This window comes from Malania oleifera, chromosome 4 (assembly GCF_029873635.1).
Source record: "Malania oleifera isolate guangnan ecotype guangnan chromosome 4, ASM2987363v1, whole genome shotgun sequence".
NCBI lineage: Eukaryota > Viridiplantae > Streptophyta > Magnoliopsida > Santalales > Ximeniaceae > Malania > Malania oleifera.
This window is the reverse complement of record NC_080420.1, coordinates 46,277,974-46,350,062: the sequence shown is the minus strand read 5'-3', so window position 1 is coordinate 46,350,062 and position 72,089 is coordinate 46,277,974. Positions and strand designations below refer to the sequence as shown.

Below are 72,089 nucleotides of genomic sequence, written 5' to 3'. Positions count from 1 at the left end.
TGGGAAGTTAAAAATGCAATTTTAGCAGCTTAACTAATCTTTGCATCTTGAAAATATGATTGAACCTATTTTTGTACATAGTAGTTTTCAAATGCACCTAGAATTCTCAATATATTATTTGATTTATTTCATAACCTATTTTTGTAATAAAATAATGTTTTAAAAAAGTAGGGAATATATTGATTATTAGTAGGGGGGAAAAAAAACACAGGGCCCCAAAAATATTCTAAAAACAATGGCAATGATTACAATTGTGTATTGTAGTGTCTATAAAATTAAAGTGATGGCCCAAAATATGACACATTTCTTGATGATTGCAACTAGGATTGAAGAACTAAAAGTGGCTACAAAAATCCAACATCATGATTCCGTATTGGGAGGGGGAGAGAGAGAGATGGACCGAATGAATGAGCCTCTCATGCAAATGGAGCATGCCTCATTACCCCTAGACCCGCAGCATTCACACTGCCTTTGTTTATTCAAAAAGAGAAAATAGATTTCTTATTTTTAAAGGAGACACTCATTATTTGTTTGGGTTATCTCGGTTGTGTAATGGGCTGGTGGTCAATTATTAAGTATGAGAGAAAGTCTCACCCTATGAATTAGTTTTTGGGGTTGAGAAGACCCTACACCACCTAACACTGGTATTAGAGCCCGATTCACCAACATTCTTTCTAGTGTGCTGTGTCGGGGGAGACCCCAATAGTTGCCTTGTTGAGAGAGATCCCGATGCGTGAGGGGAAGATTATTGGGTTATCCCATATCGGTTGTGGAAGGTGCTGGTGATTAGTTATTAAGTGTGAGGAAAAGTCTCACCCCATGAGCTAGTTTTTGGGATTGAGAAGACCCTAAACCACCTAACATATTTTACCTATAATTTAATAATATAATAATTATTAGACATACTCTGCAATCAAGTGTTAATTATGTATTTTATTTGCCTTTTAATTGAATAATTTTGAAAAGGTCACACCCTAAATTAACCATAATATCAATAAAAATCTCATCATTTCATAAAATTTTGAAATGGATAGCTTGAATTCAAACAACATTAAAAATTGTTTCACTTTCTTAGATAGTTCAAATGTTCATCGCATGGCCCTCGCGAAATACTTTTTTTTTTTTCCCTTTTTGTATTGTTTGGGTTAAAATCAATTAACCCAATAAATATTTTATTACTTATACATTAATGTTGATTCAGTGTAAAAATAGTCAAAATAACTATTATAACTATTTGAGTTAATTTTTTTTTTTTCAAATTTTTGCTGAAAAACAATGAGTTAAAACCATAAAACTTACTTTCTCTTGTACAATTTAATCCACTTGTTGTAATTCGATTTAAAAAGTTATTTAGTATCCAAATTTATTAATTAACTTGTTATACTATTCGATCGATTTTATTATCTTGTTATTTCTCAATAGTTTGCATTTATAATTTTATCTTTTTTACGATGACAACTTTTTATAATCTTATTAATTTATATAAACTTATATTCGACTCATTTAATGTACAGATCAGCTATGAGTCAATTTAAGTATGTCAGATTTGATTCGGATTAACAGATTTTTATCCATTTTGCCAGGTTTACTCCATATACTATTTTTCTATTGTATTAAAAGTTTGTATTTAAAAATATGAGAAATATTTATTTATTTACATTTTTATGATTAATCAATTTGTTCGATAATTATCTAAACCAATATATGTATCAATTTATAATCTATATTATTTATATTACATAGTAATATGCATGTAATAATATATCTAATATACTTTAAAGTTACAAAATACTATGTACAAATAGTTTTAAATGATTGGTTTATATAAATAAATTGCAATTACACACTAAATATAATATTATTTTTAAAAATATAATATTACATGAATCTATTTCAATCGAGTAATTAAATCGAACTGTCAATCAATCAAAGTTAGTTGTTGAGTTGGGATTCATTTTAATTTATAAAAATATTAAATTAAATTTTTTTACCCAATTTGATTTTCAAAACTTCAATTGTGGTCATCCAATCATAAATATGAGAAATTATTAAAAAAAAAATTCTCTGCTCTAAGTTACAAGTCAATTTATTTTTTTTAAATACTAAATATATAATAAATAAATTTATTAATATTAATAAATGTAAGATCCATGTATTATATCTTTAATATTAAAACCATAAATATAATTTGTTCACAAACACAATAGAGCTACTAACATCGTTTTGAAAGTAGGAAGTAGAAAGAGATTGGTGTGTGTAAGGTACGCTACCTGCTCATGGGGAAGGTCATTTTGTTGGAGTTTTTTCTCGGTTTATTATTATTTTAAAATAATATATTAAATAATACCTTGTTCGGAAAAATATTTCCGAGAATGACGCTCATGTAGTCTCGCTACTTGATCCAGTGAGATTTAAACAAATCTCACTTGACCAAGCAATGAGATTTGCTACGGGTAGGGCTTCCGGTGGTGATGCGTGACATTGTCTTCCTGCAAATCTTACAAGACAAAACAACGAGTTTTGCTTCAAAAATAATCCTTGAGCTGACGCGTGGCAAATCTTGCTAGACCAAGCAGCGAGATTTGCTTCAGCCCTTCAACAACCCTTTCTCCTTCACTTTTGTACGCGAACAAAGAGCAGAGGGCTACACAAACGTAGAGAGACCAAAGAGGAGTGCAGGTGACCATTATTGAGGGAAGAGGTAGATTGCAGATGTCGGACGTGTGACAAGTGATTGTTGCTCGCCAAACGGTCCTCATGAACGTTGAGGAGTACCTATAACACCCCAAACCCGAAAATAGGGCCCGACGCGTTATTCTACTTAAATCATGTTCTGTGGCGCCCCGAACCCGCTTGGTGGGATCCGGGTGCCACGTAATCCATTTTCCCGTACCTATTATTCCATTAACAATCACACGACAGAAAAAACATAACTACAATCCTCAACCAATATAATACAAGAGTTTTCTACATCTATTTACATTCCAAAATTAACCATTCATCCACCTATATCCACATATATACATATCTCCAAAAACATAATCTACAACTTCCGGTATTTACAACTCAAAAGACTTAAAACATAAAATATAAAAATAAAACTTATACATCCCAAACGTATCATCAAAGTTTATACCCTTTTAAACCATAATCGATATGAAATGTACAATATATTGTCTTATCAGTTTCCACTATTTCAGTTACTTATCAGTATAGTATTTATATAACTCTGTTGTCATACACTAGTAATAGCATATTTCCTCTTACTAAGCATTGTCTCACCCTAGTGATTTAATATTTTTCAAGTGATCCAGTTAGGCGAGCGGATTAGGCTCGTAAATAGAGAGGGTGATTACACTACCCTATTTGTAGGGTAAGAGTATACAGGAGATTGTATTTTGAGTAGATAATACTGGAGTGATGTGTATGTATGTATGGTTTGGAAAGAATTACTGAGTTCTAGTATTGTAAATGTGGATGTAAAGTTTTTGTGTTCTGCTGCGTAGGTGTGTACATGATCAGGGATTCCTCAGTGCTCACTTGGGGTCTGAGATGCTATAATAGATAATACAAGGGTATCAGAGTAATTTTAATTTTTTAATTATTATAAAAAAATGGTATAGATTTTCGAGTCATTGTAGTTTGGTATCAAAGTCTAGGTTGTTAGGTTCTATAGACTCTAAAGTATAGTGGAAAACAATACCAGAATATAGGAATGGAATCTTTAGAAGAATAGAACAAACCAATGAGTTAATGTTGGGGAATTAGGATGAGAATTTAGGGTTCTGTTCTATAGTCTGGAAGTAGGAACTTCAAGATGGTTTCTGTGTTTTTCCTGAGGTGAGGATTCCAGGAAAGTCATAGTAAACTATCATCAGTTTCTATTTCTATATGGTAGAACTAGACCTTAAATTAGAAATAAGAGGTATAAGAATATTTTAGCTAGAATAGTATTATGAAGTTGGGATTTTCAAGATAATTTGGTGTTATTGTAGAATGGATCCAAGAGGTAGTAGCGCCTATGCTAGTGGCGACATTGGAACATAACCTTCTAGTAGAGGAGACGGGGACTCAGATGCTGTATTACGCAGCGTGGCTCAGCAAGTCATAGCTAAGATTGCATGGAGCTCTAGTGACCAGGGAGGTCCATCTACTATGCAGGGGTGCACAATAGAGAAGTTCACGAAGATGAACCCTCCAGCATTTTCAAAAGCAGCTGATCTTGTAGTTGCTGAGAACTGGATGTAGGAGATAAAGAAAATTCTGACAGTGCTCCACTGTACCGACGAGCAGAGGGTCCTCTATGCGACGTATAAGTTGGCAGGAGAGGCCGAGAGATAGTGGACGACCATGAAATTACTGGAGGAGTAGAGACCTATTTTAGTGCCGATGATCTGGGCCCGATTCAGAGACATATTCTTTAACAGGTATCCTACATGGTCAGAGAGGCTAAAGTACAGGAATTTCTGAGCTTGCCCCAAGGATCGATGAGAGTCCAGCAGTACGCAGCGAAATTTATTGAGTTGTCACGTTTCTGCCCTTATATTGTCCCAGATGAAGCTAATAAGGCTAGGATGTTCGAAAGAAATTTGAGACGAGATTTATATAGACAGGTGGCAGTATTAAAGATGTAGGATTTTTTTGAGCTGGTTGACAGAGCCACTGTAGCAGAGGAGAGTGCGCAGGCATATGTAGGAGGATTGAGCTAGAGGAAGAGGCCCACGCCCTCGAGTTTTCAGATGGGTTCTAGTCGGGGTCCATGGGGAGGAGGCAGATTTGGTGGGGGTCAGAGGCAGACTACAAGACATAGTGGATATCAGGGAGGGCAGACTTATCCCATATGCCCCAGGTGTGGTCGGAGACATTTGGGCGAGTTTCAGTTGGGTGAGAATGTCTGTTACCGATGTGGGAGACCAGGCCATATGGTTTGATCATGTCGAGGACCACCAATCTATGCACTAGCTCCCAGACCGTATTAGGGTGGACAACAGTAGGCACCCCGTGGAGGCCAGCAGAGGAACACTGCATCGGTGAGGATCTATGCATTAACGTTGGGTGATGCTGAGACTGCTGGAGACGTTGTTATAGGTACACTTACTGTTTTATCATATAAAGTTATTGTTTTATTTGACACAGGTGTCACCCATTCCTTTGTATCATTGTGGTATGTTAAAGTAGCTAGGGTAGGAGCATAGTTTTTAGACATTGAGTTGTTGGTATCCACGCCGACTAGATCTATTGTGAGATATAGGAAGGTACTTAGAAATTTTTCCAGTGATCATTCAGGGGAAAGTGCTACCAGGTAATCTTCTTATACTAGATATGCAGGGATTTGACGTAATATTAGGTATGGATTGGCTAGCAGCTAATCACGCCAGCATAGATTATCATCAGAAAGAAGTGATTTTCAGACCCCCAGGTGAGCAAGAATATAGATTTGTGGGTTCACGCGTGCGTTCCTCACCACAACTAGTGTCAGCTATTCAAGCAAGGAGACTGATTCAGGGTGGATGTCAGGGATATGTAGCTTACATAAACTAATTGCCAAAAGAAGAACTGAAACAGGCTGATATTCCCATAGTTAGAGAATTTCCAGATGTTTTTTCGAAAGAATTACCTGGCTTGCCACCAGACCAAGAGACAAAATTTACTGTGGATCTATTACCAAGGTCGGCACCAATATCTAAAGCACCATACAGAATGGCTCCAACCAAACTGAAAGAATTGAAAGATCAATTGCAAGAATTGTTGGATCAAGGGTTTATCAGACCCAGTATGTCACCTTGGGGAGCCCCAGTTCTGTTTGTGAAAAAGAAAGATGGGACCATGACGATGTGCATAGATTATAGGGAATAAATAAACTGACAATTAAGAATAAATATCTTCTTCCTAGAATTGATGATTTATTTGACCAACTCCAAGGGACCTAGTCTACTCCAAAATTGACCTTCGGTCAAGCTATCACCAGGTGAAAGTCAAGGCAAAGGACATATCAAAGACCGCATTTCGAACTAGGTACGAGCACTATGAGCTCCTGGTAATGTCGTTCGGATTGACAAATGCACTAGCGGTGTTTATGGATTTAATGAATCTGGTGTTTCATTAGTACTTGGATAAGTTTGTTGTAATTTTTATAGATGATATACTGGTCTACTCGAGGAGTTGTGAGGAGCACAAGCAACATTTGAGGCTGGTGTTACAGGTATTAAAGGAAAAGAAACTGCATTCTAAATTCAAGAAATGTGAATTTTGGTTGAGGCGGATTACTTTCCTCGAGCATGTAATCTTCAGGGACAGTATATCAGTTGATCCAAATAAAATAGAGGCAGTAGTGAGTTGGGTGAGACCAATGAATGTTCAAGAGGTCAAAAGCTTCCTAGGTCTGGCAGGGTACTACCGGCATTTTGTGCATGGCCTCTCCAAATCATCAGGTTCACTAACACGACTTACAAGAAAGAATATGAAATTTGATTGGACTGATGAGTGTAAGAAGAGCTTCCAGGAGTTGAAGCGGCGGCTGGCCACTGCACCTGTATTGTCTATCCCATCAAGGGAAAATGGTTGTGTGATATATAGTGATGCATCCCACAAGGGACTCGAGTGCATGTTAATGCAGCACTGGAGAGTCATCGCCTACGCATTTAGACAACTTAAAAAGTATAAAAAGAACTACCCTGTGCATAATCTAGAATTAGCAATAGCAGTGTATACTCTGAAGATCTAAAGGCACTACCTTTATGGTGGGAAATGTGATATCTTCACTGATCATAAAAGTTTAAAATATTTCTTCACCCAAAAAGATTTGAATATGCGGCATAGAAGATGGTTGGAGCTCATTAAGGATTATGATTGTACTATCACCTACCATCCAGGAAAAGCAAACGTGGTGGCTGATGCATTGAGCAGGAAAACAGCAGAAGATGTGGTGTCAGCACTAGAGATTTAACACCCTATTCAGATGGATTTAGAGAGGTTAGGTGTGGAACTAATAGAAGGTGATCACCAGGCATTCATTGCCAAACTAGTGATACAACCTACTTTGCAAGAAAAAATTAAAGCTTCCTAGAGGAATGATATCGATTTGGTAAAGTTGATAGAAAAAGTGTAAGATGGATAGGAGGAGGATTTCAACATATCAAATGACGGAACCCTTGCGGTTCTGTACCAGACTATGTGTTCCTACAGATGCTGAGATTAGGAGGACTATCTTAGAGGAGACACACAAATCCCTACACACCATGCATCCAAGTAGTGGATTTACAGGAATCCTTCTGGTGGAGTGGCATAAAGAAGGAGATTTCTGAATTCGTGAAACAGTGCTTGATGTGCCAACAGATAAAGACTGAGCACCAGAGACCCGCGAGGTAGTTGCAGCCACTCTACATCCCTAAGTGGAAATGGGATCATGTCTCCATGGATTTTGTAACAGGGCTACCACGAGCCTGACAAGGACAAAACACTATTTGGGTAGTCATAGATCAACTAACGAAGACCGCTCACTTCATCCTTATTAAAGTCAGCTATTCTATGGATAGGCTAGCAGAGTTGTACATTTAGGAGATAATGCGCTCCCATGGTGCGCCAATATCCATAGTCATAGACTGAGATCCTCGATTTACATCATGATCTTGGAAGAGCTTTCAGGAGGCAATGGGATCATAGTTAGCATTCAGCATCGCTTTTCGTCCTCAGATTGATGGGTAGACAGAGAGGACGATTCAGATACTTGAGAAAGTGGGGTTAGTTGCCTACAGGCTAGCTCTACCACCAGCTCTATCTAGAATTCACGGCATATCTCATTTTTCCATGTTGAGAAAATACATCTCAAACCCTTCCCACGTGATCAGTTAAGTAGAGATAGAGCTTAGAGATTCACAGACATATGAGAAAGCGTCAATACAGATCTTAGACGGGAAGGAACATGAATTGTGTACCAAGAAAATTCAGTTAGAAAAAGTCTTGTGGAGGAATCATGCTATAAAGAAAGCTTTGTGGGAGCTTAAGGAGGAAATCAGACAGAAATACCCACACCTATTTAGTGGGATACAGTAGTAGTCAGCTTTGTTTAGATAGCAACTGTTTTATATTATTTTAGTATAGAGTGATGAATATATAGTTGTATTAAGGATATAGGATAGGCAATGTTTTAATTTTAGGAGAAATTTTATTTTATGAGTATATTTGTAATCTCCCATAACTGCTTTTGTAACCACGGCATTCCTCCGCCATAAGTGAGGGTAATTAATAAAATAAGTAGCCAATTTTCCTCAATGGATGGTGTTCAATACTGATAACAAATTTCGAGGAAGAAATTTTATAAGGAGGGGAGAATGTAGTAACCCGGATAATTATAGAATTAAATAATTTAGAAAATAGGGAGAAAAGAAATTTTTCAAGGGGGTTCAGTAGGGCCTCGTCGACGAATGCAAAGAGTTCGTCGACAAGTGGTTTTTTGGTAACGTTGACGAGGACACGTGTCTCGTCGACGAAAAGATACCAAGAGAGGTGTTTCCAGAGCCTAAAATTCGTCAACGAACTCCCTCCTTGGACTCGTCGACGAGGTGACATGGCTCGTCGAGGACGTCACATGGACAGCACTCTATATATAGCCCCAAAACTGATTTTGAACGAGAAAATTCACTTTATCAGTCTTCTTTCTCTCTCTAACTCTATTTCTCTCACTTCTCTCTACAAATCCCGCTTCGTCTTTCCTCAGTTCGATGATCAGAAGCTACCACGATGATCTTGGGGAGATTCTCTACAACTTAGCCGGAGTAAAATGTTGATTTGAGAAATTCAGGAACCATCCCAAAATCAGGGTAAGTAGATTATTTTAGTATTTTTAGTATTAACAGGCTTATTTGAGTTTAAATTTTGTATTGTATAGGAATATACTGGTGTTTTGTGGAGCAAAACTAGGGTTTTATATTTTTAGGGTTAGGGTATTTTTGGGACCCTGCAGGCATGGGTTGAGGACCTTAGTGGATATCTTTCTAGGAGGCCAGGTAAATTATAATTAAGAAATTATGAATAGGCAGCTTAAGGAAATATGAGTGTGATGATTTTTTGGGAATTCAGTGTTTTACTGTGGAATTTCTTTACATGCATTATTTCAGGATTTTAGGGATAATATGTTGTGAGCATGAGATTAGAGTTGGAGGTGAGCCTCCCAACCAATTAGGTAAGGGAAATATGCTATGTTAGGAATTTCAAAACTTTCATCAGTAGTATATATGTGTTTCAGGGTGAATTTTACAGGGTATAAATTATTTTTATTATTAGAAAATACAAATTTTACTACAGGGTTTTTTTTTTTGTTTATTTAATTGTATGGCATGAGTTAATATCATATCAGTTCATGATTTATATAGTTTTTCAAAATATCATGATTTACAGTGTTTTGCTTAGAAAAATGTTTTAATAGATTTTACAGAATTATGAATGACAGTGTATATAGACAGATATATTTTACAGACAGATAATATTCAGATAGATATATTTTGTAGACAGATATTATATAGACAGATATTTATCAGACAAATATTTTACAGATATTATACAAACAGACATTTTACAGCAATTATAGAATTCCAAGTTTTTCAAAACCATAACACTCAGACATTACAGATTATTCAGTCAGATATTACAGATTATTCAGTCAGATATTATAGATTATTCAGTCAGATATTTTTGAGTATTTTAGATCAGATTTATAGTGTTATGCTTATTTTGGAATCATGATGAAACAGTAAGATAATTATATATATATATATATATATATATATTAGTATTATACAGTATCAAATCCCTGATGAATTATTTCAGACAAACTTAGTCAGCAGAGCACGGTACCGTTACTATTACAGATGAGAGTGTAACCACACATCTTAGATTGTGTGTCGAAGGTTTCTGTCAACCGTGCTTGGAGGGATTGCAGGCTCCCCAGAAGTCTAGGTTGAGATGGCCAGTTTAACGAGGTAGATACCAGTACTGTGTTTAGGAGAGGTTGTAGATTTGTCAAGTTGAGAATGGGTAGAGTTACAGTTGACTTACCTAATAGGCCAACCAGAGTTAAGTCCCACTTATGGGCCGCACAACCCTGTCATGAGGGGTTAAATCATGATGTATAGTTTTCCAGGGTATTTTCACATATATGTATATATGTATACAGATTTCCAAAACATCAGCAGATATATTACTATACTAGAAGTATGAATAAGTAGAAACTCAGATATTACAGATATATTTTAAACCATAATAGATATGAAATGTACAGTATATTATCTTATTAGTTTCCATTGTTTCAGTTACTTATCAGTATAGTATTTATGCAGCTCTGTTGCCACACACTAGTAAAAGCATATTTCCTTTTACTAAGCGTTGTCTCACCCCAGTGATTTAAAATTTTTCAAGTGATCTAGTTAGGTGAGCAGATCAGGCTCGTAAATAGAGAGGGTGATTACACTACCCTGTTTGTAGGGTAAAAGTATACATGAGATGGTATTTTGAGTAGGTAATACTGGGGTGATGTGTATATATGTATGTATGGTTTGGAAAGAATTACTGAGTTTTGGTATTGTAAATGTGGATGTATAGTTTTTATGTTCCGCTTCGTAGGTGTGTACATGATCAGGGATTCCTCATTGCTCACTTAGGGCCCAAGATGCTATAATAGATAATACAAGGGTATTAGAGTAATTTTAATTTTTAATTATTATAAAAGAATGGTATAGATTTTCGAGTCGTTATAGGAGAAATAACCCGGTGCCTCGCGGCGGCCTAGCGCATGTCTACACAATTACTCCAACTGAGGCGGACGCTGCTAAAGGCACAAGTAACGTGTTTATGTTGGGATAAGTGATAGTTTCATTTGATTCTGAGTGATGCAATTTTCATATGTTTGAATAGATTGAAATGTGTGAAATGTGCTTCTAAGTTTGTGAAAAATGATTGATTAACAAATTTTGAGGACAAAATTTTTATAAGGTGGGGAGAATGTAGAGACCCGAAAAAGTAATAACAATGAAAATAATAAAGGAAAATAAAAATAATAAAAGAAGAAGAAGGAAGAAAATTTGAAGAGGCAACATAGCAGGGACTCGTCGACGAGTGCCATGTGCTCGTCGACAAGGAGATCCCAAGAGGTAGGAAATCTTAGATTTAAGGATTCATCGACGAATCTCTTGTTCTCGTCAATGAGTACGGCAACTTATAAATAGACTTTGAATCATTTTCTTATTGAAAATGATTTCATCTCGCTTTCTCTCTCTGGGGGTACCACTCTCCTCCCTTCTCTCTGTTGACCTTATAGGTCACGCCCTAGTTTTGATAATGACAAATACGGTTGTATTTAATAAATATCTAGTTAATGTGCAGGTTCATACTAGCATATCATCAATGGCACGGGAAAGCTCAAAGCTTGAAGAAAAACTTATACTCTTAATTGCAATAATTTTAGTGAAATTTGTCTGTAATAGTAATTAGGGTATTCGGTTTGTAATAAGCACACACATCACATGCAAGATTTATTTTATAAGCTCAAACTAGATACAAACCAAAAATAACCATAAAAAGACCTTAGGGTGTACCCCTCGGTCGACCGATATTAGACCTTTTTGGTGTCTTTAAATTGGACCCTAAGTGCCTCTAGGACCCTCACACTTTCACATATATTTATTAGGCACTTAAATAGGGCTTTATTGTATTAAGACAGGACCGAAATGCACACTTGGTGCACTTTCAGTTGACCGGCCAAATCAGTTCATTTTTGGCCTGGTCGACCGAACCATCCCTGGGTCAACCGTTGACCAAGGTCCCGGTCGACCGAGACCCTGTAGTTCATTTGACCCTGATCGACCGAACCATCTGGGAATCAACATTTTGACCTCCCAGTCGACCGACCACTTTTGTACTCCAACTACCTGGTCGACCGGAGGGTCCTCGGAAGAATTCCCAGCGATCTGGTCAACCGAACTAGGTAGTTCAAAATGCCCTGGTCGACCGAAACTCAGAAAATTAGGAAATCGCCCTCTCCGGTCGACCGAGCCTTTTAGTTCAAAAGTCCCCTAGTCGACCGAGCCATTTGAGTCCTGGTCGAACGAACCATTTCTGGTCGACCGGACCCCTCGGGTTGCTCCTATTTTTTTACCGCGATTAATAATTTTAAATAGGGTTAAATTGATTTAAATGTCATTAATCTTTTCTAACAATTCCTAATAGGTCCCCAACGGTCAAAATTTTCAATATGTCTATATATACTCTTTCATTTGGTGGATTAAGTACAGATTAGCAAAAAGATTAAGAAAATCTCTCTCAAGCAAAAATACTTTATTTTTTGCTTCTCACTACTCATACTCTTGAAATCTACTCAAACTTACCTTCTTAATCTATCTATATCATTTTGTAAGCGTATGGAGTATCACTGCTTAGAGGTTTGCTCTCTTATTTGTTGCATATTTATCAAGTTTTTCTTCGAGAGCATAACCTAAGTTTTCTTAGGAGGCTTTACTAATAAGCCTACTCTAAGAAGACTTATGGAAAACTTCCGAGTGTTGCATTATTATTGCAATATCTTTGGAAGTTTGTATTTGTTTTTAATTTGCAAAAACATATTTCAAGCTTACTCAAATATCTCGTGGAATTTATTAAACTATTTGAAAAGATATTTGTGCTTGTTACACTAATCTTTGTGGTATTATTTATACAAGTATATATATCATTTTCCGAAAACAAAGATTATCTATTTTGCAATCCAAGCATATACACATTCGTATGATTGAGATATTCTCTGATTGATATTCTTGAAGCTTGCTTGGTGTTATGTGTAAATATGTTTGATTGAATATTTTTTAAGTATACAGATTATTATTGACACTCTCACATACTTACTACACTGATAGAAAACATAGTTGAGAGTTGAAATATTTAGACCACACAAAGCTTACATTACAAAATCAACTATGGTGTTTGTGTTTGTGCGCATTAGTGGTACAAATCTGCTTTACGTGAAAGCATCCATATATTGTACCGTCTGATTGTATATCTGAGAGATTCCAGGCGTGCCCTGAGGGGGCGGTAATCCAGCATTGTAAGGATTGGTGTAAAGGTTGAGGTCAGCCCTGTGGTAATTTGACCTGGTTTGTATAGGTGCCGCTCCACCCGTTTAAGTGAGCAAGTTATTGTGATAATTCTTGTGCTGGTTAGCCAAGGCGGGGACGTACGCAGTTGGCCGAATCTCGATAACATATTTTCGTGTCATCCTCTCTTTACTGCTTTCTGGTACTTGTATGATTGTTTAAACTACTTTATTTAATTTCTGGTATATTTACATTATTTGCACTAGATTGACCCTAGGCTTGTGAACATACTGCTATTAGGAAGAATACCTAGGAGATAAATTTTAAAAATACCAATTCACCCCCCCTATTGGGATTACGTTAAAGTTAACACTCTCCTTGATTTCTTGCTTGATCTCAGCCCGAATCAATCGATAAACGTGTTTTCGAGATCCCGACAACGATTCTCCACAGATTAACTGGAGTAATTTCAAGAATCGGGCATTTCAAGCACCACTCCAAAATTAGGGTAAGAAAGCTATTTTTGAGTTTTGTTAATTATTAAAGGAGTATGGGTTAAGGAATATTAAATAAAGAATGTTCTGGGGTTAAGTTGATTAGATTAGGGTTTATGAATAAAGGGGTTTGACGTGTATGTTGCAAGCGCGGATTAGGATCCCTACGAGCTTATCTTCATGAATCAATTAAGGGAAATAAGTTATACCAGCTTTTTATTAAGTTTGAAGCAGTTAAATTTGATTATATGAACTCATATATATGTAGGATTTTATGAACAGATTAGGCATTTGAAAATGATGGTTTTTTTATTATAATACATATTTAGGGAAAAATCAATGTGAGTAGGTAATACTATTGATTAACAATATAAAATGGTATGGTTAACATTTAAACCATGTGGCATGAGAACAACTTGTTGACCCTATGGGTCATACCCTATTTTGATTATGACAAATACTCAGGTATTTAATATTTTTCGAGTTGATGTACAGGTTTATCTTGGCAATATCATTGATAGCATGCAATAACTTAAAGAAAAGGAAGACCCTGACATATTTATTTGTTGTAATTTCTATTTAGGTCTGTAATTTTTAATTAAGAAAAGTTCTGTAATAATGCATATTATGCATGTAGGAACTACAAGCTCAAAGGCCTTAGAACGACTCTAGGTCCCTACACATCACTTGAAAATCAAATGACCTTAGACAAGACTTTGGTCAATCAAAGGTTGACCGACGCCGAATTTTTTCGGTATCCGACAAAGACCTAAACTGACCTTAGAACTCCCCATACTTCATAAAAATATTCCCCGTAGTCTTAAAATTAATCATAATACGAATATGAAAAATTTTATAAAAGGAAAAGGACCGAAATGCCCAAGGATGGCATGTTCAGTCAACCAAACTCAGTTACACTGAGATCTTCAGTCGACCGAACTTCACCGGGTCAACAGGTTGACTGCTCGATCGACCGACTAGATATATACATGCAAGCCCTGGTCGATCGAACCTCCCTGGGTCAATATATTAACCACTCGGTTGACCTACCAAGATTATATGGGCAACACCCTGGTCGACCGAACCCCCACGTGGGAATTGTCAACCGCTCGGTCGACCAAACCTTGTAGTTCAAATTGATCCGGTCGACCAAACCGCGCGAATTTGAAAAATTGCCCTTGAACCCTTCATGTCCGGTCGACCAACCTTCTAGTTCAAATTTCTCCCAGTCGACCAAACCCAACCACTTGGTCAACCGAACCTTAAGTTTGGTCGGCTGGTACTCTCTGGTTGGCGAGAATTACCAAGGTTAAAACACAGTTAAAATTTATTAACCTCACTTAAAATTTTTCCAAAATGACCAATATGTCCCTAACATTCATAATTCTTCCCATATCTATATATATGAGATCATTTGCTAAAATTAAGACAAGATTAGGGAGTTAGATTAAGAAAATTCTCTCTAAATTTTTAAAAGCCCTTTCTTCATACACAACTCATATACTCATCCATTTGATCATTCTATCGTCAAATCCTTTTTAAGTAAGAGTATCTTGAGAGATCCTACACTACCTTATACTCTCATACTTGTGATTGCTTTGTTGATTTTCTTGAGAGTTAAGCCCAATGTATTTCCCCAATGATTTAGTTCATAAAATCATTTTTGCGGAAACCGTCTTAAGCTTGTGAGTCTTTGCATTCTCATTGCAAGACTCAAAAGCTTGTCTTGTGTTGTGAAGAAAAATATTTTCGACAAGCTTATTTTTCAAAAATATCTTTTGTGCTTGAGCTTTTGAAAATCTTGTTTGAGATATATGATTGAGCTATTGAAATCTTTGAAACTATATTTGTGGTTGAAATTATTATATGCATATTGTTTCAAAGATAGATTGCTAACACATACACTCTCACTTGTGTTGATTGTTGATTATTGATTGTGTTTGATATTGAGAGTTAAGCAAGAGTTTACCCACGGATTTAATAAATCTAGTGTGGGGAAAACTCAGTGGCTTGTAGGTTTTTACATTTACATTGCAAATTACCTTAGCTCATTCTTTTGTGTGCAAAATTATTTTCACAAATTAGGATTCAAACATCTCTTCTGCCTAGTAAATTAAGAAAATATTTTTGAGGCTGTTTGAATAACCTTGCTAGCATCTTTGAAACCCTATGTTGATATTGAAATATTCTATATTGTGTTTCAAATAAAAACTAGGTTACACACTCTAGTGCTTGTTTGAGAATAATTGTTAGATTGAGTGTTGATTACACACATTTACATCACTGAGCTTATAAGTTCTTATATTACCGATGTGCATTGATTAGTGCTGGTGCGTAGTGGTACTTATATGCTTGTGTAAGAAGCATTTGTTTGTATACAAATTTGAATATTCGATGTATTCCAGGTGTGGGCCTGAAAAAGGAGACTAGCCCTGTTAAGTAGTCCTGAATTGGCTTAGACCCGGTTAGGAAAGTTAGGTGCACCATCTTGGCAAGATGTAGGTTAAGGTCAACCCCGTAAATTGACTTGGTTGTAACCGATGCCACTTCACCCGTGAAGTGAGCCTAATAGTGGAATCCTTGTGCTGGTGAGCCAAGGCAGGGATGTAGGCAAAGTTGACCGAACCCAAATAACATATTATGCTTGTACTTTATATTTTCATAATTTATTTCATTTTCAGCACATGTATGTTGTATGCTTGATTCATTATATGTTGTACATGTGTTGATTGAGTTTATAATTACATAGACAAACCCTAGGTTTCGTAATATTGCTGATCTGGTTTAACCTAGGAGGAATAAATTTTAAATACCCAATTCACCCCCCTCTTGGGAATACACCAAAGCTAACATAAATTTTTATGTTAAACTAGTTTGTGATTATTGTGGTGAATGTATGGATATGTTTGGATGATTTGCTTTGTGTGGTTATTCGTATGTATCATAATATAATGTTGGCAGGTTTGAGGAGTTCATTATATTGTCTAGATATAAATCATGATATAACGTTGGCAGACTTGAGGAATTCATTATATTGTCATTTATATAAATAAGGTAAAACATTGGCAGGCTTGAAGAGTTTGTTTCACTGATATATTATGAATAGGTCATTGTGAAAGTGTGACAATGAATGTCGGTTGTGAAGAACTTGTGCAGTATCCTGTGTGGATGTGAAACTTGTGCAATATCTTGTGTGGATGTGAAACTTGTGTTGTATCCTGTGTGGATGTGAATGAAATGTATGATTGATGTTGAATATGTGTGAGTGCATGTATGTGAATTTAAATGTATGAATATTTATGGCGTAGTAAAACTTTCCGCCCGAGGGCTTACTGAGTAAGGTGAAGGCCTAATAAGTATCAGTTGTAGCCTCACCCAAATTAAAAGGCAAGGTTACAAACGATATTATAGCAAAGGGGTTTCATGTATGGGCGTGTAATCTCCCCAATCCATGGGAACTTTCGTTATAAATATTGGTTGTATGTGTAAGTACAGTCTGCATGTGACTTGTCAGTTGCTCTTAATTAACAAACAACTATATTTTGTATACACTAAAACTCATCTGCCACACACTGTTATAATTTATTCCATCTTCATTAAGAAGTGTCTCACCCCAATGAATTATTAATTTTTCAGGTCCTTCAAGTGATCGAGCTTAGCAAGCTCCTGAGGCAGGGTTAGTTTTTGTAACTACGAGTAGTCATATGAACTGAGATATGTAACGTTATGTTTTTATATTTCTTTGGTGATGTAATAGGGAGATTTTGGTATACTCCTTTTTGGTTGTATATAGTACTCTGGTATTCTATTGGAGAATGTTTAATTATTTCTGCTACATGAATAGTATTTATGGTATTAGAGACGTGTGAATGGTCTCATAACACCTCGGACCCTACCTGGCAGGTTTAGGGCATTACAACATCAAATGAGAGATGCAGTTTCAGAACTTCCAGAATGTATAGTCTGAAGGTAGGTTAGAGCTTTCAGCTTTTCTAAACAATTAGGAGAAGAAAAGCATATATATATATATATATATATATAAGTGCTAAAAACGACAAATAAAATAAGATCAGAGCTGAATGTAATTACCTGAACAAGATGGATCAAGCACCCAGAAAATGCTCTGATCAAAGTCATTGCTAATGATCTCCACTAGTACACTTTAACCATTAATTAATTATATCTTCAGAAGAAAGAGGAAGAAGAAGAAGAAGAAGAAGAAGAAGAAGAAAGGAAACAATAGTTAGGAAAGAAGAAATTTAGGCTGCAAGGATGGTACGACCACACGTATTTCTAAATTCTTGGCACTTAGGCTAAGACAGTGAAACTGGAGTCTTTTCCTGTAATAAGCATATAATGACTGCTATGTGGCTCATTCCTATTGAATGTTGGTCATTGTACTTGAATAAGGATCAACCAAAGCAAAATATATTAAAACAAAAGAATCCATCCATCTATTGCCTCCTACGGTTACAGGCTCGCATTTTAGAAATTTCATTAAGACATTATTTGACAAATAAATAATTCTTGCATGAAATTTATAGTGGTGATGTCAAATAAGTACCACGAATTCTACACGCAAAAATTGTATGATCTACTACAATCAAGAAAAATAAATAAGTTGTAAGAACCTGAACCGTAGTATGTGGATTAAATATTTGAAAGAAAGGTAAAGTGGTAATTTGGGCAAGCTTCGTCGACGAAGCCAAAGTTTGTCAACGAAGTCCCTTTTGTTCTCGGCGATGAAATTCAATGTCTCGTGGACGAGGAGATCCCAAGGGATTTTGGAAAATCTGGAACCTTGTGCTCGTCGACGAGGCCACCGTCTTGTCGACGAAGGTATTGGCAGACTCGTCAACGAGAACGCCAATTCGTCGACTTATCCACCCTTGTCAAAGGGCTATAAATATCCAAATGGGTTGTTTCCAAGCTATGTTAGCTTAATATCTTCACTCTCTCTCTCTCTCTCTCTCTCTCTCTCTCTCTCTCTCTCTCTCTCTTGATTTCTTCATCGTTCATCATCGGATTCATAAATCTGACACTACTACGAGGATCAGGGAATGATTGTCTACGTTTCTAGCAGATCAGAATCTCATTTCGAGTAGTTTCGGGTTTCGAGCCAAAATTGAGGTAAGGCTTGGTTTTCCTTTCTGATTCGAAATATGTATAGTAGTATGAGTTGTAAGCATGTATTGTACCGTGGTTTGTAGGTTTTGGAGTCTCAATTCGTAGTTTTGGGAACCATAGAGTTCGTAGTTGGAATTCGGGTTAAGGTAAGGGGATTCAATTTATATCAGTTACTTTTTGAAATCAGGATCGGTAAGCTTGTAGGCTACGATCATATGTATATTTTGGTAACTTATTTGGGAAAATCTATCGAGTAAAATATGAGATTTTTGGGGTACAATTTTTGGGAAAATTTGGGGACTTTGGGTATCATCTCTGCTTTGTTTGGGAAACCTTTTATTTTGTTTAAACTGTATTATTGAGATGACTAATATCCATATTTGTATAAAACTGTATACTTGAATTGGAAAGCGATATGATTTGCTGTAAATCAAATAAGTGTGGTATGTATGGTTGTATGTAATTGTTCCGGGTATTTTGTAAAACAGTTATGTGACGACTAATTACCGTACGCTGATGAGTATAGGAACATGAGTTCCAAAATGATTCCAGGTTTTGTGAAATCGACTAAGGGCAGCTAATTACCGCACGCCGAAATAGCTACGTGGCGGCCAATTACCATACGCTGCGCCATGTACTAGTGTCAAAACCATGGGCGAGAGTCTCCAGCTCTATATCCAAGGGTGTGAAATACCACTTGTATCCTGGCTGGTCACCGAGGGGTGTGAGCTACACTGTATTGGCAATGTAATCGCTGTGAAGCTTCGGGTTTCATGGAGTAGTTGCGTATTAGTGTGAGTTACATCGTATTGGCAATGTAATCGCTGTGAAGCTTCGGGTTTCATAGCGTAGTTGCGTATTAGTGTAATGACACTGACTGTATGTTTGGGTATCGTATGTACTGGAATGGATTTGTGAAAATACTGGGAACTGTATGGAAATGTTTTTAAACTGTATCGTATTGTATGGTGTTATGTTTTACGTAAAATAACACTGGTATGACGTACACTAATATAACTTGCTTTCTTCCTTACTGAGAGGTGTCTCATCCCGAATGTACTTACAAATGTTTTCAAGTCCTTCAGGTAGCCGTAACTAGCATCCTAGTGTTTGGAGGCGGGGGTGTCGTTAGCTGCCGTTAGTGCCTATTTAGGTATGAGTTTTGTAACCGAGTTGTCGGGATGGTTTTTGTAAACACTTGGGGTATGTTTTGTAATTACGAGTATGTATATCCTAGTTTTGGATAGACTCTAGTATGGTACAATACATGTATAGAAAGACTATATTCCGCTGTATATTTGATGAGTATAGATGTATATGTGTTTGTTTATAGGGCATTCGTATACCCCACAGGGTCGAACCCTCTTATTGTATTGTATCATGTATGTTTTAATTGATATAAAGACAGGTTAGGTTACTATAATCACATCTGGAACCCATCTGCGGGTTCGGGGCGTGACATAAGTGACTTGGAATTCCTTATGTAGAAGTGTTGACTTTAATAAGTATTGATAATAAGTGTTGGATTTGAGAAGCCCTGAAAATTATAAGTGACATTTGATTGTATTTAAATAAGTGTTATTATTAGTGTTAAATATAATTTAAATTAAAATTATTAAGATTTTTAGTTAACAATTTCAATAATAATTGTTTTTAATTAATATTTAAATATTTTCTACTAAATAAAATAATATAATATTTCCCTTTTTAATTAAACATAATCTTGTTATTAGTGTATATTTATAACATATGACTGTTATATTAATTTATGATAAAAATAATATTTTTAATTAAATTAAAAATTTTAATTTATTCTATGTGAAAATTTAAATTAATAAATGATTCTTCACTCCAAAAATTTTATTTATTATTATTATAATAAATAAATAAATAAGGAGAACACAAAAAATTGAAACAGTCCATGTTACAAATTGTAATTAAAAAGATTTTTGAAAATAGAATATTTATGATTATTAATAAAAAAAATTGAATGCACGGTAAAACTTGCTATTTGGTCCAGCGAAATTTAAATGGTAGTTCAATCGAGTGTTGACGCGTGGCAAGAAAATCTCAGTCACTTGATCCAACGAGATTTACCTAGGAAAAAAATTAGTCTTGACACATGATAAATCTCGCTGGATCAAATAGCGAGATTACGTAAGCGTCATTCTGGGAAATATTTTCCCGAATAGAGTATAATTTAATATATTATTTTAAAATAATAATAGACTGGGAAAAAACTCCATTTTGTTAGGGATCTCCATTCTTTCATTTTGTTCAAAGGTTAGGAGTCGAAGTAATGACGACACGAAACATCAGACAAGAGCCTTCCCCCTAAGCAAATCTTACATCCTTGCATCTTGGGGCATGCAATTGGTTGATTTGGTAAATTCTTTTCATTAATTAAATTAATTAATTTTTTTGATTAGTTTTCTATTATAATTAAACTGACTGAATTATAAGTCTTAATCGAATTGTACCTGAGTGGACCGAATTTTCAATTAATTCGGTTAATCAAATTCAACCGCATCAAATTATAATTAATTATGAAAAAAATATGATTATATAATTTATATGCTTTCAAAATTCAACTTAAAAATATATATATTTAATTATTAAACAATTACATAATTTGGGAAATTTATACTATATATTAATCATGGAACATGAGGAAAATTCAATGTTGACAAATGACACTAATTTTTTTTTTCCTTCCAAGTTTTGATTTTTTTTTGGGTCATATCCTCTCTCTCTCTCTCTCTCTCTCTCTCTCTCTCTCTCTCTCTCTCTCTCTACATTAGGCGAGCCCGCAAGTAGGGGCCATGTGGGTTCTGCTAAAATTCATAAATTTATTTTTTAAATTCCTCTCTCTATATGTGGGTCCACTAATTCTTTTTAATATATTCTTTAAGATGTCACAAGCGAGTATTTCACACTATTATAAAGGGTCTTGCAACACTAATTAAAGCACTCTTATTTAATTAGTCAGCCTAACGTTTATCATAATTTATCAATAAAACACTTCATTGTCTCAAAAGAGTTGAAATGTAAGCATAAACAATACATGAAAATAATAGCAAACAAGTGATAAGCATCAAAACAACATAATTCGTTAAGTAATATCTCCGTCAATAATGTGTGTCCAACGAGGGAGATAAGTAGGCTAATCACGTTTGCAATGACTATTGAGTTTTATAGATTGATGAGCACTCCCCATTCCGTAAAGAGCTTTTTATGCAATTCTCATTCTAACACTAGGAAACATCTCTCTCTCTCTCTCTCTCTCTCTCTCTCTCTCTCTCTCTCTCTCTCTCTCTCTCTCTCTCTCTCTCTCTCTCTCTCTCCATGTCTACAATTTTTTTCATTTAGTTTTAGAACTCTCTCTCTTTCATAAAGAAAAATTAAAGACCCCCAATATGAATGGGTTCCACTATTATTATTATTATTATTATTATTATTATTATTATTATTATTATTATTATTATTATTATTATTATGTTTTCGAGTTGATCCTAATTCAATCACTTTCCTTTCTAATATTTTTATATTATAAAATTAATTTAAATTATTCATTCCCACTTTCTTTATCTTTTGTTTATATTTACATAAGCTAAATTATAGAATTAATTCAAATTTACATTAATAAAAAAATATAGAAATATATATACCATATTACATTCTGTTTACATGCATTAACAATTATGAAATTAATTCATATTTTTTTTAAAATTAATTCAAACTTAAATTATTAAAAGTAGTCATGCTACAAAATTAAATATTTATTTTGAGAAAACAATTATAAAAAAATAATCAGGAGCTAAAAGGTATTTAAATTTAACTAAAAGAGTTGTTATAAATTGGAATAAATTATAATAACATTTTAGAATAGTTATGGGTGATTATAAAAGTATTTTAGGTAGAGACTTGAAATTCAAAGTGTGTCACATTTTAAGGGATTGAATTTTTTTATTTAATTATTAATTATTTTGAAAAAAATATTTATATAATGATAAATTTAACATTCCTTAAAAATGACACAAAGGGAAATCTTCTTTATAGTTTCTATAAGTTATATGCACCATCTTAGGTTATCTTTATATACATCAAAATTATAAGTGATTGGAATTGTTTTTTAGCACATACAATACAATATATACAATTCAATACAATACAAATTTTTTTACCAACTTTCCACCAAAATTTTTTAATAATAAATATATATAGTAATTATACATAAATATATATTTATATATATAAATACATAAATGTATGTAAATTTAAAGAGTATTCTATAAAATAAGATATATGGTCAATAAAATTGATTGTTCTAGTTAGCACAAAAGCCCAATACTAGCGCTTAGAAATTAGAGTTATTTTTTTTCTATTTTATTATTATTTTAAAATAAAATATTAAATAATACTCTGTTTGGAAAAAAATTTCTTAATTTAATGCTTACGTAATCTCGTAATTTGATGCTGCGAGATTTACCACGCATTAAAAGTCTAATAGCCATAGTCAATCAAATCTCGCAACTTCATCCTGCGAGATTTACTACACGTCAAAAGCCTAATAGTCATGGTCAATCAAATCTCGCAATTTGGTCCTAAAATCTCGCAGTTTGATCTTGTAAGATTTACTTCCCCATCTTCCCATGCGTCATCAGGAGAAACGTTGTATGTTTAAATCTCGTAGCACCAAGTTGTGAGATTACGTAAGCATTAAATTAGGAAAAAAAAATTTCAAACAGAGTATTATTTAATATTTCATTTTAAAATAATAATAAAACTCGAAAAAACTCTAGAAATTAGAGTTTTTTCCCGGATTATCTTTTTTTTTAAATATATTAAATAATACCCCTTTCTGTGAAATATTTCCCAGAATAACTCTGACGTAATCTCACTACTTGGAGTAGCGAGATTTACTTTTAAGAGAAGGGCTCGTGTCGACGCTTGGCAAATCTCGCTGGTTCATCCAGCGAGATTTGCTTCTGATACTTAAATCCTGGCCACCCACCGTTTGACACGTGGCAAATCTCGCTACTTGGAGTAGCGAGATTTGCTTCAAATTTGAAATGTCCATCCACCCGACTATCGACGTGTGGCAAATCTCGCTGGATGAACCAGCGAAATTTGCTTCAGCCTAAACTCAATCGTTCTTCCTCCTTCCTTGCGCAAACAGAGCAGTACCTATTTGCAGAGGGGAGGAGCAGCGCTGCAGGTTACCGTTGAAGGACTCCGGACGTTTGCGCAGGTGACCGTTGCCACGAGTGGGGTTCAAACTGTTGAGGGCGTGCGTATTTATACTTGAGATGGGGTAAGACACATTCTCAATGTTTGGTTCATAAATTTTGAAATTAATTTTGTTTGATCGAAAGCTTGTTTCATAATCGGAGTTCATTGAGTTTAGAGTGCTGAAAGCTTCGTTCGGAAGCACTTTTCTTTAAGGTTAGTATTTCTATTTGTGTATTTGAATTTTCTTTTTTATGATACTACCCAAAACATGTAATTTTTTTTTGTTTAGAGTGCTGAAATTTTTTTTATGTATTTATATGATATATATAACAGACACTTAATGAGATGTTTATCTTAGTGTCCTCCACATTAACAGTTTTTTTTTTTTAAAGATCAAACTTATAATAGAATATTGTATTGATGAGCACTGAATTTGGTTTGAAGTAAATTTTTTTAACCTATTTTCAGTTTGTGTTTTAGAATTTAAATTAGAAAATTACTAAACAACAATTAATCTTTCTTTGGTAAAATTGCTTAAGAGCACCATTTCATAGTTCTTTGGATTCTAAGTTGAAGTACCATTTTTGGAAAAATACTAAGTATATGTCATATGGGGAAAATCAATAGACATCAATGTTTTAAGAGTTTATTCATTAGACTTTTCAATTCATCTATTTGCTTTCTTGGTGGAAATTGAAGTTAGCTCCAAACTCTAGAGTTTGTTTATTCATAAACTTTTAATTCATCTATTTATTTTCTTGGTGGAAAAGTTAGGTCCAAACTCTAAGTTCATTGATTCATTAGACTTTGTATACATCTATTTGGTTTATAGGTGCGAAAGTTGGCTCCAAACTCTAGAGTTCATTTATTCATTAGACTTTCAATTCATCTATTTGTTCTCATGTGGAAAAAGTTTGCTTCAAAATCTAAAGAATGTTTTAAATAAATTAGTTTTTAGAAGAATTTAACTCAAAAATCTCCTAAAGTAAATATATTTCGTTTAATTAATGGAAAATTTTACCAAGGAGGTGGTAGTTTTCAAATACCAAAGAAAGAGGGCAATGACATTTTAACTTTGTCCAAAATGTTTAAAGGAAGTGCAATTGTGTACTCGTTAATAGCTAAAAGAAAGGGATTTATCTTCATAGTTCATAATAGGTTGGAAGATCTCTTAACGCAATTTCAAGATGTTAAGCCGGAAGATTTACTAGGTTGCCTCCTTTAAAAGACATCTACATAAAATTGATCTTATTTTAGGTGTTATTCTTCGTAACAAAGCTCATATTAGAGTCTTAAGGAGCATGAAAAGTCAATCAACAAGTGGTGAACTTATTTTAGAAAGGGCATACAAACGAAAGCACGTGTCAAACTAAGAGAATACAAACACGCAAAAACATGTGAATGACTTGTTCTGTTTATATGTTCCTTGTCATTTATTGTTAAATTCATTTGGATATTTTAATAATATCGATAAAAGTGAATAGGTGATTAATCATTTGAGTATTGTTATAATCAGTTTGAAAGGTGAAATAAACCTAAAGTATTTATTTCGCTAAGCTATAAGTAACACATATCACTTATACATACAATTTTGTTTTGCATAGTTTTTTTTTTTTTTATTTCTCGATCGCCGATCTAAATGGCAGGAAGCTCAAGTAGTGCTCCGGTGACGGTATTATTATGTATAGGGGGGGACGTCATAACCGGATTAGATGGTGTTAGGTATAGTAGTCCGCCAGTTCGACCTATTCGAATTGGCCCTAGGTGTAAAATAAATAAATTATATATGAAGATATATAAATATTTGCATATTGATCCATAGCAATATACATTGTGGGTGACCGCAAGATACCCTTTGCGAGGGTTAAATAATACAGCCTTCTACGAGGCTGTTCCCATATCTGATGATTATGGGCTGCGCATTGTATTGGACACACACTGCGTCGATGAGACATATTTAACGGTGCAATTGTATGTCAAGACCATTCCTCAAATGGGTGTAATCGTGGTTAGGCAGCCAAACGCGCCTGCAAAGCAATTGGATGAAGTTGGTGAAGACACCGAACAAACACATCACCTCGATGTTAGTTTGGAGGTTCGTGCTATGTCTATGGTCGATTTTAACGAATATCCGGGATCGTCATTCGAGCCGTCGGCGTACGAAACACCTGTTCCTGACACGTTTCCGTAGGGAGGTTGCGAAGACGTCCCGAGTGTGGGACCAGTATCGTTGTTTACCATTGTGAACGACGCATTCGACGAGGGCATGAACATTACGAACGATGTTCATCTTGAAGATGAAGACATGCACGAACAGGAAATGGGTGAAGGGTTAAATGATGTCCCCGATGATGTGAACTTACCCCACCATGACACGGATGACACAACGTTTGACGCCCAATTCATGGGCGAGCTTCCAATGTACGGTCATATTAACCTAGATGCTGCAGATTTAACTACGGTGGATGAGCTTCCTATACGCGTGACTCGTTGGGATGAATCCTTTGAGTTGAGTAAGGGGATGCTCTTCGGATCGAAGGATCATCTGATCGCCGCAGTGCGAATATATCACGCTCGCACCCACCATGACTTCCACATCGTGCCATCTACCCTTGATTTATGGGTTGCTAGGTGTAAGGAGCACAATTGCGCGTGGAGATTACGTGCCATGTATCGGATGATACACCGTTTATTTAAAATCACCCAATATGGTGGTCCGCACATGTGTCTGAATGAACTTCTGTCGCAGGACCATAACCAAATCACGTCGTCCTTCATTACTAGGGAGATAGTGAATATGATAAGGGGAGATGCGTCGACGTCGATTGCTACATTGAAGGAGTTTATAGATCATCGATTCTGGTATTCAATATCTTATAAGAAGGTTTGATTGGGCAAACAGAAGGCAATTGCCCAACCATTCGGTGATTGGGAGAAATCCTATGAAACATTACCGAAGTGGATGGAAGCGATGCGAGCGTACAATCCTGAGACTATAGTCAGGTGGAGGTCGACTCCTATTTAAAGTAGCGAGAACAGCGCAACCTTCGTATCTGTATTTTGGTCATTCACAGCATCTATTTAGGGTTTTCGTCATTGCCCTCCCGTTATATGTGTGGACGGGACACACTTGTACGGTAAGTACAAGGGAAAACTCCTTATTACGACATGTCCGAATGCAAATAGGCAAATATTTCCCCTTGTATTCACTATTGTGCAAGAGGAAAGCCTCGACACATGGAATTGGTTTCTATGTTTTCTGCGTTCCATTACTGATAGGGACGACATTTGCCTCATATCAAATCGACATCCATGGATTATCGCTGCAGTGCAGCGCAATCCTGATTGGCAACCACCACGTGCGCACCACCGATTCTGCCTTCGACATGTGATGAGCAACTTTAATACGAAAGTGCAGAGTGTCAATCTGAAGCGAATGGCTGAGCGAGGGGGAATGGAGCATCAGGTGAGAAAATTTGACAAGTGGATGGAGAGGATATTTGATGAGGGTGGAGAGCCAACCAAGTCGTTCTTCGATCAGATCCCTCCTCATATGTGGACTCAGTGCCACGACGGTGGAAGGAGGTATGGGAACATGACCACTAACCTAGTCGAATGTTTCAACGCCGTCCTAAAAGGCGCTCGTAGCCTTCCCATAACGACCCTTGTGCAACTAACATTTTATCGCGTTGCACATTATTTCAATAGCCAACGGGAGGTTGCTCGTAACGCAATATCTGGAGGAAATATGTTGACTCTGCATATATTGCTAGTGATGGAAAGAAGGAAGCTGAAGGCAACCGGACATCGAGTCACGACGTTAAACCAGTCTAGGGATACTTTTAGCATCACGACCGCGCAGTTGGGACCTCATAAAGGAAACAATGTCCAAACTTTGAGCATCTAGAGGCACGAATGCTCTTGCGGGAAGTGGCAATCTTTACACTATCCCTGCTCTCACCTTCTCGCAACCTGTGCTGAGACACGGCTAAATGCAAGCCAGTATCTTGAGCCATATTGGAGCACTGCCTAGCACTATGAGACATATGCTGCGGATTTTCATCCGATTATGCATGAGACATATTGGCCAGCTTCCTCGTTGCTGAATTTGCAGGCAAATCCTACATATGCTCGACATAAAGATCGGCCTAGGAGCTCACGTATACACAACGAGATGGACGCACGGGAAGGTAGAAAAAATATCACGTGTAGCATATGTCATCAAGAAAGACATAACCGCATGAGATGTCCGAGAAGGACACAACCTGGGGATGCAGCTGGACCTTCGCACTGACCTATCACTTATAGGTTAAATGACGTGTCCTACACATTTAATTACTATAAGAGGGGCGAAAGAATGATTATGGGTCTTGGCACACGTCAACCATAAGATTATGGGTGCTTAGGAATACTACCACATTTCTAAACATCTTTGTGCCATACTACTTCTATCTCTTTGTTTCACACACGTTTCATATACAATAGATGAAGAAATTAGCCTATTTGTAGCCCCATAATTTCAACAAATTTTCAGCTGCCATACTACTTCCTCCTTCTAAACAAGACGATTTTTAAGATCAACTATTTTTTTTTCCACAGTTCGGAAGCATCATGCTTAGCCTCTGCATCCCGAAATGGTGAGTCTTTAAAATAACTCAGCCGCATCCATTTGGACCAAGATTCATGATCTTCGGCTCGGGTAAGGAGAGCCTTATTCCTAGATTCCAAATATAAGATCCCCAGGCCGCCTTCCTTTTTTAGTGAACACATCTCCTTCCATGTTATTGGTTGCCTTGGAACAATTCAGTCACTTTGTTCATCAATGGGGAATAGTGCATCCTGATAAAAAAAGCTAGGTGGGATATTTTTAGTTGTACACATCTACGATGAAATCTGAGATTTCCATTCAGTTTCACCCGACAAAACAACCTTGACAGATACTCAATTCTGATGATTTTTATGTTGACGCTTTAACTATGCTGTCTTGTTTGCAGGATCGATCCAGGGTTGTCCGGTCCTAGTATACTGACTATGGGCGATCGTCACCGGTCCAGTCGGGCGTGGACTGATTCGCATGCTGACATTTTATATTTCCGAGAGGGCACTCAGAGCATACACTAGAGGATAGGCGTGGACCCCCGGATTGTTGATTGGATACGGGATGCGGGATTTTATGGGATACATCAGATTGGCCATATCCAGTTGGAATGGCATCTCGTGACCGCGTTGGTGGAGTGATGGAGGCCGGAGACACACACGTTCCACTTGCCGCACGGGGAGGCGACTATCACCCTATAGGATGTCGTGATGTTGTTTGGGCTACCGATTGATGGGATGCCCGTCACTGGTCATACTGCTAGACCAGTACAGGAGGGAGGCGCTGGTCAGGGGGAGCACTCTGCCGCATGTGCGAGAGATTGTCAGGATTGGTGCCTCCAGATGGTGAGCTTGTTGGTGCCCGCATTTGTATGAGGTTTCTCAAGGGCGAGCTGTTTCGCCAGCTCCCGGCAACTGCCGATGATCACACAGTAGCGTGTCACACACGTGCCCACATGTTGCGATTAATATGTGGGACGCTGTTCTGCGACCTCTTAGGGAGTTACGTGCACTTGATGTTCCTTCCACTCCTCGCGGAGCGAGTAGGGATACCCCAGTATAGTTGGGGCTCTACGACGTTAGCGTGGCTGTACTGGGAGATGTGCCACGCTGCTGACGTTTCCCACTCACAGATCGGAGGAGCACTCCACTTATTGCAGGTTTGGGCGTGGGAGAGATTCATGTCGTTAGCTTCTACGCATCACAGTCTCTGGCGTTTTATTCAGAGGGACTAGGATGGACGCTCGATTGACCCAGCTCCACTCGCGTGGAGGTTAGTAACTCTACTTATAGTCCATTCATTGTATGAGTGCTATGAATATTGATTCGTAGTATGTACTAGTCGTTACACCTTTTTCATTTACGTTTTATTTTGTACAAGTAGAGGGATCAGTTGTTGGCGCCTAATGTTGCGCAACATACGATGCCCTGGTACAGATTCGAGCTGGACATGCACCAGGAGCATGAGGTAGTCTCGATCATGTGTATTGACCGTATTTTGCATACTTTGCAGATATCCCTACCCACCTTTTACATTTACCATATGTTTATGCGCAGTTTGTATGGGCGCCATACACAGATGACATTTTAGCTGACCTACCGACTGACTATGCAGTTGGGTCCGACGTCTAGGTTGCCCGAGTGCCACTCATATGTTTTCATATTATCAAATGGCATCTCCCAGACCGAGTGATGCGTCAGTTTGGCTTTCAACAGGGCATCCCAGACCGCTTCTCTACTTCGGGGGTCAATGTACGTGGGGACGACTTGCACGAGATTGATGGTCGCAGCTGGGGGAACACGGATTGGGCCGTCGAGCACGCGATGTACGTGAGTATGTGGGGACATAGGCGGGACTACATCGTACATGGAGTGGAGGTGGATGGCTCGATGGGTTCGGAGGATCCGTATTACACGTGGTACAGGTCGATCACACGTCGCTTCGTAGATAAGACCGCGGTGGTCTACATGAGCCTCGTATGAATACTCAAACGCATTCCTAATTTGTTACCGTTTACATTAATAATTCAATGTTGTAACCACTATTTTCGTATGCTGCAGGCTGACGGATTACATTAGGTCGACGTACTGTCATCAGACCCCGCTGTGAGCGATTTAGCGATAGCTAGTTTAGACATTGTCTACGAGGATGGGCGACGGATCCCTACCCCACGCCGAGACCCGACACCACGAGGTGGTCGAGCAGCTCTAGTACGAGGTGGTCGAGCAGCTACCTCCAGTCGTCCATCGAGTTCGGCCTTCTCGCCGCCTGTCGTACATGAGGAGTACGTATTCGGACCGTCTGCACCGTATGCCCCATCGACAGCTGCGGATATTGTGGGACCCTCCAATGGATCTGCTGATTATCAATCTGACTCTACCGCGACCCCGTCGATGTCGTACGTACTAAACGACCCTCTCGATGTGGAGGAGGTGGATGCACCCGGGTTGCCACCTCGAACTCGTCTAGAGACTACATACGAAATAGCTCCCCGTCTGCTTCACCTGGAGATAGATTATCCAGTACCTATGGGCGGAGACGACAGACATGCAGCACATCGCCGTGACCGGATGCCAGACGCAGACGAGCAGCTAGGTGAGGGCAGATGCAGACAGCAGCCACCCCGACACCGGAGCCGACCTCCCTGCGGCACCGAGTAGGCGATGATCATCGTATTATTTCACTTCTACAGCATGTATATGTTCATTCTTTCATTTGTACATCATGTATATGTTCATTTGTACATCATATATATGTTTACAACTTCATTTGTACATAATGTATTTGTTCATTACTTCATTTGTACATAATGTATTTATTCATTATTTTATCTATACATAATGTATTTATTCATTGCTTCATTTGCACATCATATATTTGTTTAGAATATATCATTTGTACATAATGTATTTGTTCTTAATTTTGAATCTACAGAGGATCCATATGTAAAGTGCCAAGCATGTTAATTTGTTCATTTGAAGAATGTTTTCTTTGCACAGGTGCGTAGATGGATATGCTCAATTTGTAAACAGGACTCTGCTGAAATTAGTATAGTATTTTGATAGGTTGAATGTATACGAAACTTGTGAATGTAACGTTGTGAACATACTGGTTCCATTAAATTTGAAGAATGTTTTTTTTGCCCAGGTACGTGGATGGATATGTTCAATTTGTAAACAGGACTCTACCGAAATTATTATAGTATTTTGATAGTTTGAATATACACGAAAATTGTGAATGTAACGTTGTGAACATACTGGTATCAATTGTATTTGAAGAATGTTTTCTTTGCACAAGTGCGTGGATGGATATGCTCAATTTGTAAACAGGACTCTGCCGAAATTAGTACAGTATTTTGGTAGGTTGAATGTATACGAAACTTGTGAATGTAACGTTGTGAACATACTGGTATCAATTGTATTTGAAGAATGTTTTCTTTGCACAGGTGTGTGGATGGATATGCTCAATTTATAAATAGGACTCTACCAAAATTAGTATAGTATTTTGATAGGTTGAATGTATACGAAACTTGTGAATGTAACGTTGTGAACATACTGGTTCCATTAACTTTTATCGTAGTTCCATTCCATAAGTCATAAACATAATTGCAGAGTAATTAGTACAATTGTAAATATATTTTTTATTTTTGTTTATAGGTATTAAAGTGTTTTCCTCTATTTGTTTGACATTTTCTTGATTTTTATAATTATGTTGAGTAAATTAGTTAACATATAATTTCATATCATCTAGGCGTTTCCAAACTTCGATGTCTTCATAATTAATAATCTTAGGTACGAAGTCCATTAGCTTCCGATGTCTTCATGATTCTAAGCCTCTTCACTATGTTGAGAAACATCCTATACACAAACCAACAAACATATGTTTACCATCTAAATTTCCAAAGACAATATTGTCTTTTCCAATGACATAGGCCTCTGCCTGTCCAAAGTACCTAGGAACTTGAATGAAACAGACCTTAAAAGCATGGTCCAAAATGTTTAATATTACGTTACTAGTAGTGGAACTACTGCTCCTATGCCTTAAAATGTTGCTCGAAATAGACCAACTACTCTTCCACAAGGCTAGTCTTGTCATTTGATGGGATGCCATTTAGGGCTTAGTAGTGCATATACAAACATCAGTCATAAATATGTGCATATATACACACAAAGACTCATTCACAAAAACATATATACATAAGTATAAATATATTATACTAGTATAATCATTTAAAACGAAATGAAAGATGCATACTCCCAAGGAACATCTCGTACGAGCATCAAGTCCCCCTCCTTATCTTCATAAGTGAGCACAAATCCGAATGATCCATTTAAAAGCTTGGTGGCCTTTCTTGATTGCTCACTCTCTCCACTTGAACCTAGTTACACAATCATAATTACATTTTAAAACTAGAAAGGAATTCTCTATGCAACTCATTACTGTCCTAGTCCTACTAATTTGACCTTGATTATCAAAATGTTTATGTCATCTTAAACCACTTGATTCTAAAAGTTAGTCGTTAAACTGAGGTGCAACAATGATTTAACAATAGTTTCACATCAAAACATTTAAAATCAAATTTATAGAAAATAAGTAAATTATACATTACTAATAAAAAATATAAAAAAGAAAGATTACACTCACAAATGGAAGTGATGCCTGTGGTTGGATTATCGAACATGTCCTCCCGTGCTTGGGCTAAAGTAGCATATATAGAAGAAGCATTTAGATCCACTTTCCTCCTTATTAACAATCCATCCATGTTAACCTTAAGAAACCCAAGATGTCCTTTTTCCATAGCAACAATATTGTTCTTATTGCTACCATTGTACATTTTTTACTTCAAAGTTTGCTTCAATTTATCATCCTCGTATGTCTCATCTTCTTTAGAGGTCAGAGTCTTTACCTGGTTAGTCAAGATGTTCATCCTATAAGCCATATAGGCGGTTTCCTTACCTGGTTAGCCAAGCAAGTTGTTCATCCTATAAGCCATATAGACGATCATCCCACAACCTGACTGCTCCCAAGGAACAAAATTAATTATAGTAATGACTAATGAGTAATATATTAGTTGACACATGGAGAGACAAAATAATGGAGGCAGCCATGATCCCAATCCTTTAACAATCCAAATTAATGGAGGCCTATCACAATCTTTTAGTTATCCTCATGATCAACATTTTATTATTTACTCTTCATCATTCCAATTTAAAAAAAACGATTAACCCTTAATAGAAAAAATCAAAACACCTATATCAGTAAAATAAAAATGACGTTAGAATTTATAGGGAAAAAATGGTGAAACAGAAACAGAGAGAGAGAGAGAGAGAGAGAGAGAGAGAGAGAGAGAGAGAGAGAGAGAGAGAGAGAGAGAGAGAGAGAGGACAATAAAGAAACAAACACAAAATACAAAATTCCAGAAATGCGGAAATTAAAATCTTAACTTCATCAAAAGGAATAGTATGATAAATTGATGGATCATCGGCTCTCTTTGTGCTAGAAATAGTGGCAATAAATGGAACATGTTAATATTTAAATATTTCCTACTCAATAAAATATATAAAGATTTCCCTATTTAATTAAATATAATTAGTGTATATTTATAGTGTATGACTGTTATATTAATTTTTTTTGATAAATAAATATTTTTAACTAAATTACAAATTATAAATTATAAGTGAAAATTTTAATTAATAATTGATTCTTCACTCAAATAATTCAAAAAACAATATAATTAATAATGAAAACCTGGTGTACAGAAAATCTCGCTACTCCAAGTAGCGAGATTTAACTAAATTACAAACTATAAATATAAGTGAAAATTTAAATTAATAATTAATTCTTCAATCAAATAATTCAAAAAAAACTTTAATTAAGGTGCACAAAAAATCTCATTACTTGCAGTAGCGAGATTTGCTTAATGTCAACATGTGACAAATCTTATTATTTCAACTAACGAGATTACGTTAGAATCATTTTGAAAAATATTTCTCAAAAAGAGGTATTATTTAATATATATTTAAAAAAAAAAAAAAGATAATCAGAGAAAAAACTCGTAGAAATTAAGTAGAAACTGTTCCCAACCAAATTTGATATGGCGCTGCCCACATTTAGAAGGTGGTAAATGAGGTTTGACTTTGACCATGCATGCATTCAGGTCCATTCCTATTCCGATTTCCAATTTCCAATTTCCAATTTCCAAAGAAGGAGAAGGAGAAGAAGGGAATTGGCTGACCAGAAAGATAAAAGTGAATAATGGGATAGGCCCAGGAGACGACTGGGCCACGTGCAAGGAAGATTTGGCGTGGATTTAGCGCGGATGGGTTGCGTGCTCCATGCCATCACTCTTTACGGAACCGGGTCGTGGTTGTGGTCCACTGGCCCTGCTGGTGGGTCAGACCCCATCCATGCCTTGGGAATTGGGATTCCGCCTTCTTCGAAATTGCGAATCCCCCAACTCACGAGGCTTACGGAAGAATTTTATCACGCCAGCAAAGAAATAAGCCAATTAAGGGGAAGTATTCGTCAAAATACGATATGCTTATACGTATTTTCTAAACCAACTTTAACCAAAAAAGAGAAAAGAAAAAAGAAATGTTTTATTTTTATTTAATATTGAGTTATATTTCCATACAAACATTTATAATAGAGGTGTGAAATATTCTTTCTCATGGTATATCACGAGAGTCTTAACTCATCATAACTTCAACCTCTCCAACAAAGATCCCTCTTATTGCTCTCAATATTACTACCCAAATAAACGAAAAACTCAGACTTTCAACCTTCCCTTAATGGCGTGCCTAGTTTGAGGCCAGTTGGGTGTCCCTCCTTATGGGGCCCTTGGCTTGAAAGCTGTTCCACTCTCTAAAGCTTTGTTGGCTTCTCAAGGAAGCAAGCTTGGAACATTTTTTTTTTTTTCCAAGGCTTCACGCCTGCAGCAATGTGTGACCCTTCCACTTCCTTCACTAATTTTTGCACGAGCTTCTCCCAACCCAAGCATTGCGCACAACATAGTGGTTGCCTCTCCGCTCTTTGTTTTTCTTACACAGCCTTCAGCGCCTATAGCACGCCCATGCCTGCGCTAGTCATCTTCTCCAGTGCAACAACCTGCCGCTACCTTCATCTTCGTGTGACTCCGGCTGTATTTTATTAACAAGATTTTAGGATATTCTGAGTTGTATTCTGGTTGGTTCTTTTGAGAGTTTTGTTCATAATATTGGTGAGATCATTTCATCTTACTATATTTGTTTATATACTCTTGTGTATTTGTAAAGTTTATGCATTTTGTATCTACTTTGTACAACATTTTGGTGATAGTGGGTTTGGACTGCCGTGCCCCGTGGATGTACTTCAACATTTGAGAAAATCACGTTAAATTTTGTGTCTTAATTTTATTTATTATTTGCATTACTCCATTGATTTACTTGTGGGAATTAGTTCATATATAATATTTTTCTCAACAAGTGATATCAGAGTCGTGTTATTTGGACTCGTTAGTTTAGTGTAAATCATGGATAGTAATGTTGGTCGTATGATTAACTTCAATGGAAACAATTAGGTAACTTGAAAAATAAAAATGTAAGATCTTTTCTTTTGCAAAGATTTAGATGGACCTATTGAGGGTGATAGCCGAAAGCCTAAAGACATGAGTAATGATGAGTGGAATAGGCTTAATAGGAAAACTGTTGGTGTTATCTGGTAATGGATTAATGATAGTGTTTTTCATCATATTTCTACCGAAACTTCGACGCATGAATCGTGGAAAAAATTAGAGGGTCTTTATGATAGAAAGTTGACTACAAGTAAAGCTTTTCTTTTCCAAAAATTGATAAACTTGAAATATAAAGATGGCGATCTTATTACCAAACATTTAAATGAGATGAAAAATATTAACAATCAGCTTGCTACTATAAAAATAGTTTTTGATGATAAATTGCAGGTCTTAATGCTTCTTAACTCTTTGCTGGAAAGTTAGGAGACTTTGGTTGTGACAGTTAATAATTTGGCTCCCGATGGAATTGTTACTATGAACCAAGTAACTAATAGTTTGTTAAATGAAGAAATTAGAAGAAAATCAATTGACTCTTTTCATTCAAAGCCACTTGTGACAGAAAATCGGGGGAGAGGCAGAAGCAAAAGCAAATAATCTCACCGCAATAAAAAATCAAGAGCCCGGTCCAGCTCAGTTTCGAAAAAAGATATTGAGTGCCACTATTGTTATAAAAAGGGGCATATGAAGCGGGAGTGTAAAAAATTGAAATTCAATGAGCAAAACAAAGAGAAAAATTTCGAGAAAAAACATGAAGACACAACTTTAGTTGTATTTGATGGTGATCTTATGGTTGTTTGTGATGAAAGTTGCATTAATTTGACAAGTCAAGAGACTGATTGGGTTATTAATTCCGGTGCGTCATTCCATGTCACTTCTCTGAAAGATTTCTTCACTTCTTATTCCAAAGGAAATTATGGAGTTGTTTGGATGGGAAATGAAGGTTTATCGAAAATTGTTGGCATGGAAAATGTTTATTTGGAAACAAATATGGGATGCAAATTGGTGCTCAAAGATGTGAGACATGTATCCGATATTTGATTAAATTTGATATCTACCGGAAAGCTTGATGATGAAGGGTTTGACAACCATTTTGGTGATGGAAAATGGAAACTCACAAAGGGTAATTTGGTGGTGGCTAAAGGCAAAAGACTAGTGCACTTTATATGATGCAAGGTAAAATTGGTAATGATGTTGTGAATGTAGGCATAAGCGGCTTGGACACATGAGTGAAAAAGGAATGCAATTTTTGTTCAAAAAGAAGCTCCTACCCGGGATGAAAGGTACTCCTCTTAAAGCTCGTGTTCATTGTTTGGCCGGTAAGCAACATAGAACTTCTTTTCATACAAAGTTTGTTACTAAAAAAATCTAATGTTCTAGATTTGATACATTCCAATGTATGCGGTCTGTTGAAAGTTAAATCTCATGGTAGTGCACTTTATTTTGTTACTTTTATTGATGATTGTTCAAGAAAAGTTTGGGCTTACACTTTGAAAACTAAAGATCAAGTTTTAGATGTGTTTAAGCATTTTTAGGTTAAAGTTGAAAAGGAGACTGGAAAGAAGGTGAAATGTGTGCGCTCGGATAATGGTGGAGAGTGCATTGACCCATTTGATGCATATTGTTATCGCCAAGGCATTAGACATCAAAAGACCGTCAAGAAAACCCCTAAAAAAAATGGAATTGCCAAAAGGATGAATCGCACCATACTGGAGAGAATGAAATGTATGCTCTCTTATGCGAAGTTGCCAAAATCATTTTAGGGTGAAGCATTGAGGATGGAAGTGGACTTGATTAATGCAATGTATTTTTCTTAGCTATGGGCATGATGAATTTGGATATAGATTGTGGGATTCGGTTGAAAAGAAAATTTTTAGAAGCCGAGATGTTGTATTGTTTGAAGGTCAAACAATTGAAGATTTTGGCACGGTTGAGCAACCACGATCTAAAGGGAATGATTTTGTTGACTTAGAGTCACTTTCTCCACTTTTGGCACATGATGAAAATATGGAAGATGTTCTTCCATCTCTTGAAGATGTTGGAAATGATGAAATTCCTAGTGATGTTGAAGATGAAAATGAGGGGGAGTAAGAAGTTCAAGAGCAAGCTCCATTAAGAAAGTCTTCAAGAGAGCCAAGACCTTCAACAAAATATCAATCAAGTGACTATGTTACTCTAACAGATCAAGGGGAGCCCAAAAGCTATCAAGAAGCCATGAACCATGAAAACAAAGTTGAATGGATGGAAGCTATGCAAGAGGAAATGAATTCCATAATTGACAATCACACTTATGATTTGGTTAAACTTTTCTCACCGGTTGTGAAAATGTCATCTATTCATGTTGTTCTTGGCATGACAACATACTTGAATTTAGAAGTTGAGCAATTAGATGTGAAAACCTCTTTCTTACATGGTGACTTGGAAAATGAAATTTACATGGAATAACCGGAATGCTTCAAACAAAAAGGGAAAGAGAATTTAGTGTGCAAATTAAAGAAAAGTTTGTATCAGTTGAAGAGAGCATCACGGAGATGGTACAAGAAATTTGATTCTTTCATGATTGATCATGGTTACTCAAAAACCTCTTTGGATGATTGTGTGTTTGTGAAAAAAATTTTGGATGGTACTTATATAATTCTCTTACTCTATGTTGATGATATGCTTGTTGTAGGACAAGACTCCTCCAAGATTGACAAGTTGAAGTTGGAATTAAGCAAGTCTTTTGCTATGAAAGACTTGGGACTAGCAAAGCAAATTATTAGCATGAGAATTGTTCGGGATCATGAAAAAGGGCAAATTTGGTTGTCTCAAGAAAGGTACATTGAAAAAGTGTTTAAGAGGTTCAATATGGATAAAGCAAAATCCGTTCGTTGCCCACTTGCCAGTCACTTCAAGTTTAATACAAAACAAAGTCCTACAAGTGAGAAGGACAAGGAAGAGAAGAAGAAAATTCCTTATGCTTCGGCCGTTGGTTCATTAATGTATGCAATGGTTTGCACAAGACCGGATTTAGCTCACGCCATTGGAGTTGTTAGTCGGTTTCTCTCTAATCCGGGAAAGGAGCATTGGTTAGTAGTAAAATGGATTCTCTGATACCTTAGAGGCACTTCAAAGGTGTGTTTGTGCTTTGGAAATGATAAATCCACGCTCCATGGATTCACAGATGCTGACATGGCTAGTGATGTTGATTCTAGAAAATCTACTTCGGGTTATTTGATGACTTTTGCAAGAGGAGTTGTGGCTTGACAATCTAAATTAAAGAAATGTATTGCTTTATCTACTACGGAAGTCGAGTTTATTGTCATTATAGAAGCTTGCAAAGAATTGCTTTGGTTGAAGAAATTCTTAATAGAGTTGGGGATAGAACAGGAAAGGTATGTTCTTTATTGTGATAGTCAAAGTGCAATTCATTTGAGTAAGAATTCTATCTTCCATTCAAAATCAAAACATATTGATGTTAGATATCATTGGATTCGGGATGTTTTGGATAAAAAATTGTTTTAGCTTGAGAAAATTCACACCGATGATAATGGTTCAGATATGATGACAAAAGTATTGTCTAGAGACAAGCATGTGAAGTGTCAAGTTTTGGCCAGATTGGTGGAGTCGTCGCCATAAGTTGGGAGGGGGAGATTTTTTGGGTGTCCCTCCTTATAGGGCCCTTGGCTTGAAAGCTGCTCCACTCTTTAATGTTTTGTTGGCTTCTCAAGGAAGCAATCCTGGAGCATTTTTTTTTTCCAAGGCTCATGCCTGCAGCAGTGTGTGACCCCTCTACTTCCTTCAATAATTTTTGCACGAGCTTCTCCTAGCCCAAGCATTGCGCACAGCATAGTGGTTGAATTTCCACTCTCTATTTTTCTTACACAGCCTACAACGTCTGTAGCCAGCGCCTGAAGCACACCCACGCCTGCGCCGGTCATCTTCTCCAGTGTAGCAACCTGCTGCTATCTTCATCTTCATATGACTCCGGCTGTATTTTATTAATATAATTTTGGGATATTCTAAGTTGTACTTTGGTTGGTTCTTTTGGAAGCTTTGTTCATAATATTGGTGATATCATTTCATCTTGCTATATTTGTTTATACACTTTTGTGTATTTGTAAGGCTTATGCCTTTTGTATCCACTTTGTACAACATTTTGGTGATAGTGGATTTGGACCGTCGTGCCCCGTGGACGTGCCTCAACATTTAAGGAACCACGTTAAATTTTGTGTGTCTCAATTTTATTTATTATTTGCATTACTCCATTGATTTACTTGTGGGAATTAGTTCATATATAAGTTCATCTAGAGATGTGTTTTAAAGATTTCTCCCTTCGGTTATGGCCGTAGCCTTTGGTTCCCATATGAGTGGAAGACCTCTAAGAATCTTACAGATCATCTCATAGGTAGAGTATGTTTTCCCTAAAGCATTGAGATAATTTATTATGTGGGTGAACCTAGTATACATACTAATGATTGATTCATCTGGATTCATTTTAAAAGTTTCATATTCACTGGTTAACATGTCGATCCTATTATCTCTAACATCTTCGATTCCTTCATAGGTTACTCTTAACTTGTCCCAAATTTCTTTAGCGATTTTGCAAACCATGACTCTATTAAATTCGTTCATATCTAGAGCACAATATAAAGCATTAATTACACTCGAATTTACTTATAGCATTTTGTGATCGATTTCAGTCATGTCTTTTTCTTCCTTAGGGATTTCTTTTCCATCTACTAACTTGGTAGGAATTAAGTCACCATGTGTGACAACCTTCCAAGCCTTCCAATCTATAGTTTGAAGGTAAATTCTCATACGTTGTTTCCAAAAAGTATAATTCAGTCCACAAAAGATTGGTGGTCGGGTTGACGATTGACCCTCTCCAAAGGTTCCTAGGTGTGCTATTCCGATCTTTATATAGCTTCTAGTTAAGATTTACTATAACTTAGTTCTGATACCAATTGAAAGTAGAATAGTGATCCCAAGAGGGGGGAGTTAAATTGGGTTATTTAAAAATTTTAAATTATTTTACTTACTTGTTTAGTACTCACAGCAAAACTTAAGTTAACCAATCAATTATCAATCAAAACCAAAACACACAATAATTTGCTGAAAACTTAAACAATTCAATCAACCACACAATACCAACAACCAAAATAACCAAGAAGTTGCAACTCTTTGAATTGCTTTCAGCTTTTGTAATTAGCCCTGTAATTTGTATGTAAGCCCTGGTTTGGATTTATTTTTATTGCGTTTCTCTTAATTAAGATTTCCGTAAATTAACCAATGTACTCCCTTGTGGGTTTCCACAAATGGTTAATTGAAGTGTACTTTCTATAGATTAAGAGTCTTCCTTGAATTCAGTGTTTAAGCCCTGCAACCTGCACTTAGCATACACAAGAATATATATAGTGCAAAAATTAAAAGAGTAGGGTTGAGAAGAACACCAAGTTTTTACAAGATTTGGCTTATCCCTAGCCTACGTCCTCCCCTCTGGCAAACCACCAAAGGATTTCACTAAATTAGTTCCTTTTCGGGCAGAACAACACCATGACAATACCTCCTTCAATTAGGCTAGAGTGTGCCTCTCCAAATGATATCCCCTTGCTTGGTCCAACAACGTTTCAAGATCCCGAACCATAAATCAATCTACAAGAAAAGATTCAAGAGATTTTTTTTGTAAAAGATGCTCTCAAAGGAGCTGATTAGTACAATTTCAAACTATATACTCTAAAGTAATTCAATATGAAATTTAAATTGAAGCTCAAAGGAGTGTATCACCGATTAAGTATTTCAATGATTGAAAGATTTAGATTTGAGGCACAAGATCAGTATTGAGAGTTAGCAAAACTTTAGTAGAATTCGTGCACAATGAGTGAGCAAGAGAGCCTTTGAATACTTGAGAACAATTGAGAGTATGAATGCTGAATTTGATTCTTGGTAGTTTAATTCAATGATTTTGAGGCTTATTTATAGATTTAGAAAAGCATTTAACTTGATCCCCAAGTTTACTTAGAGTAGTGCCCAAGTTTTAAATAAGCTTGAGCCCCAAGCAATAAATTATTTTTAAAAAACTTTCCATTAAAAATTTGAAATCTGCCGCGTGGCAGTAACATGTCAAGATTTGGTCAGGCGCCTGTCACTGAATTACACAGTTCAAAAACAAAGTCAGTAGGGTGGCAGTTGCCTGTCACCTTTTGGTTAGGCGCCTATCACTAAATTTCTCAGTTTAAAACAAATTCAGTAGGGTGGCAGTAACCTAGCAGAACCCAGACATGCTTCTCAGAGTACCTCGTCAGGCGCCTGTCTAGGTCCAAGCAGTAGTCTGACGTCCTTCTATTTGTGCATTTTAAAACCATTTAATTTGGCAGCCTAAACATATTTTTGTAAGAACTCTCTTTGCTTCTCAATTCTTGAAATTTCAATTTGTTTACTTTAAAAAAATTTTTTTCCAAGATTAGAGTAAGGTCTCTAAGTCTCTTGTTCCTAATGAGCTTCAAAATATTTCATGCTTGAATATTCTTTAAAGCACTTACAAAGCATGTCCTCTTGACACTTTTGCCTCTTCACTTCTTGAACTCTTTGAAATCTTTATGAAGTTATTGCTTTGAGTTCTCTTTGTCCTGAGCTTCATTTTTCTTCAAGCTTTCAATACTAACCACTTGTATTGATATGAGCTTTCAAAGTGTTCCTTGTGTTCATATGAAGTATGTTGAGGTCCAATACTTATTTTTCCTGAAACATCACAACTTTGAAACAATTAAATAACCTTACTTTGTTATCATCAAAATTAAGAGTCGTAAGCCTTGTTATGCTAACAGATGATGGAAACAATTTGTTTGAAAATGTCAGAGTTGTATTACTGGCCTAAAAAACTAAAGTTTGAGAAAAGGGGCACCAGACTTGTATTACTGGTCTTTTTAAGTGGTATGTGAATATAGTGAGTTTGGAAAATGGAATTTAAATTTAAAAAGTGTGATGAAATATATGAGTTTTAGAAAAGTTAGGACTTTATCGTCGGTCTCTCAAAATGAATAAAAACTCTAGAAAACACTATATATATAAAATTTTTTAGAGGTGTTTTTCAGAAAAGACTCTGATATTAGATAAGTAAACAAGGATGGTTTATTTGATCTAACTTCGTTGGTTAGAGTCATAATCCTTCTCGGATCATATTATTTTCAAAGGTTAAGAACGCCAACTATGCCTAGGGGAAAAAGGAAGAAGACATATACAATAAAATCCTCTCCTCTATCCCGTCATAAGTCAGAATTAGACTTTTGGAATCAAAAGACAAGAACTCATAGTTTTGGAATTTTTCACATTTTCAATTTTTTGGAATTTTCAATAATGACAAGATTAAATAATACTAAAATACAAACTAATACACACACTAACACATATACATACATACATACACCTATATATATATATATATATATATATATATGTAAATATATACCTATATACTTATACAAATACCCACACTTATATATATACATATGTATACATACAAACACACACACACAAAAATACCTATACATACATACACTACAAAAAATGTCCTTTTTAGTGACGAAAGTATTAGTAATGAACCGAAAATTGTCACTAATAATGCACTATTAGTGACGAAAAAAAAATTCGTCACTAATATTTAAGCCATTAGCGACGAACCTTGTATCCATCATGAATAATGTATTATTATCACTACAAAAAAGGAAGACCTTTAGTGATGGTTTCAAACCATGACCAATAATAGCAAGCTGTCACTAATACTTATTAGTGACAGTTTAGTGACGCTTACGAAGTGGTGACTAAAACGGTGGTCTAAACTAACAATTAGTAATGACTTAGGAAACCCTCACTAATAATGGAGTATTAGAGAAGATTCTTGAACCGTCACTAAAAGCCAATGACCGTCACTATACTTGGCACATTTTCTCGACTGAAAATCATCACTAAAGGCATACTATTAGTGACAGATTTCAAATCATCACTAAAAGTCATACTATTAATGAAGGTTTTCAGAACTATCACTAAAAATTTAAAATAATTATTTTTTTTAAAATCACCCATTAATCCCTGTGAAAACCTGTAATTAATTTTCTGCACACATAATATTGAACCATAATTAATGAAATATTCATAAATTGTTCAGAAAATAAAAATATAAACATAACAAATTGTTCGGAAACATCATATAATAATACATGATATGTTCAGATAAAAAAGAATACAAAAAAACAAAAAGTTGCATCGTTATTTAGCGCTCGTCATCGTCATCAACTTCTTGTGATAGACCGCAAACCCTACAAAATAATAATTATACAAAAAATTAGTATATAATTTTTGAATACGTGCGTACTATAAGTACAAATGATTTGATAGCAAGAATGATCATACATAGATAAAAAAAAAAGGATACAATTTTAAATAACTAAGTTTGATCAGCCAAAATTGACCACACTTGGTTTGGACCTTGTATGCTCGACTTGGACACCTAAGTACTTAAATCAACTAAGTTTGTTAGGTTAACTTCTAAGCACATAATTTTCAATGGGGGAGGAGTTTTTGGGTATTGTAAGCTCCAACACATCCAGCTCAATGTCACAGACGTGTCAGGACTGACCCCACTCGGTTTGGAAAGGGTATGCCTGACTTGGACACTTGAGTGCTTAAATGAACTAAGTTTACTAGGTTAACTTCTAAGCACATAATTTTCAACCAAGGAGGATTTTTTTAGTACCATCAGCACCGACACGTCTAGCTCAATGTGAAGGATGTGTCCGGACTGACCTTACCCAGTTTGGACGTCGTATGCTTAACTTAAACACCTGAGTGCTTAACATCAACTAAGTTTGCTAGGTTAGCTTATAAGCACATAATTTTCAACTGGGGATGATTTTTTGGGTATCATCAGCTCTAGCACATCCAACTCAATGTCATAGAAATTTCTGGACTGACCCCACTCAGTTTGGACCTCGTCTACCCGACTTGGACACTTGAGTGCTTAAAATCAAATGAGTTTACTAAGTTTGTTGCTAAGTGCATAATTTTCAACCAAAGAGGAGTTTTTGGGTAATATTAGCTCTGACACATCCAGATCAATGTCACGAATGTGTCAGAACTGACCTCACTCAGTTTGAGCCTTGTATGCTCAACTTGGACACTTGAGTGCTTAAAATCAACTAAATTTGCTAGGTTAGCTTATAAGTGCATAATTTCCAACTGAGGATGATTTTTTTGGTACCATCAGCTTTGAAACGTCCAACTCAATGTCATGGATGTTTCAAGACTGACCCCACTTGATTTGGACCTCGTATGATTGACTTGGACACCCAAGTGCTTAAAATCAACTAAGTTTGCTACGTTAGTTTATAAGTGCATAATTTTCAACCAAGGAGGAGTCTTTGGGTATCATCAGCTCCGACACATATAGCTCAATATGACGAATGTGTTGGTACTGACCCCACTTGGTTTGGACCTCGTATTCTTGACTTGGACACTTGAGTGCTTAAAATCAACTAAGTTTACTAAGTTCGCTTCTAAGGGCAAAATTTTCAACCGGGGAGGAGTTTTTGGGTACTGTCAGCTCCAACACGTCTAGTTCAATGTCATAGACATGTCAAGACTGACCCCATTGTTTGGACCTCATGTGCCCAACTTGGACACCTGAGTGCTTAAAATCAACTAAATTTGTCAGTTTAGTTTAAAAGTGCATAATTTTGAATCGAGAAGGAATTTTTGGGTATCATCAGCTCTAGCACGTCCAACTCAATGTCACAGACGTGTTGGGATAGACCCCATTTGAATTGGATTTCGTAAGCCTGATTTGGACACTTGAGTGCTTAAAATCAATTAAGTTTACAAAGTTCACTTCTAAGCGCATAATTTTAAACCGATAAGGGGTTTTTGGATATCGTCAGCTCTGACAAGTCCAACTCAATGTCATGGACATGTCAGGATTGATCCCTCTCATTTTGGACCTCATATGCCCGACTTGGACACCTGAGTGCTTAAAATCAACTAAGTTTTCTAGATTAGCTTCTAAGCACATAGTTTTTAACCGGAGAGGAGTTTTTGGGTATCGTCAACTTCGGTACGTCAAGCTCAATGTCACAGATATGTTGGGATTGACCCCACTTGGTTTGAAGAGGGTATGATCGACTTGGACACTTGAGTGCTTAAATAAACTAAGTTTGCTAGGTTAGCTACTAAATGCATAATTTTCAACCGAGGAGGAGTTTTTGGGTACCATCATTTCTGACACATCCAACTCAATGTCATGGATGTTTTGGGACCGACCCCACTCGATTTGGATCTCGTATGCCCGACTTGGACACCTAAGTGCTTAAAATTAACAAAGTTTACTAAGTTCACCTGTAAACACATAATTTTCAACTGGGGAGGAGTTTTTGGGCACTGTCAGCTCTGGTAGGTCTAGCTCAATGTTGCTAATGTGTCAAAACTAACCCTACTCGGTTTGGAGAGGGTATGCCTGACCTGGACACTTGAGTGCTTAAATGAACTAAGTTTGCTAGCTTAGCTTCTAAGCGCATAATTTTCAATTGGGGAAGAGTTTTTGGATACTGTCATCTTGAAATATCCAACTCAATATCATGGATGTATCGAAACTGACCCCACTTAGTTTGGATCTCGTATACCAAACTTAGACACCTAAGTATTTAAAATCAACTAAATTTACTAAGTTCGCTTCTGAGCGTATAATTTTCATCTGAGAGGAGTTTTTGGGTAACGTCAGCTCTGACATGTCCAACTCAATGTCATGGATGTTGCGTGAGTGACCCCACTCGATTTGGACCTCATATGCCCAACTTGGACATCTGAGTGCCTAAAATCAACTAAATTTGCTAGGTTATTTTATACATGCATAATTTTCAACTGGGGAGGAGTTTTTGGGTACCATCAGCTTTGGCAAGTCTAGCTCAATCTAGAGAAATGCAAAAGAAAAAAAAAAACATATGTTGCCAATCTTCATTTTGTTCATTCAGTCAGAATGGCCATTGATAATACGCCTCTTTCGTTTTCCGTTCAATTTTATTCTTCTCTAATTCCTATATTATTATTCTTAGACAAGGATTTTATTAATTTCATTTCATCTAAGCTCCTCTTGCCTCTAATAAATTTTAATTTAAAAATTTAAATATAAATTAATATAACTTAATTTATGCATAACATTGTTAGTCGCGTAATTTATGCAATTCAAAAGCAATGGCCATGCAAAAATTTATAAGTAATTTAAAATTGCCATGCCTTAAAGGGTATTGGTTATCATAACTCTATCTCGCCAAAGAAATTTCATCCTCAAATTTTATTGAACCTTAGGCTATGAATGAGAATATATTTTAGTCATGTCAATTTCAAATTCCTAAATTGCTTTATATATATACTTTGATATTGTCATAATACCTTAGCTAAGGGAAAAACCTTTTTCCTTAAGATCCTCTTCAAACAATGTTTGAGCTATGAAACCCTAGAATTCCCAAGCTTTGATATGCGCGACACAATAGTCATTGTCATGATCTTCCTTGCGAGGTCGAGTTGGTTGTACGGATCTTTCGGGATCACTGATAAGATCTCATCAAGTAGGTGGAAGTCTATCCCGACACTTCCGCTGCTGTAATTGTTGCTGCTCTACGACATCTTCGGACCCTAACCTCTTTCTCTCTCTCTCTCTCTCTCTCTCTCTCTCTCTCTCTCTCTTTCTCTCTCTCCGAACAATGTTTGAGCTGTGAAACCCTAGAATTCCCAAATCACCTCCCCTTCTCGTGTCAGAGAGAGAAACTCTTGTCCCTCTCTAGGGATGCACGATATTGGGGCTGGTTCTTCTTCATTCGTGTGTTTTCCCTTTGATTTACCCGTCTCTATTGTTGGATTTGCTTACTTTGGGCTGGCCAAGGGTTGGTTCTTAACCTCCATCTATGAGATTTGAAATTTGAATTTTTCAGTGTGGCCATGGGTTGTAGAGATGCGCTCTCAGGAACCCTAATATGGAACTGGATTTGAAGGAGGAGATCGAAGATGCTTTGAAATTCATAGAAATCAAAAGAGGAATCAGAGATGATTGGGTCAAAGGGAAGCACTATGAGATTATGCCAGAGTTTGTGAGACTGTTAGCTTTGGTGTAATCCCAAGAGGGGGGTGAATTGGTATTTAAAAATTCCTTCCAAGGTCAATCAGCCTAGCAGTAATATTACACAACCTAGGGGCAGTCTAAGTATATATGAAATTGCAGATATGAAGTATTTACCAATATTTAAAAGCATACAACTCAATTTTAGTATTTCTCAACTCAATGTAATTTTGTGTTTATTAGATACATAGTATATTCAGTAAGGAAATCAAATCAAGCACACAACAGAATATAATGCAGCAAATGTAAAAGTGACACCGAATATGATATCGGGGTTCGGCCAATCTTGCCTACGTCCCTGCCTTGGCACACCTACACAAGGATTACACTAAGGCTCACTTAATGAGTGGAGCGACACCAAAACAACCAGGTCAATTAGCATAGGGGTAACCTCAACCTTTACAAACAATCCTTACCGGGCTGAATTACCGCCCCCTTAGGCCACGCCTAAAATACAACAGTATGTTCGCAATATAACTGATACAGTGATTATGCTTCTTAAGTAAAGCAGATATGTACCAAAATACAACACAAACAAATATGCACTCACAGATGATATGGATTCAATGCTCAGGCGAGATCCAATATATAAACTCTCTAAGGTGTGTGAGTGCATGTATATGTAGGAGTTCAACCTTAGATTCAAGATAAGATATGCAACACAAAAATAATCAAAGGAAGTTTAACACAATCCAAATCAAATATCTCAAAAATATTCTAAATGTATAGCACAATAGATATTATGGATTGAAGCTTGCAAAAACAATATCAAAGATAATATACAAGCTTGATGAGTCTTGCAATCAAGATGCAAAGACTCACTAGCTATAAGGGTATTCCCGCTAAAAGATTTATTGTTTAAATCGGGGGAAAAATCTTAGCTAAGAACTCTCAATGAAAATAATCAATCAACAAGCAAGGAGAGTTTTAGAAATGTTGGGCACAAGGGACACTACAGAGGTATGGAGATAACTGATGGTGTTGAATCTGTTCGGGATGAGAATTTGAAGGCAGGCACTAAGATATAGGTGCCAGAAAAGAGGAATCAAAGCCAACAAAAGGAACTAGAAGGTAAGACAATAATGAGGAACAATAAGAGAGTTTCTTGGGTTGAACTATTTGCTAACAATAGGAACCCTCAGTGCTGTGGAACAATTCCAACTTTTGCTTCAGATGGTGCTGGTGCTTGCATTCAAGCATCTGAACTGATTAACTCAGTTGGTATTTCTAACAAACACTTGGTGGGCTACTTCACTAGTAAACACCCAGGTAAGTCCAGTTTGAATTCGTTGGTTAGTTCCTGGAAAGTGCAGGTAGAAGCTATCCAACATAAGAAAGGGTGGATTATCTTTAAGTTTCAAAATGAAGTGGACCTTCGTAATGTGCTATAAAATGGTCCATACATGATTTATGGAAGGTCATTTCTCTTGAAGAAGATGCCCAATTATTTTCAGTATGATTCTGAACAGAGGACTATATTACCTGTGTAGGTTCTGTTAAAGAATTTTCCATTAGAGTTGTGGACTCCAATGGCCTTTGGGAAAAATTGTTCAGAGATTGGAAGGCCACTATTTGCAGATAAATTAACAACAAATAAGGATAGGCTTTCATGCGCTCAAATTCTTGTTAAAGTTGACATTGCTAAGGAAGTTAAACATAGTGTCAAGGTGTGGCTCCTCGATGATATGTCAATAGCTCAAGAGGTGGTGTATGAGAGTCTGCCCAGATACTGTAAAAGTTGTAAAGCTATTGGCCACTTAGAGCATTTCTGCAAACCTAGGAAAGAAAATGAGGGAACTTCGGGAGTTAAAAATAAAAGGGAAAGGTGTTGTTCCTGAGGTTAATTTTGGGAAAGTTAATACTAAAGTTGATGATGCTGCACGTAATCAGCAGGAGGGTCTCCCTTAGAATGTTGATGTTTAGACTGAAGGAGTGTCAAAAGCTAATGTTGTTGAAAGAAACATGAATATCTCTTATGCTCCTCTCCCTGTGGTTAATACTGAAACAGATGAGGGATTAGGTGGTATTCAGAATCAAGGAATAAAGGCTTCTACAGCAAATAAAAGTAAGGAGGTTTTTGTTGTAGCTAAGACGTCATTCAAGGAGGACAACTTGGTGGAGGTTTCTGTTGTAGCTGTCCCAACAAGGTCATCCGGAAATGAAATTGCAAATAGTCCCACCAAAGACAAGGGTAAGATCATAAGTAAAGACTCGAAGGCTGTAAAAGAGAAGGGAAGGGCCATTGAAGAGGGATTTGTGCAAGTGAAGAGCAAGAAGAAAACAAAGATGGGTATGGTTTCAAAGCAAATAGTCTGGAAGGGAGGCTCATGCCTCCAATCTACCCCATGAAGATCTTTACATAGAACATAAAGGGCTTTAATAAGTCCCTGAAACAGAATAGGGTCCAAGACCTCATTAGAAGAAATAAAATAGATGTTCTTTGTTTGCTGGAAACAAAACTTTCAACAAACAGCTTGGAGGATTTACTGAATAAAAAGTTCAGAATATGGGAACAGGTGAACAACCTTAACCATCACAGGGCTCGAAGGATTCTAGTGCTCTGGAATTCCCAGAAAGTCCAGTTGCAGGTTATTGATATGAATGCTCAGGTAATTCATTGTGCTGTTAAATGTTCAATTTATGCTAAAATATTTACTGTGAGATTTGTTTATGATTTTAACTCCATTGTGGCTAGTAAACAAAATGTAGGGCCATGGCTGCTCTTGGGGGATTTTAATTGTGCTTTTGCTGTTGATGAGAAAAGGAATGGGCAACCTGTTTCTACATATGAAAATAAAGACATCAAGGAATGTTTTTTTGATCTGGGGCTCTCAAATTTAAGGTCTACTAGCTGTCACCTTACATGGTCTAATGGTAAGGTTGGGTGCAAGCTAGATAGGGCTGTGGTGAACTCTAGCAGGATGTTGGCTAGCTACAATGATCATGCAGTCTTCTAGTTACCGATTCACTTCTATGATCACTCTGCTTGTATTGTTTCAATTTTTGAGGACGAAGGGTTAGGAAGAAGACCCTTCAAGTTCTTCAATATGTGGACTATGCACTGTGACTACCAGGAAGTGGTCAAGGAGGGTTAGGAGCTCAAAATCAGGGGCTGCAACTAGTTTATATTTGTTAAGAAGTTGCATGCTTTAAAGCAGATGCTGAGAAATCTTAATGTTGTGCACTTTCCCTATATTTTAGCTAGAGCAGATAAAGCCAATGCTGAATTAATGGACCTACAATAACTTTTACATGACAATCCTTTTGATACTGATATTCAGAAGAGAATGGTTGAGAAGAAGAATGAGGCTTCCAAACTTGGAGAAGCAAACAAAATGTTTCTGGCTCAATTAGCTAAGGAGAAGTATTTTAAAAGAATGTGACAAGAGTACGTATTTCTTTCATGCTCCTATGAGAAGGCAGACCAGTTGAAATCATATTTTGGCTGTTATGAAAAACAATGGAGAACAAACAAACTCCCAAATGCAGGTGGCTGAGGAGTTTCTTTGTTTCTATAAAGGGTTGTTGGGGAAGGAGGTGTATAATACTATGGTTGATGATCAAATCATTGCAAAAGGTCATATCCTTAATAATTCTCAAAGAGACCAAATTATGACTCCTATTATTGATGAAAAGATCAAGCAAGCATTGTTCAATATTGGTGATGGGAAATCCTCGGGTCCTGATAGGTTTTCAGCTTGTTTCTTCAAAAGATCTTGGAATACTGTGGGGAAGGTGTTTACTAATGCTGTTGAAGAATTCTTCTTAACTGGGAAATTTTTGAAGCAGATTAACTACACTATTATTGCACTGATTCCTAAGTCTAGTCATGCTTCAACTGTCAATGATTTCAAACCTATTGCCTATTGCAATGTGATGTATAAAGTCATTGCGAAGGTCATAGCTGCAAGGATTAAGCCTTGTCTTGAGGAGATTGTTAACCCAACTCAATCAGCTTTTGTTAAACATAAGAGTATGGTGGAGAACATATACCTTGTCCAAGAACTTGTGAGGAAATATGCTAGAAAAAGGGTGTCACCCACATGCATGTTGAAAATATACCTCAAGAAAGTTTATGATTCAGTGTCTTGGAAGTTTTTGAATGAGATGTTACTACAACTTAATTTTCCTCAGGCCATGGTCAATTTGATCATGGAATGTGTGTGTACTACATCCTACTCTATCTCCTTGAATGGAGGCTACTTTGGGTTCTTTGAAGGGAGGAAAGGGCTTAAACAAGGGGACCCCCTTTCCCTGCTACTCTTTGTCATATGCTTAGAGTACCTTTCTAGGCTTTTGAAATCTCTTGAGGAAAATTCAAATTTTTATTTCCATCCTAGATATGAACATCTTAAAATCACCCACCTTGCTTTTGCAAATGATTTGATTTTGTTCTCAAGAGGGGATTTTAATTCAGTAAAGCTTCTTTTGGATTGCCTTGGTAACTTTACTCAATGTTCAGGGTTGATTGCTAACTGTCTTAAATCCAACTTGTTTTCAGCTGGTGTGAAAAGTGAAGACTTGGATGGGATTAAAAGAATTACAGAATTCAATGAAAGGGAATTTCCTTTTCGTTACTTGGGGATACCTTTGGCATCTTCAAGATTTAATTCCATGCATTATTCACCTTTGATTAATAGGATCACTAGCCTGCTTAGTGGTTGGCCAAGACACACAATCTCTTATGCACGTAAGCTGAAACTGATTAAATATGTTATTCAAGGCGTGGAGTGTTTCTAGTTGGTTATTTTCCCTATCCCAAATTCTATGCTGGATTATGTTGTAAAACTCTATAAAGCTTTTCTGTGGGGTGGAAGGAAGAGGCCCTTTGTGGCCTGGAAAGAGATTTTCCTCCCTAAAGCTGAAGGAGGTCTGGGAATTTTTGATATTAAAGCTTGGAACAAATCCCTTCTCACTAGAGCCTTATGGAACATCTAGGTAAAAAAAAAAAAAAAACTTTTTATGGTCAAAATAGGTTCACTAGATTTTCGTGAAGGGTGCTAATTTTTGGGATGCTTCTTCAAAACATGAAGACTCCCCTTTATTCAAGAGGATGATTGAGATTAAAAAATCAGATCTTGAAGAGATGTGAGGGTCATGTGATTGCAAACATCTTGTTTAATTAGTGGGTTGTAGATGGTCAGATTTATTCTTAAGAAATTTACAATTATTGGAGGAACAAGGGAATCAAAGTCACGTGGCACAAAGAGGTTTGGAAATGTGGTAGCTTGCCTAAACATGCTTTCACATGGTGACTAGGAATAAAAGGGAAACTTCCCGTTAAAGGAATTGACCAGAACTATGTATTTTGCAGAACTGATACTAAGACTATTGACTATATCTTTTTTAGATTTCTAAAATTTTGTGGGATCGTGTCCGATACTGGATGGAGTTCACTAGAGCTATGTCTTCCTTGAAAGCTGCTCTGAAGTGGTTGCATAAGGAGGCAAAGGGCACAAGTATTAAATCTATTGGAAAGAAAATTTGCTTGGCTGTTACTGTGTACTTCCTCTGGCATTTCAGGAACAAAAGGAAGTTTAAAGGCAAACCAATTGAACCAGAGGGGTTGTTTAAGGTGATTCAAAGTCACACTTATAGAGTCATTTATGATAAATTTGGATTGTACTCCTTTAATTGAGTTTTGGAATGCTTGTTTTTGCTTTCGGTTATTCTGTTTCATTTGGCCTTTTGGCCCTTGGGTATGCCCAACTTGATCTGTATCTAACTATTGCCTAGTTTTGATTTGATCTTATGATTGGGAGCTTAGCTTCCTCTTGCCTGGGTATGCCCAATGTATTTTGTACATATCCATTTTGATCAATACTATTTACCATTAACTGATTAAAAAAATAAAATTGAATAGGATTTATTTTATAACTAACATCCTCTCTCAATGGAATATTGGACCATTCAAGAACATGACTTAAATCTCCAAGGCACATGCTTGCATCTTGTTTGTGCTTGAATTTTCACCCCCCCAAGGACTTGTAAAGGGTGGGTAATTTTTGGGAGATCTTGAATGCGTTAGTTGCAAGATGTCGCATTAATGTGTCTTCTAGTGAAAGATATTATTTGGTGGGAGTCCAATGATGTGCTTCTAATAACTTTAGTGATAGTGTAATATTTTGTGATTGATAAATCCCAAATCTACGTGGAGTAACTATCCCTTTTAAGTATTTCTCAATCTCATAACACACTTTTGAGAATAATTTTTCATGGGCATGTTTTGCATTGTAATTTTTCTTTTACGTTAATGAAATGTGTGCCACAATTTGGTAATGCTTTTGATTATTCATATATGTACATGCATATTTGTAAAGACCACATGCTATGCATGAAACGTGATTAAAAATAAATAAATTTTAAAATTGAATTATTATATGAAACCACAAAATTCCAAAGTTTTATAGGCTATTGAAAATTTTGTAATATTCAATAAGTACCATAGAAAAGAGTTATCACAAAATAGTGCAAATATATATATATGTGTGAGTGGGAGAACAAGAAATAAGAGGGTAAGGAAATTGTTTCTTGTTCTATTTTACAAAGATCCTCAAATCAACATTGGAGCTTTAAAAAAAAAAAAACCCAATGTAACTACAACTGAAAAAATGGTTAAAATAGAAATGAATAGCACGAACAAACAAAATAGAATCTAGTGGTAGAAGTATAATGTTAATATCTTTAACATTATCTTTGAATTTAAATAATGAATGGAATCAAAATATGCACAAAATAATAATTTTGAAGGTGGTACATACTAAAAACTAAGTGATTTCTCTGTTTCCCCTTCTTCTTTATATTAAGATTTAATCTGTAGTTTTTCCATAATTTTCTCAATTAGTTAGGTCAACTCAAATACCATTTAAAAACAAAAGAGGATCAAATCTAGCATAACAAAAATATGCTGTAATTGAAACATACGATGCAATATCTTCATCTTTTTATTTTCTATTTCAAATATACCACTAAAGTCCAGTCGGGCTAGCTCAAGTGGTAAGGGCGACTTATGATCTAAATAACCTCAAAGTTACAGGTTCGATTCCCCTTTCAGGCATTACGCCGGTAAATTATTAGGGGTGCATCAATGGGCAAACAGCTTTCATCCCTTGAATTTGGTGCCGCACCATAGTAGCAATATATAAATGTAATTCTAAATTAATTAATAGTGTTTTCTATACAATTTCATCTAAGTATTGTATATAAGTAATTCAGCTGTATGCTTTTATTTTTCTTCATCACCAAGCGGGCCTCCACCAGTTATTTGAACCTAGACAATTGAAACACAAGTGCGTATAACATGTATCTGTAAATAATCATGGGTCTGGCTGCCTTGGCACATGCATATTTTGCTAACCTCACAACTCTAAAAAAAAAGAATATATATTTTCATCCTATTTCATGTGGATATTTCATGTTAAATAATGGAAATGTTTGCATTACATTCTCAACTTGCTGTATTTTATTCTTAAACTTAAACATTTTACAATTGAAAGTAACCTAAATACTAAAGTACACAACAATAATTGTTGGTCCGATTAGGCATCCAAGAAAGGGACGGTGAATTGGGTGGTTTTAGAAACTTGAGATTAATTTACAAATTTTACCAGTAATGAGAATTATCTCAAACTTAACGCAGCTAAACATTAAAAATGTAGTCAATGAAGGGTCCAAACTGATATATAGATCAAGCAAGTATGAAATCAGGTGATAGATTAATGCAATTGAAGTATATGATCAAAGCATAAAATAGAAAAGGGAATAGAGTGACATGCAAGATTTATAGTGGTTTGGTCGCATGACTTACATCCACTCCTCAATCTAATTTGTTTAAGATTTTCACTAATACATTAGTGTTACAAAATAAGGACACTCATCCTACTATTGTTGGGCATCAACCAATAGCACGTGCCTTAGCACCAAGAACAATACAACCCTCCAAGGCCAACATAACTCATTGTCACATGGCTCTTTGCCAAAACTTACTGTCGCAGCACTTGAGACACAACACTCCCACCAAGATTACACCTAAAAACACAGCGCCTCAGCACTCAGGACAACACAATCCTATTGTGATTACACCCAAAAGAGTAACAAATAAAGCAAGCCTCTAAGGTTTTTTATAACTCACACGCGTAATCTGAATTTCAAAATCAGTAAATTTAGAGAGACTTTATTAGCATCTCAACCTATTAGGGAAAACACATTCTTTGAGACTACTACGAATTATGGTGGATGATAAACGCAAAAGAATATCAACGTGAAATTCTTCAAGATAGTGCAATTTGATCCATCATCCTTTGCTAGTCATGCTTTTATAGATGGCATCAAGTCTCTCTTTGCGCAGCGCCTTTGACTCTACAATAAATGTCCAACACTCAAGAAGATCAATGCATATGGGATGAATTTTAAGCTTCAACTTAGTATGGAGACTTCCAATTGTTGGCAAATCTTATCTTTACACTTTATTTTTCTAGTTATAACAAGTTAATATATGTCTCGTTCTTCTTCTTTTGTATCTAGTTTAGTATATAAAGTATCATAAGCTCTATATTTAGCTTCACTAATGACTCTTTAGTATATTTTCTTACCTATTTATACTTTTTCAGGCTTTCTATATTTTTATAATTTTTTCATGTTTTATACCAATTTATTTTTGTCTATATGACTTTCTGGATATCTTTATCCCACCACCAACTTTCTTACTACTCGAGTATCTTCATCTAGATTCACATACAATTTCTTTTACTATCTTTTTGATAGAGTTAGCTATTATATTCCATAAAGTGTCCACATCTACCATATCTCTCTATTGTCCAATTATTCTATTCGATCATTTTTTTTTTGAATTTTATAATATGTTTTCTTATTTTAAGCTCCACCGCCTAGTCCTCTTGCTTTTATTTATGTTTCTATTTCTCTTCCATTTTTCGGTCTTTCACCTGAAATAACTTTACAATCCTTACAAGATAAATAATCCACATTTTTAGTTAAGAAGAAATATATTTAACTTTTATTTTGCCCACTCTTGAAAGTTATTAAGTGTATATCTTTTTTTTAATTTTATAAAACATGTATTTAATATAATCAAATTGAATGACATGAAAAAAAAAATCTAAAATCACATCACTGACCTCATATTTATCTCCATATCTATGACCTCAATGTATCCTCTATAACCTATATTGTCATGTATCCATTCAAGTTAGCCTACAACTATTTTTTAGACCTTAGTGTCTATGTATACTATTTATATCTTTCAAAGTTATCTTTTAAATTTTTATGCTAATTCTAGTTGGGGAACATATGCATTAATGAAATTTATTATCTTTAGGTCTAAAATTTTGTTAAAAAAATTTGGGCCAATATGGAGATATTATTGTTTATGGTGTGACTCTTATACTTGTAGTTTCATAAATAAGGGAAGGAAGAAGAACATGGAGGGATTGCACAGCAGAGACTCGTCGACGAGTGCCCTGATCTCGTAGACGAGTAGATACCGAGAGTCAGAATTTCTCAAAATTGAAGACTCGTCGACGAGAGTATGGACATGTTGACGAGTGGTCTTCTTCGGATCGTCGGCAAATCCTTGTACTCGTCAACGAGTGTCACCTAGGCTGTGAAGAGAAATTCAAAATTTAAATTTGGACATTATGATAGCTGGGTATTTGGAGGGAAACCTCCGAGAAACTTTTATTTATGTACTTCTGAATGTGTTTTGTATATAGAGAACTTTGTAAGACTAGTGTATTGTTGTTCTTCACATTATAGTGAATATTGAGTGTCATTTGCTTTATTCTTATGTGATAAATTGTTGTTGTTTCTCATCCATATTGGTTGTGTTGTTGAGGCTTGAAGAATTGTTGTAAGTTTACATCTTCCGCTGTGCGTGTGTGTGTATCCTATACTCAATTCAAATCACAACAAATATCGTTCTAGAGTGGTGTGTATTTAATGCGGCTGTAAAGACATAATCCACATGTAACAACATAGCTCAAATACTTATTGTAATCTATTGAGGTAGATGACAATTAAAAGAAGACTACTATGAGCTGTAGTTCATAGTCTAAGATGTGAAATAAGATATTTGAAGAATTTTATTTTGATAATAATTAAGATGTCCATCATGAAAGTATTTTTATTAGCTTTCACAATAAGATTGTTTATACCATATTCAAAATTTTTAAGGAAATGTTTATTTAATTTTGAGCATGGAAATTGTGAACTTGGCCATGTAGGTATGGTTCAACCTAGAGAATAGAAGGTTGATAGGAAGGTCCCATCCAAAATATGGATAGGACAGGCACTCCTAGTTAGATGTAGCTCATGGTTAAGCTATCACCTATAGGTAGCTAAGCATTGCCTAAATATTCTCAATTGAGCATCACCCAAGATTAAGATGTAGTCCAGAAGCATCATTATCGAAACAAAAGGGGATCTAACCAATATTTTGCTTTGTGTATTTTAAAAACTATGAAAACAGTTCGTTGCATATTTGAACTTGAATTGTAACAACTTGTGGGTTTAGATTGTAAGGATAGACATAGGGTTGATGTCAAATTTGAAAACCCTAGAAGGTTCAATCTTTGGTTTAGTTTTTAAGTTTGAATTGATTAGATCACGCGCTATCGACATAAACTCGAATCTCTTAAAAATATGATGAGAAGTTGGGTTGGCAGCCAATAAATAGCCCGTAAGGACAAGCTTATGCCTCCTTTTCACACATAGAATTTTCTTAATTAATTGACGTGGCCCCTAAACCTTTGAAGGGGTAGGCATGTGAATTCCAATCATTCAATGCATACTGCCCTTTCCATCAATTCACCATCACCATTTTTCTCTTAAAAGGTTTTTATTAATTCTAATTTTTGATATAGATCCTTAGGAGATGTGACGTCATTATTATATCACTTTTTGGCCAAAAAATAAACATGAGAATGGAATGTTGAAACCTCACATTCTCGGAAAAAAAAAAAATGAAAATCCTAAAGGATTCACTGAAATAGGGTTCGGTTCAGCAAATAACTGAACTGTAGTATGTTTGTTTTTTGTGCTTGTCAAAACAATTACAGTTCATTTGGCTCGACAGAATAATTATTCATCGAAATAAGGGGGAATATAGTTTTACGGCTCGTTTGGTTCAATGAAATAAGATGAAATACGGTTTAAATTTTAGGGATCAAGGAAATAGTTACCCCCTATATATTTTTAATTATTTCATTTAATATATGATAAGTAAGAAATAAACGTTTGCATGACAAAATTTGAAAATAATTATTCTTTCTCCATTACTTGTTATGTACTCATAAGATGTTTTACATTGTTATTTGCTTTATTATAATAACATAATTTTTTGAATAACTAATTGTAACTAGCCTACTAAAACTAATCCATTTCTTGGAATAGGCATTCTACAAATCAAACAAAGCCTAAATTAATGGCTAATATTTTTCCATTTCCATTTATAGAATGCCATTGCTAAACAAGATTGAAGATGTTTACGCTGTATTTATTTCGATGACTAAAGTTTACAAAATCAGAATGAACTAAATAGTACTCCTCTAAATAATAATAATAATAATAATAATAATAATTATTATTATTATTATTATTATATGTTAGATTATTATCTATGAAGGATAAACTAATTATTTAGAAGACGAAAGTATCAATAATAAAACATAATATAATAAAGAAAATAAAATAAAATAAAATGGAGGAAAATCTATTCTTTTTAGCTATCAAATACTCTAGGATCATTTCAAACTATCTAAAGAAAAGTACTTTCTTAAATAAGTAGATAATTTTTTTATTTTTGAAAAAAAATACTTATTTTTTGAGACGTTCAACATAGGAGCCATTATTAGTAATGGGGAAAGACAGACCAGCCTTATGTTAACAGATTAGGGCCCTTCAATTTAATTTAATTTAGCCTAATCAAATCACTAAAAACAAATGCTTTCCCACTAAATAGGGCAAACACTCATAGAACTAAATCTGAAAATAATGAAGGCTCTTTTTAGGGCCTGAAAAGCATAAAGGCTCTTTTTAATTTATTTGCAATGCTCTCACAAACTCCATTCCAGCATAGAATTCATCATCTTCAGGTACCTCTTCACTGCAAATATCAATAGCAGCCAACATTTCAATCATCAATTGTGGCCATCATAAAATTGTGAAACAAAAAAGGGAAAACAACTCGCCGGGAATCAGACACTGTGCTTGTGATTAAATTAACCTAATTAGTGACATCTGAAGGGCTGTGCATCTTCAATGGTGTCTGTTCATCGATGAACTAAACTATGCGCACAGATTAAAAGGTCCCTAATCATGGTGTCGATAAACAATGCTTGTCACCGGCCCATGATGTCATGGTCTGTCGTGGCAAGCTGGCAGGGCTTAGTAGCATTACTCTTTTTAAATATTTCATCATGCATTTCCGAAATGATTTCAGTACCTTTATAATAATGGAAGATCAAAAAAATGCAACCAGCTCAGAACACTGCATAAAGGAGTCAGTATTCTGATGCATCAACAATAATTGTAACCATCAGAGAAAATGAGCATTCATCACAAATGATAGTAAGAAATCAAAACAAATCTCATTGGGGTTCTGTTAAAAATAGCCAATCGATCGCTCGCCAATTGCAAGTTGCGAGCTGTTCTTTCTCTTTCTATCACTAGGTCAGTTCGTCGGATTATAGTGCTCGACGATTCTATTAGTCTGGTACTGGTATCCTTCAGGAACGACGACTTTTTCGTTCACGATTTTATGTTCTCGTCTATTCTTCCCCTCGATCCTTTTCGTAGCATAGATCTTTCTTCTCTTAAGATATTTTGAGAAGAGTGAGTGCGCTTTTAAAAGCGGATGAGAAGTATGGGTTGCCCAAATCAACCTATCCACCTGAGCATGCAACTCAAGGAATTTTGTAGAGAAACGCAAGGTTTGCTTCTGCAAAAGGTCTGGGTGTCCAAGTTCATTCGGATTCAATCAGTGGATCATAAATGACTGTAGCTTTACTGATCTCACAACGAACTTTAAGCGAGTGGCAATGAATTATCTGAGATTTCTCCATCAGAATTTCTCATAATATAGGAATCTATGTTGCTTCTCTTGACCAAATTTTACACAAGCTGTGTTTCCTTTTAAGTTCTTCAAAGATTATCAATCACCTGCTTTGTGTCTTGCGATTTTACTCTTAATCCCCATTTCTCTCATAATTTCTTTTCCATGCTCAAGTTCTATGATTGATTCTATAGTCCATAAACCGTCTTTGCTTCAGAGATTTTCACATTTTCTGCCTCTTGGTGTAATTAAAACATGAGCCCTCCATTTTGGAGCATCAATTTCAACTTGTGTAGATTTGAACAAAACATAGTATACAATTGTATGGAGTTTCGTCCAAATTTATAGAAACCAAATTCAAAGCCCGAATTCTATGCTCTCAAACAGTTCCTAAGGCTATTTGAAAAAATAAAAAAAATGAGGGAAAGAAGAGAAATCCAAAAAGAAAAAAAAAAATAAAAAAATGAAAGAGTCTGTACTTGAAAATGCCTCAAATAGTTTTTTGTTGGAGAACGTCAACAATACAAATATTCTTTCCAATGTGAAATGTTTTTGTGAATAGTGTGAGATAAGCTTAATTAAAATACGACATATATTGTATTCAACGTTTTAAAATGATATAGTAACATTTCTTGCTACCTTTGCTACCACGATAGCTTCAATATTTTCATTTAGATAATGGCCCATTCAAGTCTCTTTCATGTAATTGCCTCATCTTGAAAGATGGATCTGTACCTTCAGTCGTGTGTATGATGCAATGATCATGAAAATAAATTCACATAAATTCCATAGCTTATTTAATTGTTAGAAACCTTGAAACATAATAGTGATAGCTTTGGACCCTTTGGCGCTAAGAATAATCAACAAATGAAACATAACTATAAATAATCATTGACAAGCAGCTTTACCAAAAGACAAATCTGTCACCTCCATTGGCAGTTTGCAGAAAATCAGACAGAGCAAGTGCATTAGATCATTACATTTACATGACACAGAATAATTGAACATGGAGACACTGGTAATCCAACAGCACTTATTGCTAATTGATCACCATACAAACCTTGAGCAACAAAGAATCTATACATGGTTCAAATAGCGGAGAGCATTTTAAAATAAAGGACAACATAGAGGGAAAGGGAGAAGAGGGCAAAGACATGCTGCCAGAAGAGAAGTGCCGAGGCCTCGCTGACTGCATAGCCCCTCAAGCTGGCAATTGCTCCCAATAAAATGGCACTTGGCATTGTGTACTGCAACAAAAGCACAAATTTATACATTTGATCACCATGGACCAGAAAATTCAATTTATCAGCCAATGTGACAATCCCAATTCCTAGCAAGGGGAGAACCAAAAGTCTTGCAACAGAGATACCAATTGTGGTTCGAAGCCCAAGTGCGGAATCATTTGGCCCCTCAGCTAGCATACCTCCAAGAATAAGCATCACAGAAGGCACCATTGCTCCAGCCAAGATCTCTAAACTGTCCGTGATAAACAATAATGGAGCATCATCTCCAAAGACAACAGTTCTTATCTGAGGCACCATCCCAACAATGATAGCAAACAGGGACGCAATTGTTGGGGGCTGAAGTATGTGCTGTATTGGAGTCTGTTCAGCAACAATTCTAAACCTCCTAACAACTCTAGGCTCAGCCAAACACCTAATGGATTTCGGACTGTTCCCACTCTTCTCCCCAGAGAGATCAAGATCGGGAAAATTAGTCTGTGAAACACTCGAAAGGCTGTTAAAAACCCTAGCAATAAAGGGCTTCTTGGAATGCTCAGTTTCTTTATCCTCGATGCCTGGCCATTCAGCTTCCACAAGGAGGGGCCTACTAACATCATTAGTTGATGGAGCTTCCTCAATGTCACCTCCTTCCTCAACAACCTCATAATACTCCAATGGAGGCTCCATCATGTGATAAACAAGGGTATAAACAAGAATTACGGCAACCCATTGGGCAAAAGATACATAAGCCACTCCTTTTCTATGACAATCTGGTCCAAATGGATTATCCGATGTATGACAAACAGAACCAACGATGGCTAGAGGGAGATTTCCCGTATTGCCAAATGCAGTCATGATAATGGTGAATCTGGTGAATTGCGGAGGTGGGCGACAAATAACCACCACTAAATACCCCAGGATGCAGCCAATAATGGTACTAACCAACACATTAACAGGGATAAACCACCAAAGGGCAACGTTATCCAGTGTTATTGATTCACCCAGATGGATAAAGATAAGGCATGGCAAGAACAAAGCAAACACAAGCTTGCTAAGGAGCTTAAAGGTAGCTTTTGGGATGATTTGTGTTTTGGGATGCGCAAGAACCAGTCCAATAACAGTGAGGGAGAGAAGTTTCATCAAAGGTTTCACGGCACTTAACAGATCTTCTCCACTGGACTTCATGTTATTTTCATAACCCATAGTAGAGATTCCAAACATCTTTTCCACCGAATAATTGAAAATCGACAACAATACTTCTGCAATGGAATTATGCAAAATTCCAAAAATTCAAATGCAAATTAATTGAAAAATTCGAAAAAACACGTTTTTAATCCAAGTATCTAAACACCACATATAGAATCTTCACGAAATTGACAGTTCCACAACATTTATTGTACAGATTCTCACGGGATATAACATAATTAACCAGAAAACAGCATCGGATCGACAGGAATTACGAACATCAACCAAATCATTAACAATAATCCTGGTTATGATTGTTATTTTAACGAATTGCAACCCTATAAATGACAATAAATAGAAGGCAATAGATAACTTACAGAAGGAACGGGATGCTTCTAGACGGAAAGAGGCGAGAGGAACGGGCTATCAAGGTGAGGCTTCCATGCGTAAAGATTTCACGGGCATCCTGCCAATCTCGGTCCAGCGAAGCAATGATAAAGTGCGGAGCCTGTTCCCCGATGAAAATTAAATGCCACCTTAAACAGATTTTTTTTAACCCAGAGCGATTATTGAATTATCGGACCCTCGGTCTTACAGTCCGGTATTCATTGTGATTTTACACGCGGTCAGGGTGGCAGCCGAATTTTGATGGATGATTCGTCATCCATCCATTTAAATTAGGGTTGAGTAAACTAATCAACTCGATCGAACTTGACCCATTTATTAAATGGATTAGACGAATTCGGGTCGGATCACCGCCGAGTGACCCGTTTATCTGCCTCTATATATATACTTTAAATTCTGTTTCTGCGGAAGGCTGAAACCTAAAGGCATTTGAAAGTTGAAACCTAACCCTAGCAGCACCAGCACGCGGCGCAGCAGCAAGCAGAAGCCTCTCCCCCACTCCCTAATCTATCTCAATCTGTCCATCTGCGGATCTCCGTCACGAGTCACGGCCTCACAGATACAGAATCACAGGCTCACAGCGAGGAGCGGCGCAGAAGCAGAAGAGTAACGAGTAATTTCGATCCCAAAAACTACGAGGGCAGATTACCTGAGGTCACGCGTCGTTGACCACCTGAGAACTGAATCGATCAGGATGTTTCGATCACTAAAGAAAAAACAACATGTCAGGGAAAATCAAAAGAGAAAATGGAAAACATGAAAGCAGGAAAAGTTTTCTACTCCTACAAATTTGAATTCTCTGCCTCTTCGATTCTGGCTTAGGAAGCAAGCCATGCCCGAGGAAATCAATTTGTGGGACAGTGTCCTCAATCTGAGCATCCTTTTCCCGGGCGTCCAGTAAGAGATTTTCCCAGGGGGCAGTCTCCCTCTCTCTGCACAATACTATCGCCAGATCTCCCATGGCGACTCCCCCTGAAATCCACAGCTTCATACACCAATAACCTCTCTCTCTCTCTCTCTCTCTCTCTCTCTCTCTGCTTTTTCCCTCTGTACTCCATTCATGATGCCCTTGGGTGTTGACTGTTGAGGATTCAACACCTGACATTTCATCCCGTGGTGCTTTAAGAGCACGAAGCCTCATGGCCCTCACGTCCTCCCCCTGGCCCCTGCTACAGAGTGCTTTAAAAAAAAAATATTTGTCAATTATATGAATTATGAAATGTTTTAAAATTTTTAAAATAAATAAATTATTTTTTTAAATGGGTGCCCATATATGATCCGTTTATTAAAATAACGAGTTTGAGTTTACCTATGAGTCACTAATTAATAAACGGGTCAACTCAAATTCAAACCTATTTATTACTCGTTCGAACTCGATTCGTTAATCCGTTTTGCCACCCCTAGTAAAGGGGGACGAAGGAAATGGGTCATCTGGCATGGGTATCACGAGTTTTTTTTTTAATCTAATTTTAATTTAATTTAAAATATTTAAGAAAAGTTCGAGTGGAACTTTATTTTCACAATTGATGTGTTCATAAAAGTACTAGATGATTTAGCGTTTTTTAATCTGATATTTCTTTTCTTCCTCTTTCTTCTCTCTGGAATTCATAAAGAAGGCCAAGCAACAAAGCAAACAGAGAGAGGCAACCACAATCTGACAATCTTCAATTGAATTTGGATTGTACAATCCAAACATTGTGCCACCACCAAGTACAATAATAATATTAAGAAGGTAGTACATAAAAAAGGGAGATAAGATATGATTTTTTACATTAAACTTTGTTCTTGTTTTGATAAAATTTAGAAATTTGAGTTGAAATTTGTGTTAGTTTGTAATAGAAATTAGTATTTTATGCGTTAAATTTGGTTATATTGAAGTAAATTTGGTGATTTAAAGCATCGTTTGGAAACCCCTAAGTCAAGGTTAGGTTTTTTTCATACTTGAATTTTTGCGTATTAAATTTATTTAAATAAATGATGAATGCCGATGAAATTTTGCATAGCATGAAATTATATTATATAATTTGCGTTTAATAGTAAGTAATTCATCACATTATTATGGCACTTGGCTATTCACACAACTGTAGCCATGAAATTCTTTCCCTCTTTTATTTAGACTTAATTCATGGTTGAGAATATTGAGATATCTGATTTAAGAGTGAGCTTGACCAAGGTTATTGATTCATCAATTTATTTTAAGTGAGCTTGATTGATTCATCAATAAATTTTGAGTGATCTGTACATCAGACTAGGATTAGACTGAAATTATCACTCCTGCTTCTGATGTGAATGTCCAGAGCCATTCTGATTTTTTTTTTTATTACATGTAACTTTTTTTTTTGTGTAATATATTTTATAATTTATGTGCTGCGTTGCATACTTTAAGGATATAATTTTTTTTATTTATGGTTTAAATTGAAAGGGAAAAGTATATATCTCGTGACTTTATTATTAAAACTAAATCCCTCTTGCATTTTTTAAAATTTTATAAAATTGCAATCCTAAAAATAAAAATTGACAACACATGTCATAAAGATCAACCAAAACATTACATGATAAACTAATCGAATTACAATATTAATTATTTTTGTTAATACTCGTATAAAGTTTAAATATGAATCCGCACTTCTGAGCCGCAAGTGTGTCAAATTAATACTTGTATATTCATCCATGAGCAAGTTTGTGAAAAGTAAAATAGCTAAAGGCTTGTTTATTAAATAATGAACAATTAAAACGTCTATTATTATGTTCTTAGATAATGGAAATGCGCTCCAAGGTGAAGATAGACCAATTAACTTTAGAAATTTATGTATGTTAATCCAACCTGTTACTATTCTAATCTGACTGATTATTTTCTACATATTTTGATCCTTTCAACACTTCTGATTAACAAAATAATAATAATAATAATAATAATAATAATAATAATAATAATAATAATAATAATGTCTTCTATAATTTTTAAAAAATATAAGAAGATTAGCGGTCATAAAACAACCACCGAATGGAGGACTTTTTTTTTTTAAATGACATTTAATGTTCGGTAAAAATGGTTCTTTAGGTTGTAACCAATTTGGCCAATGTTTATACAATGTGAAAATATTGAGGTTACCACAAATGATTGAAAATCACCAATATTTATAATTTTTAGTGTATTTCTTTAACCGATAATATTATCGTTGAATTAGTATTTTCTATAATCTCTATCAATAATTGAATTACTAATTTTAATTAGTAATTGAACTAATAACTTTTGTAATTTAAATTTTTAAATTTTTTTATTGGTATTAATAATCAAGTTATTAATTCAATAAAAATAAATAATAATTCGATTAATTAATTTATGAAACGATAAATAAAATTATTAATAATTTAAAAGCACACAAGAAATAAATTGATTAGCATTTTGAAACATTGTCACAAATTTACAATTTAATTTTCGTAACTAATAATAATGATTTAATTAATATTTTTCTAACTACTAATAATTATTAAATTAGTAGTTTATGCAACCATTAATGATAATTAAATTAATGAATTTCATGACTTCTAATAATAATTGAATCACTTAATAAAATAATAAATTGGATAATTTATTTTTTTTTGAAACCATAAGTAAACTAATTAATATTTACAACATCCTTATAATTTTATAATTTATTTTTTACTGCAAATAATATTTGAAGTAATTTTGTTGTCATTGATATTAATAATTGAGTTAGTTAATTTTGTGACCACTGATAATAAATAATTTAGGTAATAAAAAATAATTATTACTAAATATTTTTATTAAAATATTTCAAAAAAAAAAGATTATTAATATCATTACAAAGTTATGGTGATGGAAGTATATGACACAAATTAATAATTTAATTTTAGAAATAACGTTTATGAATTATGCCCGGCCTCAATTAGTACTCTATAATATATAATAAATTGTTTTTGGTTAAAATTGCTTAGAAGAAACTTCAATCTCAGATTCATCACTATAACCACTCTCCCAATTTTTTAATATTCAAACTAAATATAGAAAATTCAAATCTAATTAGAAATTTATTATTTATTTCATTATACTATATTCATAACTTAGTTAATGTGAGCACGACTCTTATTATTATTATTATTATTATTATTAAAAACATACATAAATGAAAGTCAACTTTCCCAACATGAAACTAGATTCTTAATCATAGGATTACTACATTTACACGTGTTTAATTGTTACTCTTAACATTTTTCAATAGTCATTTAATTTCTTAATTGAAGATTTTGCATAATTTTGTGATCTAGAAGTATTCTATAAAAGATTATAGTTATAATAATATTATTAACATTAATAATATATCTAATCATAAAATGGATCAACTTAATAAGTCCACTTTGAAAATATGCCCATTATATAAGATTCAAATTCTAAACAATACTAATTTTGTATTAATAATTTCTAATAAACATAATTTATCATTGGATTATTTACTTAATTAATACATGTAAGTTGTTGACTTTATGAGTCCTATCTCGTTTTAATTATGCCAAATCCAAAGTATCACACTTGTACATCTAGTGTTTGAATAGATATTTTTCTTAAAAGACACGTAGAGTTGAGGTACGATCAAAGTCATGAGAATCTCAAAACTCACTACATGATGACAATCAGAATAGCAAAAAGAACAGCAAAAAGGATGAAAATATTTTATGTTGTATTTTAATGCATTTAAGTATTGGTCTCTAATAATGCATTTCATGCATGATGGGATTGAAAGCTCAAAAAGACCATAAATTGGCCTTAGGTCCCAAATCTTTTCATGGAAAACTCTCTAAATAAAATGTCATACTTATACACATAGGGTTGAAAATGTTAAAGTCATTTTTAGGGCAAAAACTTAGGTGTTCAAAGACCTCAGTCAATCGATTGTTACTAGTTCAAACTAACTCAGTCGATTAACCGTTACTAGTTCAAACTAGCTCAGTCGACTAATATGCCTTGAGGGCAAAATTGTAATTTTGCTCAAGCTCGGCCGACCGACCAATTTTTCTCCTAACATTCCTCAGCCAACCGAACCTACTAAGACTCGAAAATCACCTTTTTGCTAAGCCGATCGGCTATTTACTCAGTTGACCAAACCTACGAAGATTTAGAAATCGTCTTTAGCTCAACCAATCGACTCTTTGCCCTACTGACTGAAATTCATAGAAAATTTGAAAAATAGACTCAGGTTAGCCGAGCGGTGGGTTGCTCAGTCGACCGACCCTCTTAGGAAGACCAATTTTTTGCTTGATGTTAGCCGACCGACCCTCTCGGGTTGCCCGATATTTTCAAATCTAACCACAATTATTTTCATCATTAAACTTTTTTAAAATTCCCACTGTATCCCTAACAGTCATAATTTTTGAGAAATTCAATATATAGCCCATAACAAAACTTGATTAGCACCTTGATTAGTTAAGAAATCCTCTCAAAATATTTTGTGTTATTCTTGTTATGCTCTCACATATAAGCATTCATTTCACTCTTTCTCATATTTGTTTGCAAAATCCTTTTTGAAAGAGAGCATTAAAACTCATCTTCTTCATTTGCATATTGATTGCAACTTGAAGATAGGTTAAGTACTCATTCTTGAGAGCATACCACATAAAATTCAAATGCTTTTTACTTTCTCATATCCATTTATTTTTTGAAAATCATTCTTGGCAGTTAGCTTTGAGATTTTCCCATATTATTTCTTATTGATAAATATTGTTAGGAAAAACTCTTCTTAACTTGTGAGTCTTTACATATCCATTGCAAGATTCAAAAGCTTACATTGTGTTTATTGGGAAATTATTTTTGGTAAGCTAAGACTCCAATATCTCTTATACACCATATTTGAAAATACATTTGGAGATATTATTTGGGTTCTTAAAATCTTTGAAAATACACTTAGTGAAAATACTATATTTGAATCAAAGATCGTTTTGAGCATCATCTCTCACATTATTTCATACGTATATACATTCTAGAGAGATACCATATAAACTCTATTAAGTTTTATCTCCCATCATACAAGAGTGCATTAAACTTCATTTTGTACACATTTGCTTATTGTAGAAGCACTTCACTTGTACACAATATTTCAATATCCTTGTATTCCCAGCGTGTGGTCAGAAGAAGAATACATTGTCCTGTAAGGTGTACCAGTTTGGCTCTAGCTTGGTTAGGTGAGTTAGGAAGCCCTGTCCTGTAAAGTGCAGGTTTGGCTTCGCCCGTAAGTAAGCTGAGGAGACTTCGCCTCGTAAGGAGTAGTGTAAACGACATCGCTCTACCCAATTAAGTAAGCATTTAGTGAATCCTCAAGTGGGTTGACTTGAGCTGGGGATGTAGGCATGGTTGCCGAACCTCGATAAAAACCAAGTGTCACTTTTTCCCCTATACTATTTATTTTTCCGTATTTGTCTACTTATCTTTATCTATTGAGATTACTACATTCGTTTTAAATACTGATTTGTGAGTGTTTGGGAAATACTGCAACTTTTATAATTGTTTAAATTATTTGGACGTTCATTTATTTGCTAAATCTCTATTTGATTAGAAAAGACCCAAGGTTGTGAAATACTAATTGCTAGTGTAATTTGACTGAGGATTTTTAAAATATCCAATTCACCCCCCTTTTAGGTTTACACCAAAAATCACACTTGGTAGCAGAGTGTCATTGCATATACTTAAACGTTTTTGTAAAAGATCGCAATGACTCATGTTGGTGTAACCCCTTTTGGTGAGGGACAAACGTCCACACGTCCTCGTATTTTTGTTGGTGTTAATTACACCTTATGGAAACAAAGGATGCACATTTTTCTTCAAAATTTTGATTGGATGGTGTGGAGGGTTGTCTCCAAGGGAGATTTCGTCCCTGTGAACCTAAGACTGAAGATGAACTCACTGATGATGACATAAAAATGATTCAAGTAAATGCTACTACAATGAATGCTCTATATTGTGCTCTAAATATTAATGAATTTAATAGGGTTATGACATGTACATCTGCCAAAGAAATATGGGATAAACTAGAGGTTACTTATGAAGGCACTAGAGATGTTAAGGATAGTCGCATTGACATGCTAACTAGTGAATATGAGGCATTTAAGATGAACTCTAGTGAATCCATACAAACCATGTACACTCGGTTCACACATATCACCAACTCTTTGCATGCACTTGGTAAGACTTACCCAACATATGAAATGATTAGGAAAATACTTAGGGGTCTATCGCCAATCTGGGAGGAAAAAGTCATTGCCATAGTTAAGGGGAGAAACCTAAAGGCAATGACGTTGGATGAGCTTATTAGATCGCTCATCACATATGAAATGGTAGTAAATAAGAGGTTGAGCGAGCACAACATAGCAACGAAAGTGAAAGCTCTACGAGCATCCACTAGCAGCTCCAGTAAAGGTAGTGATGAGGAGCCAAACGAGGACATGGCACTATTGATTAAGAAATTCAGCAGGTTCTTTAAAAAGAATGGGAAATTATCTAGAAAATTTCGAAGCTCGAAATCTAAGAAGGGAGAGTCGAGCAGGAAAAAGGAAAAGTTAGATCCTCCTATATGCTTCAACTGTAACAAAGTCGATCATATTAAACCGAAATGCCCACTGTTGAAAAAGGATTCAAAAAAGAAGAAAAAAACAATGAAAGTCGGCATGTTGACTCACTCTATAAATGAGCAATGCAAAGGCTATCCCAAGTATAGGAGTTCCGTCATGTAATAATTAGCCTCAAAAGGCCAGATCATTTCCTTAGGGAATGCAGATCGGTTTCAAACTCGTATAAATAGAAAGAAGAAAATAAGAAAAAAAAAACAATTTACTGAACACAGTTCAAATTCGGTTTCTTTGGGTTTATGAGAATTTGTGACGAAATTAAAGGAATGAACTAAAACTTAAACAAAGGCCTAAACAAAAATAAACTACACCTGAACAAAGTCCTAAAAAGAATAAACTCAACGTAAATAAAGTCTTA

At 35.6% G+C, this 72,089-nt stretch overlaps 2 protein-coding genes across 7 annotated transcripts; one reads left to right on the top strand and one right to left on the bottom strand.

The window, feature by feature from the left end:
- Positions 1-49,296: 49,296 nt before the first annotated feature.
- LOC131153782 (uncharacterized) lies at positions 49,297-51,171 on the top strand. The gene is made up of 5 exons (XM_058106243.1): positions 49,297-49,483; positions 49,730-49,881; positions 49,976-50,111; positions 50,223-50,509; positions 50,731-51,171. The coding sequence occupies exons 1-5, from the start codon at positions 49,297-49,299 to the stop codon at positions 51,169-51,171; spliced, it is 1,203 nt and encodes a 400-aa protein (XP_057962226.1).
- An 11,012-nt stretch (positions 51,172-62,183) lies between these two features.
- LOC131153120 (protein PIN-LIKES 2) lies at positions 62,184-65,986 on the bottom strand. Of its 6 annotated transcripts, none has more exons than XM_058105187.1 (3): positions 64,880-65,324; positions 64,066-64,799; positions 62,184-63,762 (listed from the first exon to the last, which is right to left on the bottom strand). In XM_058105187.1, exon 3 carries the CDS (start codon positions 63,722-63,724, stop codon positions 62,369-62,371), a length of 1,356 nt encoding a protein of 451 aa, XP_057961170.1. In that variant the 5' UTR covers positions 63,725-63,762; positions 64,066-64,799; positions 64,880-65,324; the 3' UTR covers positions 62,184-62,368. The 6 variants fall into 6 exon arrangements, with proteins under 6 accessions (XP_057961170.1, XP_057961171.1, XP_057961169.1 ...); XM_058105188.1 differs by having other exon boundaries at positions 64,066-64,766; XM_058105186.1 differs by having other exon boundaries at positions 64,066-64,773; positions 64,880-65,320.
- Positions 65,987-72,089: the final 6,103 nt, after the last annotated feature.

Excerpts from the sequence above, each read along its gene's own strand:
- LOC131153782 (XM_058106243.1), top strand. The coding sequence starts at position 49,297 with ATGAGGAACAATAAGAGAGTTTCTTGGGTTGAACTATTTGCTAACAAT. Across the intron at positions 49,882-49,975 it reads AAGTTAAACATAGTGTCAAG|AGCATTTCTGCAAACCTAGG; the intron begins GTGTGGCTCCTC and ends TTGGCCACTTAG. Across the intron at positions 50,112-50,222 it reads TGCACGTAATCAGCAGGAGG|ATGAGGGATTAGGTGGTATT; the intron begins GTCTCCCTTAGA and ends ATACTGAAACAG.
- LOC131153120 (XM_058105185.1), bottom strand. The coding sequence starts at position 63,724 with ATGTTTGGAATCTCTACTATGGGTTATGAAAATAACATGAAGTCCAGT.